The 67,593-nt window shown below is 53.3% G+C and overlaps 2 protein-coding genes across 2 annotated transcripts; one reads left to right on the top strand and one right to left on the bottom strand.

The window, feature by feature from the left end:
- The first annotated feature begins 7,586 nt into the window (after window positions 1-7,586).
- Window positions 7,587-47,133, top strand: ITGB4 (integrin subunit beta 4). Its single transcript, XM_065415319.1, has 40 exons — window positions 7,587-7,606; window positions 7,744-7,838; window positions 8,448-8,530; window positions 9,855-9,956; window positions 11,386-11,590; window positions 12,094-12,190; window positions 13,101-13,272; window positions 14,022-14,285; window positions 15,002-15,091; window positions 15,270-15,392; window positions 18,817-18,984; window positions 19,691-19,767; window positions 20,023-20,234; window positions 21,219-21,322; window positions 21,783-21,881; window positions 22,960-23,089; window positions 23,279-23,401; window positions 24,381-24,487; window positions 25,212-25,245; window positions 25,974-26,162; window positions 26,839-26,942; window positions 27,324-27,382; window positions 28,205-28,228; window positions 28,434-28,582; window positions 28,681-28,860; window positions 29,568-29,716; window positions 30,458-30,662; window positions 33,071-33,231; window positions 34,309-34,489; window positions 36,306-36,443; window positions 37,962-38,144; window positions 38,343-38,474; window positions 40,785-40,955; window positions 41,546-41,719; window positions 43,315-43,464; window positions 44,396-44,584; window positions 44,981-45,136; window positions 45,532-45,696; window positions 46,227-46,343; window positions 46,994-47,133. Exons 1-40 carry the CDS (start codon window positions 7,587-7,589, stop codon window positions 47,131-47,133), a joined length of 5,421 nt encoding a protein of 1,806 aa, XP_065271391.1.
- A 3,775-nt stretch (window positions 47,134-50,908) lies between these two features.
- On the bottom strand, window positions 50,909-60,572 carry GALK1 (galactokinase 1). Its single transcript, XM_065415812.1, has 8 exons — window positions 60,348-60,572; window positions 57,422-57,611; window positions 56,554-56,673; window positions 54,991-55,126; window positions 53,497-53,678; window positions 52,647-52,797; window positions 51,663-51,825; window positions 50,909-51,175 (listed from the first exon to the last, which is right to left on the bottom strand). The coding sequence occupies exons 1-8, from the start codon at window positions 60,513-60,515 to the stop codon at window positions 51,104-51,106; spliced, it is 1,182 nt and encodes a 393-aa protein (XP_065271884.1). The 5' UTR covers window positions 60,516-60,572; the 3' UTR covers window positions 50,909-51,103.
- Window positions 60,573-67,593: the final 7,021 nt, after the last annotated feature.

Below are 67,593 nucleotides of genomic sequence, written 5' to 3'. Positions count from 1 at the left end.
ACCTCAGAAATAGGGGGCAGTATTCCGGCAAGCGGCCCCTCATCGGTGGCGGGGGCTGAGATGCTGTAGGAGATGCTGCTGGGAGTGAGGGGTGGGCTGCTGTGAGGCCGTGTGATTCCCCCCCACCCGGAGTGCTTTGGGAAGGGGAGCGGGAGCCGGTTACTTGGGAGGAGAGACTGAGGAAATTCCTATTGTCCAGCAGCCCAACACGGCCGTCCTAGACCGAGACAGGGCCTGAGGGGAAACCTGAGCACACTGAGTCGTTTCATATCTCCTGGGTGTGGAGCACAACAACAGGTTGCTGTGTCCCAAGCGCTCTGCAGTTCTCGCCCCGCTGGGGGAAGTGCTCAGCTCACACCAGAACACGCTTCTAACAGCTGGACCCTTCTCTCCTGGCTCCAAAGGTTCCCCCCAATGCGTGGGGCTGCCTCGGTGCAGACTATGAATTCTTGATCTTTCCCACTCGGTTTTTCCTCTTCCCTTTTGTCCATGTTCCCTTTGCTCCCATCAGGTTCCAGCTCAGTCTAGAAACAGCTGTCGCCTCTGCCAGTTTCGTATGGCAGAGCGGCCCAAGCAGGTGGAGTCCCACTCTCAATGGCCGGCCCTTGGTGTGTCCCCTGAATGTTACCGCAGCTGAGAACCTGGCACCTGTGTAGTTGTATCTGTCCTGGGTGAGCCTACCAAGTGCCTCCGCCTGGCTGGACCAAACTCAGCTGGATGGGAATCTTGCCCTCCCTGGCTATATTGTCTGGCCCCAGCTGTTCAACTCCAGAAGCTGTGCAGGCAGCAAGGTGCCTGGGCTTAAGACTCCGCCTCACACCTGGGCTCTGCCCAAAGCTCCTGGCCAAGGGGAAGCTTGGAAACGTGACAAACTGCAGCAGAATCCTGGCTCTCCAAACCCCTTCTCCAACGTCTCTCCTTACTCCAGTGCTTCCCGATGAGTCCAACGTCTTTGCCCTGGCTCAGGCTGTTCAGATAATCAGGAACCCACTGCCAAACTTACCAGAGTTTGCACTTGGAGTTTTATATCTGAAATCCAATTGGATCAAAATCCTGGTTGCATAGAAACCGCTGGGAGCTTTTCCCACTGCCTTCAGTGGGGTCAGAATTTCACACACGGACTCCTGATGACCCATTATCTTCTACCGCTCACTGCCTTAGGGTGCTGTCTGCTGACAGATGGACAGACAGATAAACAGACATCTATAACCTTGCTCATCACCATGTGGCTTCCACGTTCTGTTTTATTGGTGGTCCCTTTCTAAAGCCGATCCAGTGGCAACGTACTGAGCTATATTCATGTGGGGTAGGGGAAGGTAGAGGAGGAAAGCACCAGGGTTTCTGGGGTCATGACCCTGGTCACATAAATTGTAATTTGTGTCTTTAGGAATTTACACTTTGGTAGATTCTGCTTTTTGATTTAGAGGATTGCATTAGTGCAACTGCTACAGGCAGCAGAGATCCAGCTACTATACCTACTGCTAAGAGACAGGAAACAGAGTAGGATTAAATGGTCCGTGTTCATCAAGGTTCCCTACGAGGTCTAATGTTTAATCCATTTATTAATTATCTGGAAAGGAGGGTGAGCAGTGAGATGGCAAACTCTGCAGGTGTCACAAAGCTAGCTTTGTTAGTCATGGCCAGAGAAAACTGGCAGGAACTTCACAGGAGGGACCTCCTCCAGCTAGGAGAATGGACAAAGTGCTGGCAAATGAAGTTCATTGTTAAATGCAAAGTAATGCACCTTGAAGGGAAACATTTAAACTACGCCACCACCTTACAGGGTTCTAAATTAACTGTCAACCAAAGAAAGGGACCTGGGCAGAATAGGTCAGAAGGTATAGACAGCTCAGTGAAGATCTCCCTCGATGTACAGCTGCACTCTAAAAGGCAAACAAAATGTTAGTGTGTAGAAGATCTGAAATACTATGTGCAGTACTCATCCCCCCCATCTCAAAAAGGATGTGGGAGAACTGGAGGCGGTTCAGAAAAGGGTGATAGGAATGATCCAGGGCTTGGAAAAACTCTCCTCTGACTAGAAATGGAAAAGCCTGGGATTGTTACTTTAGAAAGAAGATGAAGAAGAGGAGACATGATGACAGTGTATGAAATAATGAATGGTTTAGAGACGGTAGGTCAGGAGTTTAGTTCTCCCTGTCTTATATCACAAGAACAAGTGGCATTCAATGACATTTAAAAGTGACCAATTCAAAACCAATAAAACAAATGCTTTTTCACACAACACACAAACGAAGTGTGGAATTTGTTGTCACAGGATGTTCCTGAAGCCAAAAAATTAGCGCTATTCAAAGAGGGGCTGGACATTTATAGGGATAAGAATATCCAGAGTTATAGTTAATGCTAATAAATCCTGCAAGGGATATTAAACCTCATGCACCAGGGTTTAAACCAATCTCTATTCGGGATTAGCATGAAACCTAACATGGGGGACAGATTATCCCACATCTGCCTAATGCGAGGTTTCTTGCACCTTCCTCTGAAGCATCGAATGCTGGCCACTGTCAGAGACTGGATGCTGGACTAGATGAACTTCAGGTTTGATCCAGTCTAGCAATTCTTAGGGTACTTATTGAGATATGATGCCTTTCAAGGACATCGATCTTCAAGCACCTCTGGCTCTTGTGCACGTATTAATACGTCATTGGTCTGTGCCTCTATTCATGATGCACTTCACGTTTGTTGGGAGGAGGAGCTCCCCTTTCCAGCCAGGGCTGCACACATGGACCTTTCTTCCATTAAAACTGTCCTGGAACCCAGATGCAGCATCCTGTCAGGTTTACGCCTAACCCATCTCGCCAGCTGGTACGGCCATATTGGTTCAGTAAAGGTACAAGGAGCAGACTCTGGCCAAGACTAAGGTGGCTCAAGTGAGGCACCCACCTACTTTTAAAAGAGGAGCAGCCGCCCTCTGCAAATCATCTTGTCTATTTAAGCTGTAACTTCCTCAGGGCAGGGACTATATCTTATAGTGTGTATGTGCACCACCTAGTACAAACAAGCCCTGATTGCGGTTGGGAATTTCTACTGCTACAGTAATACAACTTGTATATGGCATTCATATTCCCATTTTACAGCTGGAGAAATTGAAGCATAGAGATAATTAATACCCATCTCTTATCTAATGCTTTTCATCAGTAGCTCTCAAAGCACTTCACAAAGGAGGTCAGTGTCATTATTCCCCTTTTACAAGTGGGGAAACTGGGACACAGAGGCAAAATGACTTGCTCAAGGTCACCCAGCAGGCTAATACCAAAGTTGGGACTAGAACCCAGGTCTACCTGAGTCGCAGTCCAGTACTCTATCTACACAGCCCTTCTTGAAGTGACTTGCCCAAACTTGCAATGCGAGTTAATGGCAGAGTCAGGATTAAGATCCCAGGTCTCTGGGCTCCCAGTCTGGTGCCCTGCTTGCTGCACCCTCTTGCGTCCCCGGCGCTAGAACTGGCCAGAGCTACTTCTTTCCTAAGCTGCACCTTTGGAAAAGGGAGAAACCAAAAGCGTAGCAGACCACGCATCTGCTAGTGAGTGCAGGGAGAATAAACTCTAACAAATCTTTCCCACTGAAAAATTTTCACTTCCTCGCAGGGGTTTGGAGCCGTTTTCACTGGCTAAGAGGAAATGTGAGACAAAAGGAGAATTCAAAACACACCAGGGTTGTTAAGACACAGTCATCTCCTGCCTTTAACTCCTGCTCTCCCTCTCCGTGCGCTGGGTAGTTCATCGGGGTTCTGAAATGGTCTGACCTGTTGTTGGGCAGCTGTGATCCTTCTTGGCGAGCCTGGGGTGTGTTTGGGTTGTTTCCCCCAGGGCAGGGCCGGCTCTAGGTTTTTTGCCGCCCCAAGCAAAAAAAAAAAAAGCGGAATGCCGCCCCAGAAATTGTTGCCCCAAGCACGTGCTTGGCTTGCTGGTGCCTAGAGCCAGCCCTGCCCCAGGATGTCCCCACGTTGATCTGACCGGGCAGGGCTGAGCACTGAACCTACTCTGCAACATCTAGGGTAGCTAGGTGAGAAGCGCTAGCGGGAAAAGTGGGGGCTACAGCACTCCTTATTATGTGTATGACAGTAGTGCCTGGAGACCCCATTTGAGTCAGAGACCCATTGTACTAGGTGCAATACAAAAACCTAGTAGGAGACCACAGCCCATGCCCTGAAGAGCGCACTGTCTAACGGGGTTCCTACAGACACGTACGAGCCATGCTGGGAATTACTGTCCACGTTCCCTGGTCTGTTGCATGGCAACATCGCTGTTAAAATGGGGCTGGATTTTATTGTCTTTTATCTAACCGCTCACCATGACTTGATGGCAGCCTGTGTGCCCAAGGCACTGAATAGCACATGGTGACTCAAACTCTCCCCTAATGGTTCTTTCCTGTCTTTCCTCTAAACAATCGAAGTACCCTCCCTCCTCTGGAGTTCTATATATATCTGTGAGCTTGGCATGCCAACGCTGGTGCCGGTGTGACATAGCGGGCATCACATGCAGGGTCTTCACAATGGCCATGGGCTCTTTAGATGTGTTGTGGAGTGGGTTTTGCTGAGTGCTGGTAGTGGCAGTGCAGAGAGGTTTACCTCTGTGCTTTCTCCTGCTGGCTTGGGAAGAGGGCCCATCCTTTGGGTCTCAATTGTGGATGGTGTTTCAAGGCATTTCTATAGCGCTTGTTGCTGGAGAGTCTGAGCAACTGGTGTTTCCCTGCCTCTCGTTACAATCCTGTCATCAGGACTGGGGCTCAGGAGGGCAGGAGGCAGCTCATGGGAAAGGGAGACTTTCCCCAGTTCAGAACCATTCCCGCTCAGTAGTAATTGGAAACTGTTACCATCTGGTGCCAAATGAGATGGTCGTCTCAGTGCAGTGCCTAATGGCACCTGGCATTAACTGGAGCTTTGCTGGCAGTGACAGCAGAAGCACCAAAGTCTGAATGGGGGCAGAGGTTGAAATATCCTCGGACTCCTTAGAGATGGGTGCCTGCAGGTCGGGGTGAAATGCACTGCCAGGGAGTCAGGGCAGGAAGCCACAGCTGTGAGTAACCAGAGGACATTGATCTCCATGGCTGTCAACCTAGCATCTTCCACCAGCTCTAAATTCACTTTAAACTACAGCCAGCATGATGGGTGTCTTGATGATAAACCAGTGGGACTGAATGCTTAAGCCACAGCAGCAAGGTACATGAACCAAGTACATCTTGTCATGTTATCCAGGCGCTCTAATGAAGAGCGCAGTATAACACCAAGAGGGAGAGGCCAGTGCTTGCGTGGGGAGGCCCTGATCCGGCAGACTGATGCACATGCTCAGCGTTATACACTGTGAACGGTTCTGTTGGCTTGGCTTCAATGGAGCAACTCACCACAGAACTATAGAGAGGTAGGGCGGGAAGGGACCTGGAGGCAAGTCTTTGCAGGATCTACGCCTGGCCCAAAGCCCATAAAGTCAACGGGAGTCTTTCTGCTGATTACAGACGGTTTTATATGAGGCCCTTACCAGCTAGTTCACAATGCCCAGTTCTTCTGAATGGTCTCCCAGTGGGAACTGGTGAGCTGCTGCTGTATGTGATCATCCAAGACGTGTCATTCCCACCTTCCTGAAAGTTTCCTGCTTTAAAGGGTTTTACAGCCTCTTGATATTTTAACATCATGCTCAGGAGCATGGATTACCCTGAGATGGAGAACCAAACCAACTAGCCCCAGGCAATCTTTGTTGTGCGAGTCAACCTTGCACAGTGCCTGCATCCTCTAGCTCGAGGTGCTTTAGTACCTTACACTAGACTTTGGCCTTGACTTTTTTAATGTTACTGCCTACATGTAACAATACAGGGAATCACAGTCCTCCTGGCAGAGGAGGTGTCTATAATAGAAAACAACTACAACCACAAACTCCTAAATGAGCTTCTGCAAAGCTCTAGTTTTGTCTCCTTTGCTTCCCTGGGGGCTCCACACCCCATCTGGAGCGCTATGCAGTAGCCAGAGACATCTAGTGGCTGAATAAAATATTGCAAGTTCATGCATGGCCACAGGAAACAGGATTTAACAAGTCAATGTTTTGCAACGAGTTTGACTTCAGTGAGGCTGCAGCTTTGGAACAGACAGAGGGTGTAAATTGCTCTTCACTGGCTCTCAAGGATGCAAATTGGTTCAATAGCCTGTCACGGGGCCAAACATCAGGGTTCACTGTGGAAGTCTGGCACTTGCCAGGGTGGTTGGTGCCATTCTGGAAATTCTTAGTACAATAGAAAATAGCCAAAAGGAGGAATTCGGTATCTTGTTTTTCCTTCTCCGTCTTTCATTAGAGCACTGGGCCCTGACCCCAGGAAAAGAAGGTATTTGCTCTGGCAGTGAGTCATGCAGGCTTGTTAGCCAAATGGGCTCGTTTCCCCCCTGGAGCTGCCCAATTACCCCAAGGAGGCACGGGAGTCTAGAAGACGGCTTCAAGTTCTTTATTGATCAGTCAGCTGAGTGGGTGTCCCCCTCGACTATTGCCAGAGGGAAGAACACACTTGCAAGCACAGAGCAAGCCTTTTTTATACACAGAAACAAACAACTTAGCGTGCATACATTCTGCTAACCTAAGGAATTTTAAGTTCCTTTCTAGGGGTAAATAGGATACATCTGTTGGACTTCCTTGATTGATTATCTTGTGCAATGTATGGGAAAGCAGCTACTTGCGGGAAAACAGGGTACATCTGGGATAATAGGCAAATAGTTGACCTTTGCTCTAACAGGCTGACTGGCACTGGGCTCTGATTAGCCATGGCCTACCCTATTGTTGGTCCCCAGGCTACAGAGGGATGGTGGAGACAGTCAGTGCTAGTGGCTTCTCCTCCTTAGTTGGGGCTGGAAGGCAGAGAACTATAAGTGTTTGTAGCTCTGCTGAGAAGGGTGCGGAAGAACCAGCGGTTACTGGAGCCTTTAAAACACCTAGCGACGCCTGAGAAAGGAGGATCTTTGTGAAGGGAGGAGTGGGCAGCTAAGAGAGGGGAGGGGAGATTGCTTGGGTCCGCTCCTGAGCAGAGACTGAGAATAGCTCTCCAGAGCCAGGCAAGTCTTGTGCATGCCTCCCCAGGCAGCTCTGCTAGGGCACTTGGATCCCAAGCCCACAGCCCCCATCTGTTTGTCCTGCCACTCTGCTGATGTACCTCACACCAGACCTGCAGCACCGCCTGATATTACGGGGCTGGGCATTTTCCTATTCACAGACTGCTGACCAGACCTCCCTGCTGCTAGGCATCGTTCTCGGGCCCCTTCTGGGCCCCAGTCCCAGAGCACAGCGTGTTCCTGGATATGAGCGAGCCTGCCAGGGAAAGGTGACCCAATAAAATCTGTGCTGAACAGGGCAGTGGCTGCTGCCAGCATGAGGGCACTACACACAGGGATGCATTGGGATATTCAACCCATTTGCACAGATCACTGGCGCTTTAAAGCTGAAACACCTGTTTGGGAAACTAAAGACCCTGCTTCATTCTCCTGTCCTCCAGTATCCCATGGGTTAATTCCAGTATAAAATCCCCCCCACACACACACACCTGTCTGTGTGGTGGGGGGTGTTCCTCCTTGTGGGGGCTCTGCCTATCGCCCCATGCTCGAACCTGTCTGGAGGTAGAGTCCTCTGCAGCCCCACGGCTGCTCGGCTGTGATTGCTCGTGTGTTGGATGCCTTGCATGGGTTATCCCCAATATAAAACTCCACACACACCCCAGGGGAGGTTGTAACATTGTTGGCTGGTGCATTTCCAGGAGGAAGAGGATGGACGTGCTGCTCCAAAGGACGTGGGCCGGGCTGCTCCTGTTGGTCATGGTCTGTGACGTATGCCTGTGCCAAAAAACCAGAAGTAAGTTCAGCTCTTCTGTGTCTCTCTCTCCTATTTGGTTACACTGCTGAAGTCCTTGGCCCTGGGAGGTCTGGGGCACGGGCCTCTCCAGCTGCCTTCTCCTGGCCTGCTAAGCCGGCCGCCTTGTATCTGCTCCTATTCCAATCATTCCTGAAATGCAGAGCTTGTGGGTAGCACCCAGGTGTCTTGTCTGCTAGGCCCTGGCGCTATCCAAGACAATAGTTCTCCTAGTTCTTTTGTGTGCAGTTGCTCCATAGCTTGCTTCCGTTGTTCTCTGACATACTCAGGGCCGCCCGATGGGGGGGGAAGTGGGGCAATTTGTCCCGGGCCCTGCAGGGGCCCCCACGAGAATATAGTATTCTAAAGTATTGCAACTTTTTTTTATGGAAGGGGCCCCCGAAATTGCTTTGCCCCAGGCCCCCTGAATCCTCTGGGCGGCCCTGGACATACACGCTGTCTCTGGTTTTGAGCCAGCTCCCACTAAGTCTGCGATAAAACTCCTATTGACTAGGAGCAGGCCCAGCCCCTCTGTTCGTGGCTCGCCCCTTCTTGCTTTCCAAGGTCGGGCTGGCTTCTTCCGCTCTTGATGCGTTGGATCTTGCCTCCTAGTTAATCGCTGCGTGGCCTCCAGAGCAAGAAGCTGCACAGAGTGTATCCGAGTGAGCAAGGACTGCTCCTACTGCACGGACGAGGTGAGCGCCTCCCCTCCCAGGACCTTGTCACGCACAGTGTGATCACGTGGCCGTTCACTAGAGAGAGGCCCCCCCATCAGCATTCAAGAGAGGGAACCTGTGTTTAGATCCAGCTTTCACGATTGAGCCCTCTCCTTCTAATAGGCTGGATCCCGGCTTTGGAAACGTGGCTCCAGGCTGTCTCTGTCTGTCACTCACAGACAGTTTGGGGGTATTCCAAGGTTTTGGCTCAGGCCCGTGTCTCTTTTGACCTGCCGCCTCCTCTGTGCAGCCCTCTGCTCAGACTGCCGGAGAGCCTCCCTGCTAGGGGAGCTGCATAAGAGGCTCCTTTAGATTCTGCTTCCTCAAGAAATGGGTCCAAAGGGAAATGGACCTGGCGGCAGTATAACCCAGGGAGGGGGTCAGTTTGTGGTGGGCTCAGAGCAGGGATCTCTGGCTGCTCAGGGATAGACACCAACCCCCAACTCTGGAATGAGAGCGAGGGATGGGCATTTGGGTCCTGTGAGAGGAGGGGTTGGGCCGTGACCAGACAAAACAATTGCCCCACTGCCTTCTGGTCCCCCGTCTCTCCAGTCCAATGGCACAAGTTACCACGGTGCAGATCTGCCCAGACGTGAGCTGGATAGCCCAGTGGCAAGAGAGCAAAAGCATTTCTTGCAGAGCTGCCTTGGCAGGTAGCAGGGCCCCGGCCCCAGCAAGGTGGGGGGGAGGGGGTGCACAGAGTAGACAACGCGAGAGGTGCTGGCTCTGTGTGTGGGAGAGAAAGGAAGGTGGGGGCAGAGAGAGGAGGGACTCAAGTGACCCAAGAATGCAGGAAATGAGGACAGGTGAGGAACTTGTAAGAGGGATTTGTTGTAATTTCAGATAAGCCTGATCCTTGGCTCAGTAGAGGGGGAGAGGGAGCAGAGAGGCAATGGGATGTAAAACACAGGCGGGTGAAGCACAGAGACCGCTAGCATAGACCACAATGTGGGAGAGGTGGAAGAATGAACAGGTGGGGGACTCCCTCTTTTCTAGCTAAGATGACATTTCAGTATCTGTTTTATGCTCTCCAGGGGTTCAGTGTTTGCAGGGGGAGAGGGCTGACTGGCTGAACACCCTGGTCTTCACGAACGGGACGGGAGCTGGGGCCTGCGACAGAGAGGTGTCCGAGGGGCAGTCTCTCATGAAACTGAAACGCCTGCCCAGGCGAGCCTTTTCCACTCCTGCCCGCTCCCAGCCTAGCGGAGGAGGGGCCGGCTGCCTGACCCCCGAAATGCTTCCCGTCCGCACGGGGCTCTGTTTATTTCCTAACTCTGTGGTTTTTCCTCTCCTGTGGTCACAGACCTTCAAAGAATCCCGCTGTGACCTGAGAGACAACTTGGTGAGCTATGGCTGCAGCGGGGCCAGCATTGTGTACGTGAGAGGAGAGATGCTGGTGCAGCAGGTGAGCAAAGAGCACCTGAACCCTGGAGATAATCCACCAATGTTCTGCTTCTCATTTCCTTGATGAGCTTTTCACTTGATTGCCTTCGGACAGCTCTTCAAGGGGCATCAGCGTGTCCCGAACCTAGGGTGACCAGACAGCAAGTGTGAAAAATCGGGATGGGGGTGGGGGGTAATAGGAGCCTATATAAGAAAAAGACCCAAAAATCGGGACTGTCCCTATAAAATCGGGACATCTGGTCACCCTACCCGAACCTCACCTTCTAGTTGTTATAATCTGCTGAGAGAACCCCCTCCAGATTCCTAAATACTTCTTTGCAATTTCACACGGCTAGGCGAATATAAATACCAGCAGCTATTGTTTACATAAGGCCTACTCAAAAACAGGCTACGCCCTTTGCTAGCTGATTAACATACCCCATTCTCAAAGCCCTGCTGGTGAAACAGATGCATGAACAAAAAGAGCCGCGCGTGTCAAGCTCTGTTAGAAATGCAGGAGCGGGTGATGCAGCTCGACGGGCTAACTCTGGCGTGGGTAATGGGATAACACAACCTTTCACCTCTAGGGCGCCAGTTGGAATTTAGCCAAGGTTGACCCCTGAGTGGGTCAGGACATGGGGGAGGGGCAGGGAAATGTTGGGAAAACGTCCTGGATCTTTTTCCGCCCTATTGGAAACAATGACGTCAACATTTGACCCATGTGGCCCAGCTCCAGTTGACAGCTATTGATTGGAAGCCCTGATGCCTGTTTGGCAGCCTACCCAAAATGAGTTTGGGATCACAGCACAGTTCCTTGTGGAAAGGGGTAACGGCCACACCCACCCCACCACAAAGGGCACCAAGGCCTCGTCGACATGGAGAATTTGGGGCAACCTCTCCCTTCTGTTGCTCTCATACAGTGTAGCTCCTTCAGCCCTAATGTAGACCAGCTGCTGGCGCCCTAGCATGGTCCTCGCACCCTGCCCAATCAACATGGCCTCTCTGGGGCTTCCCCTTGCCAACGCTGGTGCAGCTGGAGTGGGGTGGGCAATGGAAGAACCATCCTTCGTGCTGACAGGGCAGCAGAATAAACTATTCTCAAAGCTCCTAGTCCTCAGGTAGGTTAGACACGTCCGGGCACAGTCAGCGAGGGCCTGTCCTTAGAAATCACACGGATAAGAAGCAATCCACCTCAGTTAGCACAAAAATAAACAGACATATCCAGCTGGGGGGTTAACCCAGACTCACCTGGGTGCAGGGGTTTCCCACTGGCGTCAGTCCCGCCATGTGTCCCCAGATGCCCTTCCCCATAGCACGTGCAAGGGGAAGGAGAATGAAAGTTAACCCCTTGTTCACCACACACCAGCTATTACCCCTGCTTCCCATCGCAAGCACCAGGGTGAATCTCCTCTGCTGCTCCGCTAACCATTTCCCGTTCTCTCCCCTGGCAGAATTTTAGCATCGACACGTCTCTGAAGAAAACCCAGGTGTCCCCACAGCGGATGTTCATGCGGCTGAGAGCTGGGGAGGAGGCCAGCTTCAACATGGACGTCTTCCAGCCCCTCGAGAGCCCTGTGGATCTCTACATCCTCATGGACTTCTCCTACTCCATGTCTGATGACTTGAACAACCTCAAAGAGATGGGCCAGAAGCTAGGTGAGGCTGGAGCAAGGCATGCTAGGGGAGGAAGGGAAGCCAAGTCCCCCTACTGGCAGCATGGGCAGAGAATCTCCACCCAGGGCAGGGAAGAGTAACACAACCGGCAGAGGGGCTGTGTGCATCTGGCCACCAGGTGTTTGTCGTTGGCCCTCGCTGCTTAGTGACGCACCTGGCTCTTTCTGGCCTGGGGTCCCTCTCCCCACCTGGAGTGTTCCTTCTGCCCTCGCTGCACTACAGCATGAGTCCTCTTTTCTAGTCTTGTACTAAGAAAAGCTGAAAACCAGTGTCCTAGAGAGCTGGTGTGTTCTGTGTGGTGCCCAATGACCCAGATGCTCTGTTCCCCTCATCCCATAAGTCCTTGCACTAGTGAGGAGCCTTACCTGAGGCGTGGCATTCAGAACAGCTCCATGTGAAGGTGATGGGAAAAGGGCTCTGGTCTCAGCTGCGACCCTGCCAGTGCATCCCAGCTCACTGCTCTCTCTCCCTCCCTCCCCTGCCAGCGGGATTCCTGCAAGACCTGACCTCCAATTATACCATCGGATTTGGCAAGTTTGTGGACAAAGTCTCGGCTCCACAAACAGACATGAGACCTGAGAAGTAAGTGAAGCTGAGAGGCTTCGATGAGATTGGTCAGGGAACGCTAGTCTGTCTCCTCATTGGCTCCCCCGCTCCGCAGTCTCCAGTGCTCAAACCCCCGTCCCGGTTTCTTCTCTTTGATAATTGCAAACCTCTCCTTTCCTGCCTTCCTGCCATCCGCGCCGGTGTCTCCCAAACACCACGGCTAATGCCATCTCCTGCCCGCCCTCCGCGCTGGTGTCTCCCAAACACCACAGCTAATGCCATCTGCTGCCTGTCCTGCCACAAGCCCACATCGGCCCCACTCCTTGGTTCCCATCCTTGGCTTCCCCTTTCCTACAACAATAAATTCAAGCTGCACATTCTCTTGTAGAGGTTAAGGCCAGAAGGGAACAGATGATCTAGTCTGGCCTTCTGTATATCACTAAACACCATCCAGTCACTTCCATGCTAAGCCAACAACCAGAATTAGACCAAAGTATTACCACCCTCAGGAGACTAGATGACTGGGTGCTTTCAGAGCCCTACGTGATCTTGCTCCCACTCACGTCTCTGCTCTCACTGCCAGTGCTCCTCCCAGTCATCTCACCTCCCTGCTCCTCATGTCACTTTTTGGACCTCTCAGCTTCATGCCTTTGTGCTGCCCCGCCAACTGGAAAAGGGACTCTTCGTTCTGGGACCACCTTTCTCTCCTGCTTCTAATCTTTCTTTCTGCACCAATTCCTCCAGGGATCTCCTCTATCTTCTCACCAGTGATCCTCAAGCAGGGCCCTTCCTTGCACACCCTCTTGTCCCATGCCTTGCCGTGGGTTGCAGGGGCAGTACCTTGCTCTGTGCCAGACACGTTTACGGCACCATTTGTGGTAATCCCTTGATGACTCCAGTAGCCAAGCCCCATTTGAAAGTCCTTGCTTTCCCTTTTCTCCATCAGGCTGCGAGAGCCCTGGAGGGATGCCGACTCGCCCTTCTCCTTCAAGAACGTCATCCGCCTGACCAGCAACATCCATCATTTCAGCCAGGAGCTGATGAAAGAGCGCATCTCCGGCAACCTGGACGCCCCGGAGGGGGGCTTTGATGCCATCCTGCAGACGGCTGTTTGCAAGGTGAGCGTGGAGGGGGCTGGCTCCTTTTAGATGGTTTGTGTGTTGTTTGGGAGAGAGACAGCAGGTGGGATAGGTGACTAGCAATGTGGCTAACCCGAGCCCAGAACTCAGGGCCATACCTGGTGGGAGCTACTGCTCTCCCAGGATGGCCAGTCCGCTGCACCTGCTGCTGTTGCTGAGACGGCAGCTTGTCTCGTCTTCCTAGAGTAAACCCCACTGAGAAGGTGCCTCCAGTCTGCGGTGCTCCCCTTGGGTCCCCTCACCCTCTGAGCTGTTCCCTTGTTCCTAGGGTTATGTGGATCTGCTCCCCAGAGGCCAGCATGTCGTGGCAGCAGGTTTTCTGGCTGGGGAAACGGATATTTCCCTTATCAGCAGGCTAGCGCCCTGCCAGATATATCCAGGAAACAGCCCGCTTCTCCGCTGCGGCTGGACCTACCTGGACCACCCCAGAGGCTCGGTGGGAGATGTGCACTGGGGGAGCAGGGAAGGGGGCTAACCCTTTCATCTCTGCCGTTTTTGAATTCCCTGGGCTGCGTGGCAGTTGGACGTGTGCACTAGCAGCGAAGGCGGGGATTATGAACAGAGTCAGGTACCCAGAGACCCCTTGACTTTCAGTGAGGAGTCGGGTGTCATGCTCTGAAAAGCCTTGCCTGCCACCGCTAGCGTGCTCGCTGGAGACTGGCCCTGTGCATTGTGTTTGATGGGCAAGTGAATGAAATGCCCCTCACCCTCCTTCCCTCTGGCCCTAGGAGAAAATCGGCTGGCGGACTGACAGCACTCACCTGCTGGTGTTCTCCACCGAGTCCGCCTTCCACTATGAAGCTGACGGCACCAACGTCCTGTCAGGGATCCTGCCGAGGAATGATGAGCAGTGTCACCTGAACCGAGCGGGCACCTACACCTACGACACCAAGCAGGACTATCCCTCCGTGCCCACCCTGGTGCGCCTGCTGGGCCAGCACAACATCATCCCGATCTTCGCCGTCACCAACCACTCCTACAGCTACTACGAGGTGAAAGGGGTGGGCGGGCAGACGGCTGGGTGGGAGGCGCAGGGAGTTAAGGCAATGGTCATGGGTAGGGTTGCCAACTTTCTACTCGCACAAAACCGAACACCCTTGCCTTGCCCCGCCCCTCCTCCGAGATCCCACCCCCCTTCTCCGAGGCCCCGCCCCCACTCACTCCATCCCCCCTCCCTCTGTTGCTCGCTCTCCCCACCCACACTCACTCGCTCATTTTCACTGGGCTGGCTCCGGGGGCTGGGGTGTGGGAGGGGGTGAGGGCTCCGGGTGGTGGTGTGGGCTCCGGGGTGGGGCCAGAAATGAGAAGTTCAGAGTGCGGGAGGGGGCTCCAGGTTGAGGCAGTGGGTTGGGATGTGAGGGGGGCTCCATTCCCCACTGTGCTGCTTCACCGTCGTTGTGTTCGGAGTGATGCTCGCTCTGAATCTGGAGGTGAAATGGGGGAAGCCGCTGCTTTTTATTAAGAAGTGAATTAAACTACCTGAGCAAGATGGGGCCAGGGATGTCTCGCTTTAGGCAGGCTTCAGAGAAACGCCACGCACCAGCTGTCAGCTCCAGCACAAACTCCCGTTGGCTGTTCGTAGCCTGAAGGCAGGGCTCTGCTACCTTTGCTGCTGGTTTATGGAAATGAACCCTTGCAAGGGTGTCTCCGGAACCGCAATATTCCTGCAAGGGTTTGTGGCTTAGCTTCCTCTCCCTTTGTTTTTCAGAAGCTGCACAAGTATTTCCCCATCTCGGAAATCGGGGTGCTGCAGGAAGACTCCTCCAATATCGTGGAGCTGATTCGCATGGCTTTCGAGGTAAGAGATGACCTCTGGGGTGTCGGTCTAGCTCACAAAATCAAGCCACTGGGCAGCTGGCTAGGGGGAGCATTCTGCCAGGGAAAGAGCAGTGGGGCAGGCGAGAAGGGGTGGCGTGGATGGGTTATGCGCTGAAGATAAGTGCTGTTGGGATCTACCTTTTGTTCTTCCATCCCAGCGTATCCGTTCCAAGATGGACATCCGGGCTGACTCAGTCCCTAAGTCCATGAAGACAGAATTTACCTCCTTGAAATATAAAAAGACAGAGTCTGGGTCGTTCCATGTCACCCGAGGGGAAGTGGTAAGTCCTACGCTGAGCTTCAATCCGTCTGTAATGGTTCTTAGGGTGCCCAGGGTTGTGAGTCACCTTGTTACCTCCCTACCTCCAGCGTGAGAGAGACTTGCTTGTGCTGCACTGGGTGTCAGCTCCCTGACACCACCAGCTGTCAGCCACCCAAGCAATCTTCTCTGGGCTATGCCAACCGAACTTTGCCTTGTGGGTTACCAGTAGATGCACCCCCCTCTGAATCCCTTTGCTCCTATAGGACATCAGTGCACTGAGATATATTTATAGTGAAAACAATCTGAAGTTTATTATCAAAGATTAAGATTGAAGAGACAGTGAGTAAGGATAATGGAAACAGGATGGTTACGTGTAAAACAAAGTAGAGCGCTCTTCCTAGAGCCATATGCGTCTCCTTGTATAGGCACCGACTCCGGGGCTGGAACTACAGGCGTCAACTTTCCAGTGTGCCGGGGGGGTGCTCACTACTCAACTCCTGGCTCTGCCACAGGCCCTGCCCCCACTCCACCCCTTCCCGCTTCCTCCCCTGAACCTGCCCGAGCCTCCTGCATGCCACGAAACAGCTGATCGGGAGGCGTGGGGAGGGCTGCCGGTGGGTGGGAGGTCCTGGGAGCGGGCGGGGAAGGGAGCTGATGGGGGGCTGCTGACGTATTACTGTGGCTCTTTGGCAATGTATATTGGTAAATTCTGGCTCCTTCTCAGGCTCAGGTTGGCCACCCCGTCCTAGAGTCTAAACATAACAGAGTAAGCTTCTGTCTAAAGATGCTGATCTCACCCAAAGCAATCTTCCAGCATCTCCAACCAACTGGCCGGGATCCCCCTTTCATGAATGCAAAAAGCGCTGTCCTTTTGCTTCCTCAGTGAAGGATAAAGAGGCTTCCTTTTGCCTTCTTCTTATATCCCCTCCTCCTCCCGCAAATTCATTGTTTGTCCCCAGAATTGGGATGACCCCTCCTGGTGTGTTGACCTCACATCTGTATGCTGACTTTGTCTGCAACTGGGGCACTTCCATTGTGTTTGCTTACAATGCTTAATTTACACGTCAACCAAGGCAGACGAGTCAATATACACCCTGTGTCTGGCAGAAACTTGTTTGTCAACCCTGCCCTGATTCAGACTTTATGAACATATGTCCGTGGTACAGTACATACATACATAACTTTTAAAATACCATCAATACGTACACATCACAACAATTATGAAGATCACTATGACATAGGGTTGCCAACTTTGTAATATTTAAAAACCGGACACTCGAGCAGGAGTGCCGGAACCTCTCCTTCCCCGCCCCTTTCCCCGCAAGGACCTGCCCCTGCCCTGCCTCTGCCCACCAGGCCTCACCCCTGCCCTGCCCCTTCCCCCGAGGACCCGCTCCTGCTCTGCCCCTTCCCCTGAGCCCCCACCCCCATTCGCTTCTCTTTCCCCCTCTCCCCCACTCCCTGTAAGGGTCAGGAGGGACTTGACTGGGAGCTGCAGCCGCCTGATGCAGGTGGGAGGCGGCCCTGGCTGAGTAGGGACTGGTGCGGGTGATGACTCGGCGCCTCTCCCGCATGCAGTAACCAGACTTTGGTTGTCCAGTCAGTAGATCTGACCAGACACCGTCAGGTCCCCTTTCCAATTGGACTTTAAGGTCGAAAACCGGACACCTAGCCACCCTACTATGACCTAAGCCTTTATTAGAGACCTCATGTGACATCATTTATGGATAAATACCATGAAAGCCGTGTGCTAATGGTTGGGAGTTTGTCAGGCGTGTTAGGAGTTGCTGTTACACAATAGTGAACCCGTTGCCAGTTGGCACTGAGTGGCTCTTAAGGTCACACCTCTTCCCTTACAGTAGGGTCAGCCACTGGCTGATCTGCAGGTGTCGGGTCATAACCCTCTTGCTTGAACAGGACATCTGCCATAATATTTTCTCTTCCCTTAATCTGCAGTTTCCATGCCATGTTCTTGGAGCGTGGTGTAGCAGTTTGGAATTAGTACCTTGGGTTCGATGCAGCCACACCAGTGGATATCGATCTGTCAGGGTCCTAAACCTTCTGTTAATAGACAGGGCCTTACCGGTTTGACATCCCATACAATGGGATAACATTCTTTTTCCATGACACAATAATTCTGTTCAGTGGGTGTCAGTTTTTTACTTCAGAAAGCGACAGGAAGCTTTTTGTTACGTCCCCCTGTTTGCGTCACCGCTGCACCCAAACCAGTGTCCAATGCATCAGTGCATAGTTCAAACATTTTGTCAAAATTTGGACAGGGCAGAACAGGCTTTTCTGACAGGATTTTCTTTACCTCATCAAAACCTTTTGTCCCCACCCTGTTTTGTTTGGTTTTGGCTTTTGCACAAGTCTGTGACTGCAGACACAATGTCACTGAAACGTGCACGAATCGGCGGTAATAGTTAACCAACGCTGTCAAAGACTGGACTTGTTTTTCAGTCTGGGCCATAGGCCAGATGACAACAGCTTTCACTTTCAGGGGATCAGGAGAAATTTGGCCACCTCCCAACCAGTGTCCTAAATAAGGAACTTCAGCAACTTCTGGTTTACATTTTGACACCTGTACAGTAAGACCTGCATCTCTGAGTTTTGTTAGCACAGTGCCCAAGTGGTTTCAGTGATCTGACCAAGAACTGCTAAACAGTGCAATGTCGTCAGTATAAACTCGGGCAAAGTCTTGTAGCTCGTTTAACACTTGATTAACGAACCTCTGAAAGGTGGTTCCTGCATTCCTGTGCACGCCGAGAACCCTCATGCCAGCCGTCTTGGAGACTTAGCTGGCCCACATCATCATGGTATCTGAGCACCTCAGTCTTCAGTGTATCCATGCTCACAACACCCCTGTGAGGTAGGGCAGTGCTGTTATCCCCATTTTAGAGAAGGGGAACTGAGGCACACAGACTAAGTGATTTGCCCAGGGTCATTCAGGGAGTCTCTCTCAAAGCAGGGAAATGCACCCAGGTCTCCTGAGTCTCAGGCTAGCGTCCTTCCTGTCTTGTGTAGGTTAGCAGCAATTTTGGCATGTGCACGTTCCTGGTGTTACCAGAGTAACAGCTGGACTTAAGCTCCTTGGAGCAGGGACAGTTTTGTGGTGTGTTTGTACAGCACCTAGCACAATGGGGTCCCTCATTTATTATTGCGGCTTCTAGGTGCTGCTGCAATACAGATGAATAATAGCGGAAGGTACTTTGCAGGCCGAGCCTCTACAGCCAGGGCAAGATAGTTCCCCACCATTCATTTATTGTCCTATTGTCCTGGAAAGGAGAGAGGGTTTTTTTTTTAATACCTGTCTCTATCCTTCCCTTTACAATGTCCCCAGCCTCTCACCTCCAGGCCGCCAGTTCAAATCCACCAGAGCAGCGGCTGGATCTAGAAGGGATGTTTGGCTGCTGGCAGCTAACAAACGGGTCTCTTCCATTCAGGGCAGCTTCAAGGTGCGCGTGAAAGCGCATGAGTACGTGGGCGGGGAGCACGTCTGCAACCTCCCCAAGAAAGAGCAGCAGGGGGTAATCCATGTGAAACCCTCCTCTTTGAGTGACAGCCTGAAAATTGACGCCTCCGTCATCTGTGATGTCTGCCCCTGCGAACAGGTATGGAGGCTGCACTCCCACCGTCTTTGCTTCCGGGGGAAATCCTGGGATGTTTTCTGCTCTGATACAGATCCGGGATTGTAATGAATTGGCTAGTGTGTGTGAGCACCACTGCCCTCTACTAGATGGGATCCTCACTGCTCAACTGTGTGTCATATGCCCCTTGCAGCTACCAGCTAACGGAGATTCTACTTTAGCTCAGGTAGCCAGGGTTTGTGCTTTTAGAGCAGGAAATCTGTCCTTGCTGCTGCCATGAATGGCTGGGGTGAGCAGGGTAGTATCAACTGCAAAGAGCTTGGTGGCCGTGGATTTGTTTCACCGTTGGGGATCTGGGGGTGGAATGGAGTTTACAGGTGTGTCTGCTCGGGGTGCTGCGGGCAGCGTCTCTAGGCATTTTGAGGGAGGCTTCCCAAGTGAAGTGAGTTTATTGTTCCCAGCGTCCTGTGGAACAGATTCCTAATCTGGCCAAGGAGACATTTTGCTTCAGCCCCGTGCACAGAGCCAGGGATACAGTACCTGCTAAAAAGAGCTCCCCTCATATCCTGCTGAAGATCTGCCCACCCCCCACCCGCCCTCTCTTCATGTGCCCTCAGGGGGCCATCAGCAGAGGGTCCTAGAGCCTGCTAGTCTGTCTTCTAGGGACATGTGACTGGGTCTGAGTCTCTGGAGGAGGGTCAGTAACGTCCCGTCTCTTTCTCGTTTACAGCAAAAGATGGTTAGATCGGCCATGTGCAGTTCCAACGGGGACTTAGTCTGTGGGCAGTGCGTCTGCTACCCGGGCTGGTAAGGATCCTGTCCAGCGCTGCTCTGTAGGGGACCCAGTCCCGGAAACCTCCTCCTCTGGGCTTCAGTTATCAGTGGTGGTCAAAAGATCTTGGCTTAGGCTTTCTCACCCTGTATGTGATGGCTGCTCTTTCTGTGGATGTGAATCTCCCCACTGGCTCACATGCCAGGGATCTGTCCCCTGATGGGCCCCGTGGTGCCTCTGGCTTCTAAGGCCTCTCAGTGTGGGTGTGTCTCTCTCTCTCTCTCTGCCAGGCGAGGGGACATGTGTGACTGTTCCACAGCCTCTTCCAGTGACAACCAGGCCTGCATCCGCCCTGGAGACTCAGAGCCCTGCTCGGGGCGGGGCGAGTGCCTCTGTGGGAAATGCCAGTGCTATTCTGAGGACCTGACCCAGCGCTACGAGGGTGACTTCTGCCAGTTTGACAACTTACAGTGCCCACGCACCTCCGGCTTCCTCTGCAATGGTGAGTGGGGGCTGAGAGGCTGGCAGCTGCTAGCTGGCCTCAGGGACTCCTGCCGCTCCCTCCCGTGGGGCGCTGCCCAGACAGCGGCGGGTGCAGCATGGTTTTGGTAGCGAAGCAGGCGCAGAGCTTTGCCATTCACACCCCTCAAGATGTGAGCTTCAACGCCAGATGTGCAAACGCCCCACAGTGCAGGGGTTAGATCCGGAATGTTGGGTCAGGACCCATCTCTGCAAAGAGCTTTTCGGAACAGTAACTTCCTAGAATGGCTGCGAAAGCTTGTCCACCGGCTCGCGTGACCCAGACAGCCCTTGAGAGTTAGAGCTCAATACAAATACTAAATACAACACAGAGCCTGGCTTTCAGCCTGCACCTGTAACAAATCTTCCTGGTCATAGAGAGGCTGGGGAGAGAACCCAGGACATGGGGCTCTGAATAGAGAGGCCTCTGCTCCTTGAGCTACAGGAGATTTCCTTTAGCTGGCGCTAGTAGTAGTAGTAGATCCTTTTATGCACTAAGAACCAGCCACTAGAGAGAGACATGGCCCCCCACACATCCTGAGCCAGAAGGCCACACTGCAAAGCACAAGGAAGGGAGTGCGCTTTGCTAACCTTAAAGTTGCTTTGGACCCAGGGCCACAGTGAAGGATCGGTGCAGCTCAGGTCTGATTAGAGCCCTGGATCCTGGCCCACCCCTCATTGAAGTGAATGGAAAGATGCCCATTGATCTGAATGAAACTGGATCATGCCCCTGGTCTGTAATCAGTATCATCAATTGCTTCTTCGCACCACGCTTGCGACTATCCTTTTTCCTCTCCCCCAGGGGACAAAGCCCAGCGATCTAAGATACAGTGAGGGAATCCTCTAGGGAGCAGCTGGGATGGCTCATGGGACTGAGAGTTGAAGGCAGGAATATCCTTAGGGGATCAGGAGCTAGAGATGCCGCCCAATTCAGCACTCACCTGTAGCATCCGCTCTTTCTCTGCAGATCGTGGTCGCTGCTACATGGGTCAGTGTGCATGTGAAAGTGGCTGGGGGGGCCCTGGCTGTGAATGCCCCACAAGCAATGACACCTGCATCGACAGCAAAGGGGTAGGTTACTGAGTGCAGGATTGTGCCATGCAGGGGCGGGGGAGGGCAAACTAGGTGGAGGCTGGGTCTGACTTTCCTGCTACCCTGGATCCAAAGGGTTCGGGGTTAGAGAGAGATCTGGATCCAATTAAGCTGGGGCGCTGGATGGCCTGAGAGAAGCAAGTGCAGCTGCAGGTGGCACAATGCTCTCCCTAGCCCAGTGCTATCCCATGAGTGGGGGAGTTCCTTCCTGACCCCAGCTGATGATCAGCTCCTGCCCTGACACATGAGGATTCAATGGACTGTATCATTTTTATCCCAGCTGTTGTCACTGTGGGTAAGTGATGGGGATGCGTGGGTGGGGGAGAGGTTGACAGGGCAACACTGAAGGAGAGCCGCTGGTCTAGGACCTCTGTTACCAGCTAAGTGAGGGCTGATCACTAGTGTCAGAGGCTGATCCTGGCCCCCTCTACTCCTGCAGGGGATCTGCAATGGCCGTGGGAGATGTGAATGCGGCAGGTGCATCTGCGACAAGCCTTCTCGGTTCACTGACCTCACCTGTGAAATCAGCTACTCCCTGGTAAGGCTCCCAGTTCGATGGTCAGAGACCAGTACTCCTAATGCATCCCCTCTCTGCTCACAGCCTGGCTCCCGAGCCTCTGGGGGAACATGGGGCTCTTGAGAGGGCTGGCGGGGAAACCCCAAACAAGGCCAAGAGCACATCCAGGCCAGAAGCAATCTCCTGGGGACGGTCCTGCTCGTTAGAATGGTTTCCATCCTGGGACAGCAAGGCTAGAGTAGCTGCTGAATGGCCACCGGAGGCTCTTAGCCAGGTCTGTTTAGCTCACAGATGCTATTAAACTGATCAATACAACAGTATACCAAGAGATGCATTTACAGGAAGGGAGCAGGCATAGTGGTTAGAGCATACGTCTGGGATTTAGCTCCTGGCTTCTATTTCTGACTCTGAGACACTTAACTTCCCTGTGCCTCGGTTTCCCCAACTTTAAAACGAGGAATATACTTCGCTACTTCTCAGGGGTGTGGGAGACTCAGGTTGTTAATGTCTGTGAAAGCTCTCTGAGATCCTCAGATGAGAGCTGCTACCTCAGGGCAGAATATCAGTGTAGATTATTTTACTGAGATGGGGCTGATTCAAAACCCCAGATCTCAATATCTCCTACATTTGGGAAAGTTTGGCTCTGGATCCAAACTTTGTGACCCAGGGCCTGTCTCTGCTGATACACTGCGTGCATTGTGTGCGTACGTGCATGTGTTTGAAGCTGGAGTTTTGGTTTTGCCCACTATAGAAATTAGGAGGCAGCTGCCAAAATCATCTAGATCTGGGTTCGGATTCCAAATTCCACCTCCAGGCCCGAAAGGAAAAGCATCCAGGATTGTTTGGGATTTCAGTTTGTCTGTAAAGGGATTTGAACTGAGCTGGGTTTCCACTCACCTTCTGCTGCAGAGTCGCTCTTTGTATGTCACCGCCACACACTTTCATGCTAGTCCCCCCCGGTCTGATGTCCCCGCTCCACCCCCGCCCTTACTCTGACGATGAGGGCGCATGAATTGTCTCCAACACTCATCCTTCAGAATCCGACGTTGTCCCTCCCTCTCTCCCCCTCACCGTCTGATGTCATGTCTCTGGTGCACAGGGCGTGCTGGGGGTTTGCGAAGACATTCGAAGCTGCGTCCAGTGCCAGGCCTGGGGGACCGGGGAGAAGAAGGGGCAGAAATGCCAGGACTGCTCTTTCAAGATCCAGATGGTGGATGAACTGCAAAAAGGTACTGAGCCCTCAGCCTGCGGGTGTCAAAGCTCTGTGTGTATCTCACGTGGCTTCCCCGAGCCCGGACCGTGTGTGTTTGCGTGCAAGCAGCGCCTAGTACAATGGGGCCCAATCCCAACAGGAGCCTCTGGGTGCTACCTCTCATGACAACAGTCGCACACACACCCCTCTCTCTCTCTCTCTCTAGCGAAGGAGGTGAACGAGTACTGCTCGTTCCAGGACGAGGAGGACGACTGCACGTACCGCTACACCCTGGAAGGGGATCCCGGCACACTACACAACAACACCATCCTGATGCAGAAGAAGAAAGGTGAGCGGGGCCTGGTGGGGGGAGGAGGCATGGGTAGGGCTCAGAGCTAGCAGGGCCTTGTGCCCGCGCCCACTGCTGATCACAGCTCGACCTCTCTCTCTCTCTGCCCCTTGAGGGCGTCAGAGCTGCAAACCCTAAGTCTGAGCTCCCCCCGGTGACCATTCTAGAGGCCACTTCTCTCCTAATGAAGAGTATGAACTTGGAGCTAGTGAAAGGTAGCATCCCAGGGGGCTCGAGCCCGCCCCATCCACAGCACAGGCCCAGCATGGGCAGGGGAAGGTGCAAGCTACGGGGCCCCCTCAGGGCCAAGAGCATGGCTCAGTCTCCAACTCACGTCTCCAAGGACACCTGCAAACCCTGGCTTGCCTGCCCCGCAAAGGGGAGCGCACCCCACAGCAATAAGCTGAAATATCGAGGGACCCCCTCGCTGAGCCCCCAGCCACTTCCGGCCCGTGGCTTGTCTTTGCGCCTGTCCATAGCACCCTGAGCGCATTGGTGGGGTTGTACAAATAATGCTAAGTGATCTGGCCAGGCCGTGGTCACTCGGCCAAGGCTGCCAGTAGAGGGGCCTGGTAGAGCCCATGGGGATGGTTACTGGGAGCTGGTTACCATTGTCCCCTGGGAACTGGACTGAGATTCCCCCCAGTTCATCCCACACAGGCCACCCAACAGCCATCAGCTGGGAGCATTTTTCAGTCACTCCTGAAAAACTGGCTACATGCTAGGGAAGTGAATGAAGAGCTGGCAGCCCCCTCTCCTTGCCTGGCGCTTGTGGGGGAGCACCTGGGGCAGTCGCAGGGATGTTACTGGACCTAGGGTTGGCTGCACCCTCCCAAGGAGAATTCTGGCTGCCTCCTCTCCCATTCCCCCATCCCTTTCTCTGGCTCTGCTCTCCTTCCCTCTCCCTCTCTTCCCACCCCAGACATGCTGGGCTCCGGCTGCCCCCAATTAACCGCTAGTTTATTGCTGCTGGTTGCAGAGTGCCCACCAGGAAGCTTCCTGTGGCTCATCCCCCTGCTCATTTTCCTGATGTTACTCCTGGGCTTGCTGCTGCTGCTCTGCTGGAAGTACTGCGCTTGTTGCAAGGTGAGCTCCGGGTCCTGCTGCGCGGGGCTGCACTCGGACCCCCGGGGAAGGTGTGGCAGACACGGGAATTATCCAAGGCTGAAGCCTGAAATCCTAGCTCTTGGAAAGCAGCCGTTCAGCCCCATCTCTCGGAAGACGCTTTACAAAAGGCCCCGCTGCGCCTTTGCTGATCCAGCTGGGAAGCCAAAGGGTCTGAATGTAATGTAGTTTGGGGGGAAAGAGGGCCAGTTCCCATTGGAACTGAGGGGAGTTGTGCCAGTGGCTTCAGTAGGAGGTAGATTGGAGCCGGCATGTGCCAAACGGTCCTGGCACATCCGTGGCTGTGTCCCCCTTAGGGTAAACACACTGGCCCACAAGGAACAGCAGTTGGTCTGTGGTTTAGCGGGCAGACGTCTAGGCTTTCCAAACGTGGTTAGCCCTGCACTGCTGAGGAGTTTGCAGCCGTCTCCCTTAGTGCTGTCGTGTGCACAGGCCAGGATGGCGTGGGGGCTAACGGAGATAGGGGGAGGCAAAGGGACCTGGCCTCAGCATTCCCAGGGGAACGATGACATGGGGTTGGCAGCTCTTGCCATCCCACATGGAGACCCCACAAGTTGTATCCATGCCCCCCCCCCCCCAGTGGCTTCCTGTTGCTAATCTAACCCTCTCCGGCAGCATGGGAGGGAGCATTCGAGGAGCTCCTGGCCACAGAGGGAATCTCCATTTCTGTTTTTTTGTCTCCTAGGCTTGCCTGGCCCTGCTGCCCTGCTGTGCACGAGGTACCTTGTTCTGGGGGGAAGGGGATCACTTTCGGAGGGGGGTGCGCTTCCTGTACGGATAGGAAGGGAAGGGGCTGGGTGGAAGCAAGACCCCCAAGTGGGGTTAACTCTTCAGGAGCCTGAAAGGCTCAGCTGGGCAAAGGTTCTTAGTGGAGACCAGTGGCCTTGGTGGGAGACTGGACAAGCCGTGTGTGCTCTCTACGGGACAGAGCCGGGGCTGCTGCTAGAGCACGGCAGCTGAACAGGCACCGTTTATTCAGTGGACACGCAGGATGTCCTGCTGGCCTGATGCACCCTCACTGCCCTTTGGTCCCCCATGAGCCATGCCAGCTCTGGGCAGATGCCGCTGGCATCCTGGGCTTGTAACTTGCAAGAACGATCCCTAAGAGCAAAGCACCGAACCTCAGGCAGCAGATGGATCGAGGGGCTCCTGGAAGGTCCTCCTGGGGGCAGTGATCTCGGGAGGGGTAAGTTCCACAGGGGCCAGGAAGAGGTTGCAGCCGCTGTAGAGAGGAGGGTTTAATGGGTCCCTTGCTGGCGTCTTGGCAGAGAGGCCCTGGATGAACTGGGCCATGGAGTCAGAGCTCCCCGGCAGGGCAGTGCGTTGGGGGAGCCTGCTTTGTGGTTTAAATGGAGGGGGTCTGTCAGTCCAGCACCGCGTGAGTGCAGGACACAGCCTGAGCCTTGGAGCCCTCTGAGCTTTAACCTGCTCCCCCCTCACCCCGCAGGCCGCACTGTCGGGTTCAAAGAGGATCACTACATGCTGCGGCAGAGCCTCATGGCTTCGGACCACCTGGACACCCCCATGGTGCGCAGCGGCTCCCTGAAGGGCAGGGACACCATCCGCTGGAAGATCAACAACAATGTCCACAAGCCGGGCTTCTCCTCCCACACCACCACAAACCCCAAGGAGCTGAGTGAGTGCTAATGCCGGGGGGGAGTGTGTGTGTGCATAGCCTCCCACTGACGCCAGATGGGAAGAGAGTTTGGCAGCCTTGGGGTCTCCTCCTGGCCCTTCACAATCCCCAGGTCCTAGTTAGCCCCTTTCCCAGGACAGCACCCCTGCGAGGAGACTCCCCTTCCCTTTCTCTTCTCCCACCCCCAAGGAATAGACGCCTGCCCGCCAAAGTATATCCCCTCTCTGTCGCAGTGACTGGGAGGGTCCCCCGGGCCCGCCACCGTGAACATCCCCAGACGTTCCAGCCTAGAACAGCTATTCCAAGCAGATGCCCCATCTCTACATGCTGCCTTAGCTCAGCAGGCTGCTGCCTGGATTCAGCTTTCCGCTCTCCCTGCTGCTGCTTTGGGAGTGGTGAGGGAAATGATCACTCTACTCCTCCATCCAGAGCGGCTGCTGAGCCAGCTCCTTGTGTGGCTGCCTTCCTTGGGCTCTGGCTGTGTCTTGCCCAGCGCCTACTGGTTGCCGGAACTGATGGTCTGAGCACCATGTGAGCCGTCTGAGCCCTGGAAACTGGGCGCTGCTGGCTGGGGTGTGGGCCACCAGAGCCCTGGTGTTTCCTGACTCCCAGCTGTTCACGGGGTGGTTTCTCTGACTGACAGTGAGGGGGTCTGACCGGGGATTTCTCTCTCCAGTTCCTTACGGCATCTCGCTGAGACTGGCCCGGCTTTTCACCCAGAACCTCATGAAACCGGACAGCCGGGAATGTGAGCAGCTGTGCAAGGAGGTGGAGGAGAACGTAAGGGGCCAAACCGCTCTCTCTGGGCTTTGCCTTTTGGGGCGGAGGGAGCCAGATACAGCCGGTGTGAGCTGTGGCTCTGTGGCTAGGGCCCAGGAAAGCCGGGGGCCGGTTGGGTGCAGCCAACAGGGCTGGGGAGCGGATGGAAACAGACATGGATTCTGAAGGGCTCGTCTTACGAGGAGGTTCTCCCTGCCGAGGGCGGTACGGACGAGGGGGAGGCCCTGGGTTCTCTGGCTGGGGTGGTACAGAGAGGTGAGCAGGAGGGTGGGGTTGTAGCGAGGGAGAGGGCTGAGCAGAGCCTGCTCGGTTTGCTGGCAGCATGGTGCCTGCTGTGCTGAGTCCCTGTGGGGCTGTAACAGACTCTCTTGCTCCTTACAGCTGAATGATGTTTACAAGCACATTTCCGGAGTCCACAAACTCCAGCAGACCAAGTTCAGGTGAGTGACCCAGGGACAGAGCGGATGTAGGGGTGCTGGGAAAAAAGGAGGGCATGGGGCACCCAGGGCTGCAAACTCTGACCTAGAGGGGCACCTAAACTCTGCATGGGCAGTTTCCGAGGAGTAATCCTTCCCCGCAGCCCGGGTGCAGTGGTACCCCCAGTACCGTGATGTGAATGCCAGGGATTCACATGCTTGCCAGGGGCCTCCCAGCGTGCCCCCAAAGGCACCACCATGGGCTCTCTGGGCTACTTCTGGCTCCGTACATGGTGCTAAAATGCTACAGGTCTAATCACGTCTCGCTGAAGTCAGTGACAAAATTCCCATAGACTGCAGTGAGGACCAGGTTTTGGCCCTGTAAACGTGGTCTCCTCCTCTCAGCTGGGAGAATCGTTCCCCAAGGTTAACTCTCTGGGCACGTCTGCTATGGTGTCTGGAAAATCTGGGTCATAGGGAGTAGCAGGACAAGTAGGGACCAGTGCTGGGGGTCAGCAGCTCTGGAGGACAAAGCAGAGAGATGCCCTGCGTGGCACTTGCTAGCCAGCGTCCCACAGTATGTGGGGCTCTTCAGAACTTGCAGTTGTGTGCCACACATTGCACAAGAGCAAGGACAGAAACTGGAGCGACAGGGAAAAGTCAGAGGTGGGACTTGAACTCCTGCCTTCAGTGTTCCCACGAGGGTGCTCGGCTGCTTGAGCCAGCGGAGCAGCTCTCATAGCTCTAGCCTGCTATAGACAGACTCTGGGTACTTCGAGACCTTCATGGCACCCCAAGTGGGATTTGGTGGGGTTATTCACTCTTGCTGGTCTGTTTTTTCCCTAGGTTGCAGCCCAATGCCGGGAAAAGGTAGGTGGAGTGTTCATGTGTCTCTCTCCTTCGTCCCTGCGCTCCTCACCTGTGCGAGTGTCTGTGCGTGGCGTGTGTGTATTGGCTGATTGAAAGCTTTGATGGCTGACTAGCGCTGTGAATGGCTGGTTGGCAGAGGCATCTGATTGACAGAACAGGGGCAAGGCGTGAACTCCTTTCTCTCCTCCCCCTGACTGGGCTGCAGGCAGGACCACACGATTGTGGACACAGTGCTCACCGCTCCCCTTTCGGCCAAGACGGAGATCGTGAAAGTGACGGAGAAACACGTGTCTCAGGAGGCTTTCAATGAGCTGAAGGTGACGCCGGGTTACTATACCGTGACCTCTGACCAAGGTAGGAGGCGAGTGTTGAGCTTATTGACCAAGGCAAAATAGGGGTTTGTGAGGAGGGACCCTCTCAGCTATGCCCTTTCACCCTCTCCGCTTGCGCAGATGCCCACGGGATGGTGGAGTTCCAGGAAGGTGTGGAGCTGGTGGACGTCCGGGTCCCACTCTTCATCAGGGAGGAAGACGACGATGAGAAGCAGTTGCAGGTGGAGGCGATTGAGGTCCCCATGGGGACAGCGGCGATTGGACGCAGGCTCGTCAATATCACCATCATCAAAGAGCAAGGTGAAGGGGGTGGAGGGGCGTGTGATAAGAAATTCTCAAACCTAGATTAATAGCTCCTAAGGCCAGAAAGGACCATTTTGATCTAGTCTGAGCTCCTGTACAACACAGGCTGGAAACCCTCACCCAGGGATTCCTGTCTCCAGTCCAGTGATTTGTGTCTGAACTAGATCATCTTGATTTGAAGACAAGAAGGGAAGGAGAGTTTCCCCCAGCTGGTCCCTCCCTTCCTGTGCTGTCCTGGCCAGCAGCCTCCATCCCCACTTAGATGGCTCATGCTTTCAGCAGAAGCCGTCGGTCATGAGGCTAGGAGAGACTTTTTAGCTGGGCGTGAAGGGATAACTCCAGATTTCCTCTGTTCCTTTCTGGGGTTCCTTCTCCCTGACCTTCCTCTTTCACACCCTTTTTTCTTTCTTAACTTTTACGTAATCTCTGAGTGATGCCCCCAACTCCATCTTTCCTCCTGGTGTTTCTTCCTAGAAACTGCACTCTTGAGACTACCGGATCCTCAGGTTTTTTGCAACAGTTTCTTTGCTGATGTCTTTGACAGTATGGTGGCTTTAAAGAACCCAGCTCTATTCTCTCTCTGTGTGTGTGTGTGTGTGTGTGTGTGTGTGTGTGTGTGTGTGTGTGTGTGTGTGTGTGTTTCTAAGAAGCCTCCATCAGATATTTGTTTGTTTCACATGCTCCACCTATCTGACTCCTTTCAGCCAGCAGCATCATCACCTTTCTGCAGCCAGCCTACTCTCACAGCCGCTTCGACCAGGTGGCCAAAATCCCTGTGCGTCGGGAGATCATGGAAAACGGAAAATCCCAGATCACCTACAGAACTCGCGATCTCACCGCGAAGGATGGCAAGGTGAGGACTGTGCTCCTTGGTACTGGCGGATCTGAGCATGGTGGCATGAAACCCAGCGAGTGCGGACCAGTAATTACAGGGGCTGCTACAGCAGAGACAGATCCCAGTCAAAATGAATATACTCCGGGGAGGGGTGGGGCGGGGCGGGAGAGATGTGACCTAGAGGTCTGAGCGCAGAATGGGAGTCAGGAGCGCACGCATTCTCTTCCCAGCTCTGTCCCACCAGGTTTGCCTGTTGGAGGCCTGGGTTTGTGGCTAGTAAAAATGTCGCTCTTTCGGTCATCTTGACCAGCCTTCTGACATGCTTGTGATAATGGACTGTTTGGAAAAGCCGGAATAAACCAGGAAGTTCCCCAGCAGGAATCATGTGCTGGTCATGTCCTGCAAAGCCTCCTGCAGCAGGCTCAGCCTGGAGAGGTCCTGCTGTATAGACTGTACTGCAGGAGTGATAGCACTAGAGAGGGGAGGGTGTGTTTTGTGTTTATATTGCATGAGAATACAGCTATGTGGGTTCCTTTCTGAATCTGCTACAGTACCGAGCAATATTCCATGGCTATGCGGAGGGTCGGGGGGACCACACTGATGAGCTATGTCCTGTGGATGGAGAGGGGGTGGGCACGCTGATGAGCCATGTCCTGTGGATGCAGTGTGGGGAAGGACTGAGTAATGAGCCACGTCCCGAGGATGCTGTGGCTGGGGAGTAATAAACTATTTAGCATGTTCTTTCTAATCCTCTCCCAGGACTACATCTTCGCAGAGGGCGACTTGGTCTTCCAGCCTGGGGAGATGCAGAAGGAGGTGCAGGTGGCGCTGCTGGAGCTGACCGAGATCGATGCCCTTCTGCAGAACCGCCAGCTCAAGCAGTTTGCCGTGGATCTGCTCAACCCCAAGTACGGCGCCAAGATCGGCAAATACCCGCAGACCACGGTGACCATCACTGACCCAGGTGGGTGTGCCACCGGTGAGCCGTGCTTTTCCTGCATCGCCAGGCTCTTGTGCCACGTGCTGCGGGCAGATAGGATGACTCTAGGCCAGGAAAAGTAGTGTGAAGTTGTCACGGAGTGTGGGGGGACTCAGGGCCCTGCACCCCCGGCTCCCTGCGATTCACCATGACTCTCAGCCAGCCAGTAAAGCAGAAGGTTTATTTAGACGACCGGAATACAGTCCAAGACAGGTCTTGCAGGCACAGACAACAGGACCCCCCTCAGTTAGGTCCATCTTGGGGTCCCCGGGCACCCTAGCCCCCCTGGGAGGTCAGAGCCCCGTCTGCCTCCCAGCCATGGTCACTAGCCAGCTCCTCAGACTCTGCCTTCAGCGACCCCTCCCACAGCCTTTGTTCAGTTTCCCGGGCAAAGGTGTCACCTCGCCCCAGCCCCCTCCTGGGTTCTCATGTTACATGCTCAGGTATTCTCCTTCCGTCAGTCTCCCATCCCCCAATGCAGACTATCCTAGCCACACACCCCTGTCAGCATTCACAGACCACAGTAAGAACAGTCCCAGTTCGTCACAGAAGTGTGTAATCCCTACAGTGTGTGTCACCAGTGACATGAACAGATGTGTGGCCTGAGCTACCAGAGACGCTCCTTTCCCTTGATGCCTCAGCATGCTGCAAGTCTGGGTCCTAGCCCCAGTCGGACAGCTGCCTGGGGTCGTTAATGAGACAGGGTGGGTGAGGTGACATCTTTTACTGGACCAACTTCTGTTGGTGAGAGAGACAAGCTTTCGCGCTTACCCAGCGCTCTTCTTCAGGTCTGGGAAAGGTACTTGGAGCGTCACAGCTACATACAAGGTGGAACAGATTGTTTAACATTAGTATTTAACATATATTTCAAGGGACCACTCAAGGTGAAGTGGTTCATTAACACCTCTCCAGTCATGGGGGGCAGACACTGGGGGGAAGGGGGGTATTAGTGGGTTATGGATTGTTGTAATAAGCCATAAATCCAGTGTCTCTGTTCAGTCCATGATGTTTAGCGTCTAGCAGAGTAATGAATTTAAGCTCATCTTCTGAAAGTGTTGTGCAGGTTTCCTTTGAGGATGAGGACTGAGAGGTCAGCTACAGAGTGATGGCTTGGTGAAAAGTGTTCACCCCACAGGTGACAGGCTGTTTTTGCCTTTTATCATTTTCCTGTGTGAGTTCATTCGAGAGCGTAGTGATTGTCTCGTTTCATCCACATAGTTGTTATTGGGCATTTAGTGCACTGGATGAGGTGCACCATCCAGTTGTGATAGGCATGTGTAAGACCCCTGGACCTTGAAAGGTGCATTGTGGGGTTGTTGATGTTCTAGCCGTGGAGATATGTCTGCAGGTTTTGCATGTTGTACTGGTGTATTTAATGATATAGTTTTGGTTCCCCCTAGTGGTAGACATGTGCATAGACGGTATCTCAGTCCCAGAGACTGGGAGGAGTTGGATCATGTGAATTGCAAACCGAAGTGGAATTGGTTTCTTTGTTTCCTTTCCCTGCGGATCTGGGTGCAGGTAGCAGTGTGTTTTGCGGGAGTCGATAAACCACTAGTACTGTCTGCACCGCTAATGTTTTAGTCCCATGGGGCTCCGTGGGGTTTAGATATCTGTGCAACCACATGTGGAGTGGCCCTTCCCGCATGAGCCAGGCTATATGGGTTGTATGACAGGCCGTATCAGAGAGTTGTGTATTCTCCTCACTTGTTGGGTAGATAGTGACAAAGTAATTATTAGGCATGTACTTGACACTGTCATAGCGTCTTCATGGAACTGTGATCCAAAGGAGAAACCGTTATTGGAGCATCATAAAATGCACAATAGAAAAGCCCAAACGCTTCCAGAAAGCCAAGCCAAGCCGAGCAGCTGGCATATTCACGGATTCATTTCTGGGGCACAAGCCCCGCGTGCATCACAGAAGAGGCAGTGTGGCTTGGTGGCTAGTTTCAGGGATAGGACGCCTGGGTTCTATTCCTGACTCTTGCTCTGACTTGCCGTGTGACCGTGTCACATTGCCTCTGTGTGAATCATAGAATACCAGGGTTGGAAGGGACCTCAGGAGGTCATCTAGTCCAACCCCCTGCTCAAAGGGGGACTAATCCCCAGACAGATTTTTCCCTAAATGGCCCCCTCGAGGATTGAGCTCACAACCCTGGGTTTAGCAGGCCAATGCTCAAACCACTGAGCTATCCCTTCCCCCTTGTGGTTAGTCTGCGAAGTGAAGAGGACACTGATCAGCTCCTCAGGGATGGCTTGAGAGCTAATGTAGTAATGGCCGTAAAGCCCTCAGAGAGCTGGAGAAGTGGTGATGTGGGTTGTCCCATTCTCGCTCCGTCCTGCTGAGGGATAGTCACTCATGCCCTCAGGGCATTTCACTCTCCCCACTGCAGAGGTTGTGGATGGCATACAGATCCCAATTGGCCTGGGCCAGTTCCCTCAGTCTCCCAGAGGCAAGCTGGGTGCGCCGCTCAATCCGAACGCCCAAGCTCTAAGCTCCAGGAAAATCCGCTTCAACTGGTTACCACCGCCTGGCAAACCCACAGGGTACAAGGTAAGGGCTAAACAGGTTCCTGGGGTGGGCATGGACAGCCCATCATCCCGGGGCGTCATGGCCACTCCAGTCCAATGATCGTTCATCCTGCGGGGGAGGGGAGAGAAGGTGCTGGAAGATGGGAGGGCATCGTGGGCTTGATGGATGTCCTGGGCGGATTCTCTACGACCATATCAAATCTTATTCAAGTCCAGTAAGGGAAAGTCAGCAAGGGGCTTACCTCTCATATGGAGCCTGTCTGTCTGGTGTGGGGGTGGGTTGGGGGTGGGGTGGCCTTGGAGCTTGTGGAAGGGAAAGAGCGTGTAGCTGGGGAGAGCCAGGCGTAGTGCCAATCTTCCCTCCTTGCCTTTGTCAAGGAACTCGACCCTTAGCTCCTGTGTGTCCCACTTCTCCAACCCTCCCCACCCCTCTCCAGTTCAGCCACTGCACCTTATTCCTTCCCTGACGCATGTCCCGACTCGGATAGCCCACAGTCCTTAGCCCCAGCACAGGGACCTCAACCTGCAGCACCTGCCCTTGCCGCCTCTCTCCCCTGAGCAGCAGCCGGCTAATCGTGCCAGAGCCCTTTCTAAGTTTCCTGGTGCGGAGCCCCCTGGGGACTCGGATGTATTTCCCTTAGATGTGAAGTTACATTTCTCCAGCGGGGAAAGGCCGCTGTGTTCTCACTGGGTGTTGCTAGGAGCATGAGGGATTAGCAGGCAGAGCCTCCTGCCAGGGAAACTGGGGCAAACTCCATCACTTAGCACAGAAAGAACTAGCCAAGGCAAAGCTCCAGAAAATGTACTGGAGGGAACAATCCCACGCTGGGAGTGGGCTGGACTAGTTAGTCAGTGTTGAATGTAGGGTGAAACTCCCCCCTCTGCAGACTGTGCACCACTTATTCTCTCAAAATAGAGTTTCATTGGTGCATGGGTCTTCTCTGACCATTGCATCCTGCTGTGCATAACACTCACTACCCCAGGCAGCGGGTTGCATGAAGTTTGCACTTGGTTTATAATTGCTCTTGGTGGCTGGGAAGAGGAACTGAAGGAGAACAGGGGAGGGGAGAAGTACTTATGGTTTTCCCTTTGATGGTAGGTGAAGTACTGGATCCAAGGGGACCCTGAGTCAGAGGCCAGGCTGATCAATTCCACAGTGCCATCAGCAGAGCTGAATAACCTATACCCCTACTGCGACTACGAGATGCAGGTCTGCGCCTACAGCAACATGGGCGAGGGGCCCTACTCGGATATCACCCTCTGCCGCACCCTGGAGGACGGTGAGCTGCTCCCCCTGGCTTGTTCCCACAGGCTCGCTTGGCGTTTGTGGGGATTAGATCCTAGTGACCAGCTGATGTGGCCAGAGGACACCAAACCCTGTCCCACGTATTGAAGGCTGATGCCTCATTGGAAATGTCTGCAGGACAACCTGATCTTTTAAAAGGCACAATCTGGTGGTCTGCACCCAGGCCTGGGAGCCAGGAGCGTTTGAGTTTCTGCTACCAGCTCTGAAATAGGTGCCATCTGTGGCTTTGGCCCAGTCACTGAACCTCTCCCACCCTGTGTCCTAAGCTGGGACATCTCCGGGTATGTCTACACTGCATCCGGGAGTGAGCATCCCAGCCCAGGACCACAGACTCATGCTAGTGTAAAAACAGCTCCGCGCGCCCCCCCCCCCCCTCCCCGGACTTGAGAGCCCAAGCTGCAGCATCTACATCAAGCTTTTTAGCACTCTAGCCTGAGTCTGTGGACCTGGGCTAGGAGACTCACTCCCTGGTGCAGTGTAGACGTACCCTTATAGGCCTCATTTTTTTAACTGCCGAGCACCCTCCATACCAAGTGATTAAACTCAAGCCCCGTGTGTCCAGGTGTTTTATCCCATTCTCATCACTGGGGGTAATGGGAATATTCCCCTGCTGTTCCCACAGGGTTGTTGTGGGGATGAACTGGTTAATGAACATGAAACATGTTGTGTGAGTGTGTTACAAAGGACTATAGGTCCAAGAGCTGCTCAGCTCCTCATAAATGGAAGAGTATTTGCTTCTCCGGGTACCAATCTGAACATCTTACTTCATCTTGTACTGCCCCGGTCAGTAGCCGGGGATGGCTGTTTTATTAAATCTTGCCAGGAAAACAACAAAAAAGCAGAAGGTCCCAAACAAATGGAAACCTGAAATATTGATCACAGGATTCCTATCGCCCAATGATAGCCGGACGTTTTATGAAGCTCTGAATGGAGCTAGAGGAATACGGGATTTTTCGGTTCACTAGCAATTCCGAAAAATCAAAAGAACAAAATAAAATAAAATTGGGGGTTAACCAAAGCATTTTCTTTGACCCCAAATGTAACATCTCACTTGGGTTTCAAGCATTTTTAAACATTTCTGATTTTTTTTTTTTTTTTAAATAAAATTGACAGGAAATTTTGAAACAAGAAGTCATTTGGAAATGAAAAATGGAAACATTTCATATTTCAAGTATTGAGATGAAAGGTTTAGGATTTGTTTTACCAAAACAATTACACAAAATCGACATGAAATGTTTCATTGCATTTTTTGCCCAAAAAAGGTTTTGCTCGAAAAATTTCACCCAGCTCCTAGTTGTGAACACATCTACTGCCACTAGTGCCCACTTCGTTTAAATCCTCTTTGTTAATGTGCTTCTGAACGCTGTGTACTGCACCTCCATGAGTGGCGGTGGAATAGACCCAAATGGCATCTTTTGTGTCCTTCTATCTCTGGTTTGTGGCTGGCAAGACTTTTCCTTCCACCAAGATACCTTCCTCCAGGGGGCCCATCAGAAGGAACCAAATTGCTGGAGGAGAGGAGAAGACAGCCCATCATGGACATGGGCAGCGATAGGCATATTGGAAGGGTCTAGACACCCTAGGCTCTGTGATGCATTTTCCAGCACCTTCCAGAGCAACTGGTGTAAAATAAGCATGTGGTGGTGCCGCAGTCCGTCGGGAGATCTCCCCGGATCGAGCCAGTTGAGCCACACTTCCCTTGGTCATGTCCCATCACTCACACCCAGAAATATCCAGCCCTCCCCGCATGCTTGTTTCCAACCCCGCCTCTTTGCTCTCATTCCTGTTAGTTCCCAGCGAACCTGGGCGTCTGGCTTTCAACGTCGTCTCTTCCACTGTGACTCAGCTGAGCTGGGCTGAGCCTGCTGAGACCAACGGGGAGATCACGGCCTACGAAGTCAGCTACGGACTTGTCAATGAGGACAACGGTAAGAGAGGGCTCCTCCTTGCCGAATGGTCCTGTAGAGGTGTCTCCATCGGACTGAGACGCTAAGACCTTGGCAGAAACAGCCAGGACCCGTCCCCAGTCATTCGCTGCTCCTACCCCGGAGCCATGAACTGGGGTTGGGAGCAGCCCACGTTACGATGAGTGAGAGCACAGGCTGCTGGGGAGGTGGGTGGTGGTGGGATGCCAGAGCCCAGGACAGAAGTTCAGTATTAAGGACATGGTCCTGTGAGGTCCTGAGCACCCTCAGCTCCTGCTGACCTCATCTGACTTCAGTGGGCGTTGGGGATGCTTCTCACCTTGAACAGTCTAGGGATGATGCCCTGGGAAACCTGCTCCTGGAGGCCCATTTCCCTGTTCGTTTTGGGAGCTTCCCAGAAGTGAAGTTACACCCTGGGAAACAGACACTGAGGGTGGCTGACTGCATGACCGGTAACATCACCCGCCTCTCTCCTGGCACCTGCGGCCCAAGTCTCATTGAGACCCTTGGCCTTGGGGGGCTCCATGGAGCTTGCCAGACAGGATCCGGAGGGCGCAGTCTGGGACTGTCGCGAGGAGGACGGAGGTACTGATGCAGTGCAGAGGCCGTCTGGGAGCAAAGCACAGTGATGAAAGCAGAAGTGAGCCCTGTGAAGCAGGGTTGCGCTGAGCTCTCCCACTGCCACTCCTAGACATGGGCCCAAGCCACAAGGTTCAGATGAACAGCCACAATTGTGGAGGGTTCTGTTGGTTTGACCCATTGATACAGGCCAGCTGTGAAGTTCAGGCCTGGATCTCGACTCTGTTTGGGGGAGTTTGGATCCAGGGGTTTGCTTCTGGCCCATCTCTAGTCATTTCTTAGAATGCAATGGCAGGTGAAACCCGCACTGTTTGTATCGCTCTTAGGAAACAGCGAGACTCCTCCTGCAGGTTGGCACGGACGGGCTCTAGCTCTGCTCTGAGTCCCTCTGCTGACAGGGTTAGGGGCCATGGGGGGCTGATGACCCATGTGCTACTGTGTGAACTGGATCCGAACTCAGGATCTGATGGGTCCTTCGCTCCCCAGGCCAAGTGAGACTCTCCCGTCCGTCTGCAGCGCCCCCTGTGGATGTGTTGGGAGCAGTGTCAGTGGGAGACGAGGGGGTGCTGGAGGCAAGGATGGTCAGCATGATAGCTTGGAGGATGGAGGGGAAAAGAGCTGGGACTGCCACAGTGCCATGAGCACACCAGCTAGGCAGCTGGCCAAGTGACTGAGCTGCATGCACAGGACAGACCCTGCAGCTGCAGCGACCACAAAGAAAAGAGCGGGTGCGTGTGTGCAGAGGCCGGGGTGGGGCGGGATGGGGCGGGGGGGTCGCTGGGCCTTTGTGCTGTTTTCCCTTTCAAACGGGAGAGCAAAGCCGCCTAGCCCAATACAACCGAAGGAGCGGGGAGAGAAGAAATGAAGAGAATTGTGTGTGTGTGTGTGGAGAGAGAGAGAGAGAGAGATGACCTTGCTGGATGAGCGTGTGCTTCCTTGCAGTTCCCTTTGGGCCCATGAAGAAAGTTCTGGTTGAGGAGGCGAAGAAGCGCATGGTTCTGATTGAAAACCTGCGGGAGTCGCAGCCGTACCGCTACACGGTGAAGGCCAAGAATGGAGCCGGCTGGGGGCCTGAGCGAGAAGCTACAATCAACCTCGCCACACAGCCCAGGCGCCCAATGTCCAGTGAGTGCTTCTACTGGCCTGGGCGCGTGGGGAGTGGGGCTTGACTACTCTCTCTCCCTCCCTCTCCCCGTTTTAACTTGTCTGTGTCCATGCTAACATGCCTGTCCCTATGGCATCTGGGTGGGTGGTTTCCCTCTGGCATGGGAGGGCCCCACACAAGCAGGGTGTTTAATGGCGCTCTCTGCCTGCCCCTCGCAGTTCCCATCATCCCCGACATCCCAATCATCGATGCCGAGGGCGGCGAAGACTACGACAGCTACTTGATGTACAGCGCGGATGTGATGCGCTCCCCGTCCGGCAGCAAGCGCCCCAGCGTCTCCGACGACTCCGGTACGTGCGCTGTGTTTTGCAAAGAGTGTTTTGTTGATTTCTCTTGACAGCTTTGAACACTGAGCCTCCCCCGGGAGAAGGGGAGTCGAGAAAGCAAACCAGCAGAGAACCTCCCTTCCGAACGAGGGAGTGATTTACTAGCCACAGGATCAGCACAGATCGTTTTTTGTTCCTCATTCTGCTGCGACGGCAGAGAGAAGTCCCAGCTCTGGGAGGACCATGCAGATGCTGAGCTGCCACCTTGCTTCTGTGCTGCTGCTCTGAAGAGCAATGGAGGCTCAGCCTCCACCAGGCACAGTTGGGTAGGAACTTTGCATCCAGAGGTTGGGCCTCTGCCCGTTGCCATGAGATTAGGGTACAGCGCACAGTCCTGACCTCCTAGCTCCTGGGGATGTTTCTTAGTTCAGCCGTTAGGCCAACGAGAGGGACCTCAGTGGGTAGTGGAGCAGAGACATTTCAGCTAATAGCTGCTTAAGACCCAGAAGAACCCTAGTGGCCCATGGTATCTGGTTCTCTCCCATTGTGCTCTAGGGGTGTCCCACTGGCTATGTCAGGGCTGCTAAGGTGAACGTGGCAGAGTCTCAGCTTGGAATAACTATTTCAAATGGGAAGAATGAAAGCGACTTGTAATGTGGAGCTGGGGCAACTGGTGTTGCTGGGGCAACCTTACAGGAGACCTAGGCTGGAGCAGGTTCGACAGTGGCTGGAATGAGGCATATCCTGTCCTGTGCGCTCGCTCTCTCTGTTTCAATCTGCTTTGGGAAGTGATGCGTCCTTGCAGAGAGTAGAGTGTACGTGTAAGGACAGCCCCACGGTGGCCAGCGTTGTGTGCACCTGTGAGCTTCATGGAGTGAGGAGGCCGCTCCTGAGCATGGGAGGACAGTTCTATCCAGCAGTGCCTGTGATGGGGACAGGTGTGCAGTGGGATCGCCAGCCCTGTTCTCAATCCTGACGGAAATGGGGTTGGAGCTCTGGTCTCCCCAGGGCTGGTTGAACCCCTAGTGTCCTGTTCCCTCCATTCTCCAGCTCTGTCCCGTGATCTCTGCACAGCAGTAGCCCATCAGCGGGTTTGTCACAGGAGGCAGATGCAGCTGCTCCTGGAGGCTGACCCCAGTGTGCAGCAGGTGGCCTGATGGTGGCAGGTTCCCCACTTTGCCCCTGCAGGCCGTGCCAATGTGAGTACTTAAATTGTTCCAAAAGGCTCCAGGTGGAAATATGTGCAGCTGCTAGGGGAGGACTTGGACCTTCGCCGCATCACCTGGAGGCTCCCAGCCGAAATGATCCCCCGCCTCTCTAGCAGCAGCTGCTTCTCCTCGGACACCGAGGGTCTCCTCCACGAGGATAGCTCCCATTCTGAGCTGTTGGACAGCGACACAGCCAGCGGCAGCCTGACGAGGAGCGCGACGCCCCGGCCCCAACCAGGTGAAGGCCGGCTTCTTCTGCAGTGAATGTCGTGTCTCGTCCTTCTCCGAGCCAAGAGCGTGGAACTGGGCCCTGCCCCCTAACATCCCCTCTGTACCCACATTGGTGTTGGCATGAGGCACTGGTCACATGTAGTAGAGTCTGCTTGCAAAGTGTTGTCATGGTCTGTCTGCTCAGGAGAGTGCCAAGGTAACGCCCACCTCGGGCATGGACTGGGAACCTGCTAGGAGCTCGCTTCTGCAATAGGCTCGGACCCTTAGGGAAGGAGCAGATCAAAACCATGTGAAGCCTGTAAGAACAGCCGCCTCCAAGGGGCCACTCCTCATCTTAAGTAACTGCTCTGAAGTAACCCACCCAGGTTTCCAGTGCAAACCTGCAGGACTATTATTGAGAGAGCAGCCTCTAGGAGGCACCTGATTTCTGCTGCCCCTTTGGGTGGTCACTTAAGAGGGGGTTCATAAAGACCATTAACGGCGGGATTTGCTTTTCAGGTCCGGCTGAGATGGGCTCCAATGTGAAATCTGTGGGAGCTGCCTCCTTCAGTTGGCATTTCTTCTTCTTTCGTTAAGACAAAATATAAACACGTGCTGGGATCAAGAGATCTGACCGTTAAGACACGTGAGGTTGGACCTTAGCAGCCCCCCGACAAGCTGAGCTCTGGAGTTACCTTGGGCACTGCGGGTCGGTTGGGTATTGTGCAGGGGGTGCAGGTTCCTGTTTGTTTCCCCTGCTGCTGGCTGTGCGGTTGTCACTTGTCTGAAGAGCCGGAGTTATGTTCTCAAACAGCTGGAGAATAGGACAAAGCCGATGCAGGAGGCATGGAGCCGTGGTATGGTCCCGATGCCTAGACTGCAATTGCTGAGACTGACTGAATTCAATCTTTCCCAGAGCATCTGCCGAATGGCCGGATGGATTTCACCTTCCCCGGCAGTGGGGGCACCCTGAACAGGACCTTGAATGCTAGCTATAACCAGCTGACCTCACACATGCACCAGGAGAGGAGGCTGATGGGCAGCTCGTCTCTGACCAGAGATTACAGCACAATGACCTCAGGATATGGTGAGTGTCGGGGGATTGGGGCCCTCCCCTCTGCTCCGCCATAGCAGGGACCTGTCTTCCTACCCTCTACCCCTTACAGCGATCTTGGGTCACACCAGCCGGGGGCTCCCTGTACCTCTGCCTCCCAGAGCTCCCTCTCTCCACACTGAGAGGGCTACCTCTGTGCATCCCCCCAGGGCACCCTGAGAAAGGGGGGGCTGCCTCCATGACTCCCCTCCCCTGAGCTCCCTGGGAAAGGGGAGGCTGCCTCCATGGGGCCCCCCCAGGGCTCTCTGGGAAAAGGGGGGCTGCCTCCATGGGCCCCCGCAAAGCATTCTGGGAAAGGGGGGCCTGCCTCCATGGGCCCCCGCAAAGCATCCTGGGAAGGTCGGGGGCTGCCTCCATGCCTCTTACTCTATCTCCATGGTTACTTTGCAGCTCGAATTGTCTGAGAGTCGGTCTGGCAGTGGGGACGGGGCTGGAGAAGCCCTTTTCATGCTCTCCCTTAAGGCACCCCTCTCTGTACTGGGGCCCCAGCACACGGGCTGCTCTGGCTTCAGATGCCTTCAGTGGTCTCTCTCTCTCTCTCTCTGTTTTCCACTATCCTGTAGACCAGCCAGGGAGGATTCTCCCTTCCATACATGAAGATGCTGGCAGGATGGCCCTGCTGCCCCAAGACGTAGGTGTCAGGAGCAGGGCAAAGGTGAAGGGTTCCTACGCCAGCAATGGCTTTCGGGATTCTATAATCATGACTGATGGGCCCACTGGGATTGCCAAGTATATAGGTACAGCCCACGGCAAAGCCTTGTCCAGTGTCTTCGTGGGTGTCTCCCCGCAGTCATGCATCCCATAACCAGCCCATCCACCCGTGAGCTGTCTGCTCCTCTCCTCCACCGGCTTTGTGTGTATGCTGATCTGTGCCCCTGACCCTGGCTGCGCCTTCACCACGCCACCTTTCCATTTGCAGGGTTCATTGACCTCGTTAAAGCCATGTGAGCTGATTAACCCACCCCGCGCTCTAACGACTTCATTGACTCGCCGTCCGCGTCCTGCCCTCTTCGCTCCTAACAAGCCGATCATTTTCTGTCTCTCTCCACAGGCCTTGGGGGAGAATGTGTGCCCAATGCAAAACATCCCTCCGAACCACGCTAGGCAGCTGAGCCCTAGAGTGCCTGGCATTGAGGTGCTGGAGAATCTGCTCATCATTGCATCCATTTGCTGCCATGAAGGCAGTGGTTAAGGGATACCCCTTAATTCTTCCCACCTTTTGGTTCTGGAGGTGCTATTTGTAGAGAGAGCAGGGTGGGCTAATGAACTGAGCATCGGGCTGGGAGCCAGGAGCTCCCAGGGTCTAATCCCTCGTCCCCCTTTGACTCACATGAACCTCTTTGCCTCAGTTTCCCCATCTGTAAACCAGGGATAGCAATACTCACCTCCCGAACAGCTTGATTCAGCTGGGACATGTGACTGCAAAGCAGTTTGAAGATGATGGGGGAGGATTGCAAAGGCATAAAGGGTAGTTAAGCACCTGAACCCCACCGAAAGCCCATGGGAGTTGGGTGCTTAATTCCCGTTGAGTCTCCCCCTTGAAGTGTCACCCTTGATGAGTGGCTGCCGGCACGGAGTGGGGGGAGGTCAGAGAGAAGCTGGCGGGGGAATGAGCAGCTAGGTAGGTGAGTGTGTGCAAGATAGAGGAGTGGCCAGTGGGTTAACTGTGGATGTGCGAATGGGTAGGGACGGCTCATCCTTCACAGTACCTCTGTGCCCTTCTCTCCGATGGGGGTCTCTGATCCCACCCCCACCCCATCCCCAGCTTGCATGCAGCAAGGCTCAGGGCTGTTAGATGGCTGCTCTGACTCCCCTTCCCCCTCTCCCTGCGCAGGCCTGTCAGGCAAAGCACACACCCTAGGGTGCATTCCCTCTTCCCCCAGAAGGCCAGGAGTCCCACTCACTCCCAAGATGTCCTCGAAGCACCAAGCCGCCTGGACGTGGTGCTTCAGGGGGAGTGAGTTTGGCCAAGCCTGGCCCCAAGCCTGCTGGGGAGCTAAAGGACTGGCAGGGAAAACGTCTAGATGTTCTCAGAAATCCCTTCGCTCCCGTGGCTGGAGTCAGGGTGTTGCTTCTCCAAGTCCAGAGACTGCAGGGCGCCGTTGTCAGAACCCATTCGTATACCGCTTGACCCCATCCTGGCTGCTCAGCTCAGCCCCCAAAGCCCCTCCGGGTAGGTTCTCGGCAGATCCGGCCCGTGGTTGCGGAGAGGACGTTTTGCCACATTCTCCCTGGACTGTAAGGACCATCACACACTGGGGTGTGTCTGTTTCTTTTCCCCGCTGCCTCTCGCCTTTGAATCCAAGGTTGTGACTTTCCCTCTTTGCATCAGATTCCAGAATGGCCCTGGGCGTCCCTGACACTCCCACCCGCCTGGTGTTCTCTGCGCTGGGGCCCACCTCCCTGAAAGTCAGCTGGCAGGAGCCGCAGTGCGAGAAAGAGGTGCAAGGCTACAGCGTGCAGTACCAGCTCCTCAGTGGAGGTCAGTGAGCCCTGTTCGGCTGACGGCTCAGCCCTGGGCATGGAACGAGTCTTCGTGGTACAGCATGGGGCTGGGAGATCTAGAGCGGAACCCGGGTTCCACTGAAGCCAATGGGAGTTTTGCCACTGATCTGAGCAGAGCCAGGATTTTAGGGGGGGGGTCTATTCCCAGCTCTGCCACAGACTTCTTGGGTGGCCTTGGGCAAAACATATATCCTCCTGGTGCCTCATTTCCCCCCCGTCTGGACTAGCTCAAATGCCCCCCCCCCCACTCTCCCCAGTGTTGAGGACTTGCTCGCTGACATCTGTGAAGTGCCGTGAGCTATCCGGGTGGAAGGTGATGGAGGATGGGCCTGAGTCTGATTCATTCAGCCTCCTTGTTCTCTATTACTAATTCTAGTCAGTGTTTAGAGCCCGTCGCCTCCGGACCCTGAGGTGGATGCTGGAGAGACGCAATGGCAAACACAGACGTAGAGTGGCCATTATGGGGGTAACCGTAGCTACCATCCCAACGCTTCCCCCAGCCCACCCTCACCCCTCCCTAGCCTGTCGCACTGAGTTCAGTGCTGCAGCTGGGTCTGGAAAGGAGCCAGATAACCCTGCGATCAATGAGGGCAGAGTACCCAAGCTCATAGGACTTGTCTAAAGGCAAAGGGGTCCTATCACATGGGTCAGGCTATTGGGGGTTTGGAAGGATTCCCCCCATAAACACAAACACAGCCCTGCTGTAGGTGGCCACCTGCATTGTAAGGTCACATCCGCTCCGTGTACAGGCCACGGCCAGAGGCAAGAGAACAGGCTTGAGGGATGGTTGATCTGCTCTGGTGTGACCGACCACACACACACACACACACTGCTCTGTACTGCGGCTGCAGCCCTGCTGTTGTGACTGTTAGGTGGCACCTGTCTCTCTCCTTCCTCCCCCCTTCCAGGAGACGTGTACAGACTGAACATCCCCAACCCCACTCACAACTCGGTGGTGGTGGACAACCTGCTGCCAAACCACTCCTACATATTCAAGGTGAAGGCCCAAAGCGAGGAGGGCTGGGGCCCCGAGAGAGAGGGCGTCATCACCATTGAGTCCCAGGTGGACCCGCAGAGCCCGCTGAGTCCTGTACCAGGTGAGAGGGCCCGGCGCTGGCTTCACTCCATTCCCGTCTCCTTGTGGCTGGGCAATGAGCCGCGGGACCCCGGTGCGGTGGGTTCACACACTGCTCCACTGCCCGGGGGGGGGGGGTATGGAGGCCGACCTCAGGGTATGCTGGGGGTCTGGGGCATGGTGGCAGCACCCCCATGTCGAAGTTTAGGCTCTGTAAGCTCCCAGTTGTTGCTCCTTCACTCCCCCTTTAAAATGAACACCCCCCTCTCTCCTTGAATGCCGCTCCCCAAAGTGCCATCTTCATTGCACTATGCAAACAGCCGAGACTCCCAGCCCATTACAGCAGTGACCTGCATAGACCCAGGCTGCTGCTTCTCTCCCCCAGTCCAGCACTGACCTCTCGCTGTTGCTCCTGCAGGTTCACCGTTTACACTGAGCACTCCTAGTGCGCCAGGACCCCTGGTGTTCACTGCCCTGAGCCCGGACTCACTTCAGCTCAGCTGGGAGAGACCCCGCAAGCCCAACGGGGCCATCCTGGGCTACATGGTCACCTGCGAGATGCTGCATGGAGGAGGTACGTTCTCGCTCCGGCTGGGCTGGAAACAAGCCATTGGAGAAGTGACAAATTATCCCTTTGCTGGGGCTAAAGCGTAGCACGTCGCAGCTGCAGACCTGATCCAGGAACAGAGCCTCCCGCTCCGTTCAATCCCTGAGCAGCCTTAGTGGGGAGGGCTGGGCCTGAGACCCAGCCCTGTACTGAAATGGGGATCTTTCGACAGAGAACCGGGGATGTCATAAGGGGGGGATGAGGGCTGAGACAAGAATAAAGTGGGGCAGGGGAGAGGGTGGTGGAAACTGCAGGAGGGTAGCAGCTGGGGGGTGAGTGGGGAGGAAGTTGGTGGGAAGGATGGTGGGCTTTAGGGAACCATTGTATTCTCTCTCTTCATACCGTGCTTCCATTTGGATTAGGGGAACCCAGGAATATCTATGTGGAGGGGGACAACCCAGAAACCTCCCTGACCGTGCCCTACCTGAGCGAGAACATCCCCTACAAGTTCAAAGTGCAAGCCAAGACCACCCAAGGGTTTGGGCCAGAGAGAGAGGGCATCATCACCATTGAGTCTCAAGATGGAGGTACCACATTTCTTGTGTATATGTGGGGGAACAAAAGACAACCTGTGGGAGATGGCAGTCATGGGAAGAGCCAGGAACTGGGTCAGGACTCCAGGGTTCTCGTTCCACCTCTGCTGGTGAAACAATTTCTGTGCCACAGTTTCGCTATCTGTAGAATGAGGATAATACATATCTTCCAGGGGCAGCAAGGTTTAATGTAATATTTATAAGGGGCTTTGAGATCCTTGGGTGAGAAAGGAGTCTGAGAACTTATTACTTTATTGCCAACCTTCTTCTTTCGATGACTGTGCATCCCCAAGACCCAGCAGCCACCTCACAGGGTCTTTCAGCCTCCCAATCTCTCGTGAGCATTCTTCAGATTTCTTTCTTTAAGGGCTCCTAATGGAACAGTATGACATAAGCTCTCTGCCTAGTGGTATAGGGAGAGGGTCGTTGGCGTTGATTGCTCAGTGACGGGTAGCTAGGGGCTCCATGTGATCGTACAGCTCCTGCGACATTCCCCGAGCTGACTTTTCTCCTCTTCTCTCCAGGAGCTTTCTCACAGTTCGGAGGGCAGCAATACATGAGAGAGGAAGTGTACAACCTCCCCGCGGAATACAACACCACCACCACCATCAGCCACTCCTCTCTGGAGCCCTACTACACAGGTAAGGGCTTCCTGTCTGGAATGCTTCAGTCCCTGGAGACGGGGCAGATTGTTGTACGGAGTCACAGTCGTTGGTATCGGCCAGTGCAAGGAAGGTGCCTGGTGTAGTGAATAGTTACAGCACAATCCTGACTGCCCATAGATCTCAGGGTCCTAGCTCTGCAGACATCCAGGGAGGGGCTATTGGAGGGCTCCTCAAGGCTATTCAACGCTATAGGCTTTCAGCAGGGTGGGCGAAAGGAGAAAGAGAGAGGAAAAATGAACAATTTAAAAAATTGTATTTAAATATCCCCATCCCTTCACCCCTCTGGTGCCAAGGGGTAATGATTTTGAGACACAATAAATTGCTGTCAACGGGAACTAAACCAACTCCTCTCTGTCCTCGCTGCAGCACTGCCTCCCCTAGTACTGGGTGGATGCCAGTCTGAAATGCGCCATGGTTGCATTTCCTGAACGCAGCCCAGGTCCCGCTGTGGCTGACGGCCTTCATGTGGGGTCCGGGAGAGAATTTCGTTCCCAACACACAGGCTAGGGCCCAAAAGCTACTGCTCCTCCTGCAGATACCTGTCTGACAGTCCAGCTGGGATAGAGCCAGGGCAGCACCTCACGTAGGCCGTCATGCCCACGGCTGACCTGCTCCTCTTGTTGCAGATGGCATGTTGATGACCACCCAGCGGGTGGAGAGCAGTGGCACCCTCACCAAGCAGGTCACCAAAGAGTTCGTCAGTAGGACCATGATGTCCAGTGGAACACTCACCAAACAGATGGAGCCACAGTTCTTCGAAGACTGAGCTGGGGAGAGGCTGCCAAAGGGGTGTGCATGTTCAGACTGCAGAGCTTTTCAGGCAGGCTCATGCTATGGTCAGCTTCCAGGCTCTGGGCCGCCGTGCCCACCTAATCTCACCTGGGCGTAGAACTGCAGTGGCACTTGACACGCTGGTCATTCCTTTGAAGCCCACGCCGTGGAGGCGGCACATCAGCAGATGGGGTGGCAAGTGTGTGATTGGCATTTGGAGCGCTCCGTTTCCGGGCTGGCCGGCCTAGGATCTCCACTGAGTGGTCTGTCGCAGAGGCTTCTCAGTGCAGGGTCATTGGCCAGCCGTTTCTGGAGTCCCGTGTAGTATAATCCTTACCTGCTGACTTTGTGTGTATGTGCTGCCTACCCACTCTCACATGGCTGGCCTCCTGCTGGGAGTCTGCACTGGGCTTTGGTTTGTATTTAAATATCCAGCTCCCCCTCTGTCTTGTGTGCTACCTGTCATGCATGGTCACTTTTATTTTTCCAACCTGCTGGCTCAGCCCTGCTTTTCCCCCCTGTTCATTTCACCAGTGGGAGGCAACTCCATTGTGCTCTGCAAATGTGCACAGTTCTATTGTTTATGAGCCCGTGTTGCAATGTAGATGGTCAGGGTAATCGCTGCATGCCTACCGCACCTGTTTGTGTAAAGCCTCCTGCTGCTAATGTGTGGTACTGCAGTAACAAATTATAGCCTTAATTTGCATAGCATTACCCACAATGCTCTATGATGCAATTTTGCTGAACTCTTGTACAGTTTTCCTCATATATATAAATATATTTTATTATTTTATAAAGAAACCTATGTAAATGAGAGCTACAATGAGCATTAAAGACACACAGCTTTTGGGAAACATTTGTAATAGCAGAGACTGGTTAAGGAGCCTGATCCAAAGCCAATGGGAAAACGCCCAGTGACTTCAATGGGCTTTAGATCAGTACCTAAATCCTCCACTGTTGATTTCTGCAGTACAGCAACCCAACCTCCTACAGCATCCCAGATCGAGGAGCTTGTGTACTGCAAAGCATACAACAGTCCAGTCTTACTGTAGCTACAGCGTACTCTTGGGCGAAGGCCAAGTAAAGCCTGGAGGACTACAAGGGAAGAATCAGAATTGCTAGTTCAGTGGCGTAGGATCGGAAGAAATGTACTATAAACGGGTAATATTTTTGTTTTGTTGAAAGACCAACTTGGTTATAAACCTAAGACCCCAAATCCTTATTGGTGTCACTTTCCCCACAGTGGAGCTTTAGTGCAGCTTAGACAGATAACATTGCGTGACTTGTAAAGGCCTTTGATCCCCTGCCCCAAATACTCCCTGTAGTGTATTACATTCCACTGTCACCCAGTAACTACAAGGTGACGGCAGAGAGAGAAGTGGGGGCGGGACAGTCGCTCTCCTTTAGAGTGGATGAACTGTTAGCCTCAGCCACATCGTTCTTTCCCCAGCATCAGCCATTCTCAGACCACATTGGGGCCAAGAACTGTGCTGGAACCCTGCCGTGCATGGCTACCGCTTGGTGGCAAGGCTGTGGCTGCGTGAACCAAGTCGCTCCCACGGTCCTGCTACCTAAGGCTGAGGGTAGTAGGGGCTGTCGTGCATCTGACCGTTGTCCAGTGATCCTTTACTAGAGTTATTGCCGTGTGTCTAGCTTCTGGGTCGATGAGGCATCCTAGCATCTTGCCATGCCCTTTGCTGCGTTCCCTCCCTGCTACTTCCCAACCCGGTGGTGCTGGAATCTCTGTATGTTCACTTTCCCTAGGGCATTCATGGCAATGGGGGGGGGGGGGGGGGGGAGCTTTGCCTTTCTGTCCCACAAGCCTCTGCAAACACTGCACTAAGTTATGCCAGCGGGGTGACTCGTTCGTATGTTTCGCTTCCCAACCCTCTCCCCGAGGGGGTGTCTTTGAAGCGAGCGTTTCTGATCATAATGTACAGTACTAACCGCAGGGCTTGTGCGCCCAGTTCCGTAGCCACACGTCCAACCCAGCTGTGCCGATGTTTAATATGGCTATTAACCTAAAGACTTAAGGGAAGATTTGCAAAGGCCCAAAGGGCAGTTAAGTACCCAACTCCCATAGGAAGTCGGTGGGAACTGGGCAGCTCCTATTTATGCCTTTGAAAATCTCCCCCTAAGCCCCTCCAGGCCATTGCAGAGCGTTAGCTGGCTGAACAAGAGCTGAGGCAGCATGGGCCAAAAGCTAGAGCTGTGGATTGGGAGGCAAAACCCCTAGGGGGTTCTAGCCCTGGTTGCACCACTGACTCCTTCCCTGAGCTTGGGCAAGACTCTTAACACCCTGGTGCCATGTGGCACATCTGTCAGATGGGGATGGTAGGACCCACCTTTGAAATCTACCAATGAGAAATGCTCTTGAATTGCCTCTTGTTTGACATTTGGCTCTGAAGGGGTCTGAGTGTGGACTGGTTCAACTTCACCCTCAGCCGACTAGCATGGGAGCTGCTCATGAGCATTTGGGAAACTGTTCCTAGTAAGAACGGCAGCTCCCACCTTTCATGGGTAAGGCCAGTTTTCAAAGGCCGCGGAACAAAAACAATAGCTGCCCTTATTCCCTGGAGGTGTCGTTGGTTTTATTGAAGCGGACTATGGAACTTCTCAGCCATTCCTTGAGAACCAGAGAGAGCTCCCAGGACAGACCATTTCAAGGGCTCAATCTTGCACCTGGCTTCAATGGGAATTTTGCCACTGATTTCCCTGTGAGCCAGACCCCTCTGTGTGTGTGTGTGTGTGTGTGAGATTAATATACACACGTTCTCCCCATTGTGCATGACCATCCTGTCCTAAACCTAGGTGGGAACTGGGGCTAGTTTAGTTTTTGATCTAAATACAAGAAGCCTGGTCTGTTACAAATTAAACCAAATGTGGTTTTACACAGCCCATTAGAAATATTTAGTTACCGAATGAATGTCTAGTTGGCCTTATATTTCAGTTCCTGGCTTCCAGGGCTCTCGGCGACTACTTTTTTCCTAGACATGGACATATTTTCAGCTAAAGTGGCACTTCACCCAAGCCACACCACGTTGACTGTAGCCTCCCGTCGCTGTGCATCACAGTACTTTGTACTGTAGTTATAACACACCAATTCGCTGCCACAGGAGAGTTCATACAATAATTGTAACCAAAGAGTTAATTAAATTATCTGGGGCAGAATGCAGCCTGGTGGCTGATCCCAATTCTAACAACCTGCCCTTTTAAAAAGGTTTGTATGGAAGAGCCACAATAGAACATAACCACTTTTTTGTAGCTTTCATGAGATAAGTACAATTGTTGGCACATGAATACTTCCGGTGTGTACCAAGGAAGAATCTGTCCACAGGTGTTCTGGACCACATGGCTTTATATTGCACTTAATAAACAATTTTCTCTATAGTCTGGCTGCCCCATTCATTGCAAAAATTCAGAGGTAAAGATTGGCAGTTGTGCCAGCTGGCAAGGGATGAGTTACAGGGGCTAGGATGTACCATGCTCTCAGCATATGGGTGACTCCTTCTCTCAGGCGACTTGGCACATGGCCCTCAGTCATCCTAGTCCCTATACTCCCCTTCAGTAATTACTAAGCTTCATGCAAGGCATTACTACACTGCCACTGCATGTTGCCCATACCACTGCAGTAATCTGGATCAGTCTCTGGTCTCAGTTACACTGGGGTTAACTCTGAGGACTGTAAGTCTCACATATGTTGGTGTAACTGAGATCAGAATATGGTCTCCAGTGGTTTGGACTGAGATGGTTAAGTCAAGAGGCAGAACTGTTGTGCAAAATTAGTTTTATTACTTGAGTGGCGCAGGTTTGTACATTTCCCTGTGTTCCATTGTGAAGTTAGAAACAGAGTCATGTTTGATTTCCTCCAGGAGGAAGGGGGAAGGCAGCTGGCTCAGGACTTTTCCTCTGACGCCGTTGAGGACCCGGAGGTCAGAGCCCTATGCAGAAAGGGAAGTCGCTCCTTACAGAGGCTGTGCCTTTGCCCCATCTGAAGGCGTGGTGAAATAGAAGGTAGCTGTGCCATTGTACTTCTCCTAGGAGACAAAAGGAGAAGCAAACACTGAAGGGTCCAACAGAGTCTGCATGCTAATGCAATGGGCCCTGCGATCAGAATGCATTCAGGGAAGCTACTGCCAGACTGAGCATTATTGGCCCCCAACCACAACTCATTTCATATACACTTCGGTACGGCCATCTGATGGGACTAGTAAGATGGTCACATTGAGACTAGTGCCCTAGCGAGCCAAAGGTCCTATAGCCTCATTACCAATCCAAGTCCTCCAAGCAATGTCTCCAGCTATGTGTCACTTTGCTTAGTCACTCTCCGGGGATATTCTCTGGAGACACTCGTCTGTCTCACTATCCCAGCCTGATCAAGCCACCTTCCATGGGCCTGATCCTCCTCTGCCTCGACCTTGCCTGGTCAGAATTCTCCACTCACGCTGGTGGAGCCGGGCTCTGCGCTGCACGTCCTGAGGCCAGGCTGAAGGCCAGAGCTATGGCGTTAGAAGGGCTACGTACCTTGATGTGCTGCAGAGCTTCCTCTGCTGCTCCGGCCTCCAGCAGCGTGACCGTGCAGCCTCCGAAGCCTCCGCCCGTCATCCTGCTGCCATAAACCCCACTGACTTCCAGCGCTGCAGCTACCAGCTCATCCAGCTCAGGGCAGCTGACCTCATAATCATCCCTGGGAAACACAAACCCGAGTCTGGGCAGCCTGCCAGTGCCGCATCCCTGTACACACATTCCTAACACACCCAGCCCTATAGCACCTGGCTGCAGCGGGAGATGGAAGAGTCGTTTGATTCCTCCTGAGGTCGAATTTCAGGGCCAGTCCTAGAAACACATGCATTTGCTAGCCAAAATGGAGAGGGCAAAGCCTCTCAAACTGCAGGCCCAGCTGCTGGGGTTAGCCTGGCACATTCCCTTCAGTAGTAGGGGTATTGGGTACAGGACCGGCTCCAGGGTTTTTGCCGCCCCAAGCAGCGGGGGAAAAAAAAGCCGCGATCGCAATTGCGATCGGCGGCACTCCGGCGGCAGCTCCACCGCACCGCTTTCTTCTTTGGCGGGAATTAGGCGGCAGGTGCTTCCCTCCGAGAGGGACCCGCCGCCGAACAGCCCGACGTGCCGCCCCATCCCCTTGACCGCCCCAAGCACCTGCTTGCTGGGCTGGTGCCTGGAGCCAGCCCTGATTGGGTAACTGGCCATGGGCATGCTTGAGGAGCAGGGGCAGAGGCCTCCTTCTGAATCCTCTGGTACAGACCAACACCGAGGCTGTAGAACAGGATCTTCTCTGCAATTATTCCTAAAGTCCGTCACTTATTGCAGGTTGTTCCCCTCCGGAACGCTGAGCGGTGGGAGAGACTAGGTAAGACGCTGCACGGGAAATCTCGTGGTTGAAGCTGTCCACCTTGCTATCCTTGTGTCCCATCCTTGGGCCCTGAGAGCTATTGCTACCCTACCCCCAGCTGGAGTGTCCCTACCCAGCGGGGCTGGCAATGCCCGTACCGGAGGGAGTTGTGACTCTCCACCATCAGCCTCCCGAACGTCCTGTAGTCCTTGGCCTTCAGCGCCTGCGCCGCCCGGGAGGTGCGCTCTATTTCTCCAATGACGTGCCTCGCGCGCCGGTACACCTCCTCACTCAGCAGGGCCCGGGCAGCTAGAGACGCACAAGGCTGGACTGAAACGCGACCCATGGCCTAGAGCCTCCAAACAGCACCAACTGGAATGGAGCCCCATGCCGCCCAGCACCTTTTGAGTTCACTTCTCTATCTGCCCCCTGCAGAGTCACCAAGCTCACTCCACATACAGTCCCTGCCCCTCTTCCTCCCCCCCACCCCCCCAAAAGTCACCAAGCCCACTCCCCACACTGTCCCTGCCCCCACCCCACCCCCAAAAGTCACCAAGCTCACTCCCCAGTCCCTGCCCCCTCCCAGCGCCTCCCCCCCATCGCCAAGCTCGCTGCCCACACTGTCCCTGCCCCTCTCCCCCCGCCCCCCCATCGCCAAGCTCGGTCCCCACACCATCCCTGCCCCCTCCCACCACCCCCTGTCACCAAGCTCACTCCCCACACTGTCTCTGCCCCCACCACCCCAAAGTCACCAAGCTCTCTCCCCACGCTGTCCCTGCCCCTCCCCGTACCACCTCCCTCCCCGCACCACCATGGTCGCCAAGCTCGCTCCCCACGCCGTCCCTGCCCCTCTCCCACCGCCTCTCCCCTCCCCATGGTAGTCAAGCTTGCTTCCCACCCTGCCCCTCTCCCCCCACCCCCAGTTGCCAAGCTCGCTCCCCACACTGTCTCACAAGATTTAGGTTGCAGCAGACTGTTCTGGTGACCCAAGGAAGATGTTCCACTCACCCTCCAAGTCGGCCATACAGGCCTCCCTCAGACTGTCCTTGCCCAGAGCCTTCGCTGCCTCCTCGCACTGGCGCCGGCGCGTAGGGTACTCGCTGCCCGTCAGCGCGTGCCGCACGTTGGAGTTGGTGATGAGAACCACTAAGCTGGGGTCGGTCAAAGGCAAGAGGAAAGTCTCCAGCGACCTGGAACAGAGGTCACAGGAGGGTCACAGGGATGGGACTTCCTGTTTCCACCCGAGCCCCTGACGAGCGGGAGCTGCGTCGGAGCAGCCACCTTGGCGCGCCTCAGGAGCCTGCGTTACAGCGAGGCCATGGACATCACTCTGAGGCTCAGAGCCACCTAGGAACGAAGCCAGTGTTAGAGCTGCTCTCCACCCACACAGCTGGGAGGCTGGTATCTCTAAAGGGGCAGAGTTAAGGTGGTTTGGGCACTTTGATGCTGCATTTTCATCATCTCACCAATTGTATTGCAGTATCAGCCACAGGCCCAAGTCAGGGCTCTATTTTACTAGGGCCTGCATGCGCCGATAAAGCTAGTCCTCCCCCCACAGAGTTTACCCTCTACATAAGCTACCACAGGTGTTTGGGGGCTCTTCAGTTTAACCTTAAGCTCTCTGGGGCTGTCATTTATTTGGTGTTTGTACAGCACCTAGCACCTGGCCAGCAGGCACTACTGCAGTGGAAATGTTCAACAGTGACTCTGGAGTTCCTGGCCCTCCAAGGATGGGTTTTACTGGCCATGATCCTGTAAGGATTTTTACCATGAAGTTACAGACCTGATTTCTGTCAGGGTTTTACTGCTCAAGTCATTCCATTCCCATAATAATAACCCTGTGGAAGGCTATCCGGCAGCCACAGCCATGGAGCCATCTTGTGGCCCTATCCCAAGATCTCCGTGACTTGTGTCTGAATGGCTCGGTCCCTAAAGCTGGGGGGTGCTGGATAGTGGGGACTGTGACCCTTTGTCACTGGCTGAAGGTCACGGGATGCTACAAGTTCCAGTGGGGAGCAGCTCACCTTGCTGTCCAAATTCCCAGGCTAGGCTTGCCCTTGCCCAGCCAGCTAGACACTAGACATAAGAGTTACACGGCGCAGCTCGGGACAAGGCAGCAATTCTGCTCTGTGGGAGGCAGTGTGGTCTAGTGGGCAGAACACAGGACTGAGAATCGGCAGACCTGGGCTGTAATCCCAGCTCTGCTGGTCTGCTCAAGGTCACACAGCGTGACCAAGGACAAATTCTCATTTAGGCTGAGGACCCTTTATGCCACTCCGGGTATAAATGTAATTCACTTCCACAGCCCTTCACACTGCCAGAGTGGTACAAAGGGGCCTTAACGTAACTGGGTGTCTGGCCCTACACCTCTCCAAGCCTCTGTTATGAGGCTTCGTGGGCAGATGATCAGGAAGCGCTTTGAGATCCTCGGCGGGAAGGTGCTGTAGAAGTGGAGAGTATCATCATTAGATGGTACAATAAGCTATGAGTCCGTGTCCTGACCTGCAGTCTATCAGCAATGCATGGCCCTCTTTGCCCATCACAGATATGAACTGGTCCATGATCCCACAGGGCATACCAGCAAAGGTGTGCTCAGCCTTCTGGCATACCAGAGCCTTGGCTACTAAGTCCCCATCATCTGTGCCAAATGAGAAAGAGCTAGATTAGCATGGTGCCTGCTTCATTTCCCACCTTGCCCAAGGGACCCGGGGGCGGGATGGGAGGGCAGGGCCGGCTCTAGGCACCAGCAAAACAAGCTGGTGCTTGGGGCGGCACATTTTTAGGGGCGGCATGGCCGGCGCCAGAATGCTGCCCCTAAAAATGTGCCCCGGCCGCCCTAGCTCACCTCCGCTGCTGCTCGCGCGCCGCTGCTCCCCCTCCCTCCCAGGCTTGAGAGCCTGGGAGGGAGGGAGAGAAGCGGCGCCCACGCCGCGGCCACTCGGAGTCTCCCCCTCCCTCCCAGGCTCTCAAACCGGGGAGGGAGGGGGAGATCCCGAGCGGCCGTAGCGCGCGAAACACTCCCTCCCTCCCTCCCTCCAGGCTTGAGAGCCTGGGGGGAGGAGGCAGGGCTGGGGATTTGGGGAAGGGGCGGAGTTGAGGCGGGGCCGGGGGTGGGGTAATTAAAAAACGGGGGGGGGAGGCGGCCAAAATTGTTTGTTAAAGCTCATTTTCACTTTCTTTCATTACAGAGGCAGCACTGCAGCTGCCTGTTTAAAAAGGGCTGGAGTTATAGCTAGAGATCACTCCCAACTAAAACCCTGGCTGCTTTAGGCAGTTCGGACTCCAAATCCAAATTCTGTGGCTTGAACCCATCTCTGCTAATAACGTTTGCAGCTATGCAAGCAGAGGGGGAATTGCAGCCTGGGTGAAATTCACCCCCTTGCAGAGAGCCTGCACAAGGCCCCAGAACAGAGCTTAAGGGAGGTATAAACCTTGTATGTAGCATATTCTGTGCTTAATTCTGTTGCTGATCATGTACCAGCTGGGATCACAAGGAAGCTTCCCCACCCATGTGCAATACTGCACAATCTAGGCACACCCTTCCCCAGGGTGAGGGGCACATTTGTCTTCTTCTCAGGCATCACATGTGCTGGCCACTATCACAGACAGGGTACCAGGCTGCACGGACCAATCCAGTCACCATATGTTGGATGCCACATTCTTCAGCCAGAATTTGATTTGATACACTCGCGGGGAAGGGTGGAAGTGCTGTTATTTTCTCACACTTGCTCCCAAAGGAGCATTCCCCACCCACCCATCCTGGCCAACCCAAAGAACTTCCTGGTTGATTCTCAACAGAGAAAGAGAGAGTTCCTATTAGTCGTGTGCAGAGTTAGCCAGGGATCTGGAGGGGCCCTGCTGGAAGGGATGGGCTCCACCTCTGAGAAGGGGGAACAGCTCAGTGGCTGTGATGCAGCTCTCAGTGGTGGTGAAGGGGAGAACTGGAATCACAGCATCTCCTATAGTGTCTCTTGGCCAGCGCCTGGATTGGGCACAGAGGATCCCAGAAGAGAGGTTCTCTCCTGCACCAGGCTTGTGGAGCTGATGAACCGGCTGCTGTGTTACCTGGGCAGAGCTGCTGCAGAAAGGTATACGTAGCCACTTCCAGCGAGGCTGAACTAGACAGGCCACCACCCAGTGGGACGTTACTGACTATCACTGCGTTGAAGCCCGGGAGAGGACCGGCTGTAATGGAGACAAAAAACAAAGGGGAGAAGGAGAATGAGCCCATCCAGAGACAAGACAGAAAATGAAGTGGACTTGGACTGGTGACATCCCTGGGAGTACAACACCCCATGGGAGGCAGCTGCCGTTGGAGAGAGGCTGGGGGAACTATGTCCAGTTTAGAAAGGCCAGTAGCCATCAGGCTTTGTCTGACTGGATAGAGGGCAGGTGAAGGCCGTCTGCAAGGAGCTGAGAACTACAGCTGTAATGAGCTGGTTCAAGGCCTGTCTCTAACTCTTCCGCTCTTGCTCCCAAGAGGTAATCCAGACAACCAAGCTGTATCCTCATACCACGCTTGGCCCACTGCTGTTTGGTCTCTCTATAGTTGCAGCCCAGTGCTGGGGCAGCAGCTTCAGGGAGAGGGAAGGGCAGTGGAGGAAGATATCCCTTACTCACCGCCAGTTCCGCCATGGAGCAGTCACTTCTGGGAGCAGGAAGGCAGGCTGCCTGGTGGAGGCAGAGAGATGGCACCTGGGTTTCAGGCACTATCTTGTAGTCACAGACAAGACACGAATGGAACAGCAGCTGCAGGGATCAGCTGGGTTTCACTAATGTTCAGCTGGAAGTGAGGCTACAATTGTTCCTAGTTCTGTCTCAGTCCCACTGTAACACCCACCCTCCCGACCAGAGCACGCTGCATCTTGAGAGCCTGCAGAAACATTGCTGACCCAAGCAGCTCTCCCGCTGCCCAGGTGCGTTTGGACCTTACCCCGGTAATGCTGGATCACGCCCTTCACATAGTTGGCCCAGTGAGGTTCCCCAGGCCTCAGGGTGTTTCTTTCTGTCGGAGCTGGAAACTGCACCCTTTTGGGCTCCTCTGCCTCCTCCGCGGTTGTAATGATGGATATCGTTCCATCCCGCCTTGGGCTCCCAACCATCACGGTGCCCAGCTGCAGGGCCTGCAGAGAGAGACGTTGGCTGAACCCTACCCAGTGCAAAAGGAAATGAGGGAAACCTGCAACACGTCCTGCTTCCGGAAAAGCAGTGCAACTGACAGGGTAGAGATATCTGAGGGTCTTGGCATTAAGGCTGGGATCCTGCTCCCACTGGGAAACTGGCCACAGGGAGCAGGCTGGAGCCCCAAGGAGCAGGAATTTCCCACTCTCTATGAACCAGTTGCTACTTTGTGCCTCTTATCACAAGGATGGCGATGGCCTGGCTGCCATGTCCTGCAACTAAGATACCCAAACAACCTTAACGCTGCCCCCAGAGAGACACCAGCCTTCCTATACACAGTGGCAGAATTATACACGTGTGCAGAGATGATGCTCTTAAGATTGCCTCCCGGTCAGGATTTTATTCCCTGTGCCAGTTTGTTCACATGAAAAGCAGCCTTGAATAAATTAAAAAAAAACACTGATTCCCCATCCTAGAGCAGGAGACCCAAAGGCATTACTGTGCTGTGTTAGCTCTTTGGTGGCCTGTAGGAAACCAGTATAATGGCTTCCGCCTAGCTGCTAGTGGACAGGTCATCGCATCACAAATGCCATCCTCACAGCCCAGGCTTTATGGAAAGTGAGGGCATCACACTAGCTTTTTCTCCTAGGGTTTCCAAATGTTACCACTGCCAAACAAAGTCCTAGTCAGAGATCAAGTTACTGGAGTCAGGATTTGCCCCAGGCAGTCAGAAGGGGCAGAAAACTCTGTCTGCATCAACACGTGTTTGCAAATTAAAAGTTAGAGAGGCAGAAACTATAGAGTGAGTAAAGAAAAGGAGGAGAATGAAGCAGTTTAATTGCCAAGTGGTTGCTTCAGGACATACTTTGGGAATAGGGGAAGGGCAGTACAACCCATCTGTAATCTCATTTACCCAGGACCATGTTACCTGTCATGCTCAGCGGCAAGACTGCAGCTCTGAAGGAGATGGAGTTGTAATTACAGGCCAGGCTCACGATCGTCAAAAGACAGGCTCCCAAATCCATATTTAAGCACCTAAATAAGTGGCACGATTTTCAAAAGCCCTGCTGAGTGCAGGAAGTCGAAGGGCACTCAGCACCTTTGGAAATTAGGCCATTTATTTAGATGCCAGAAAAAAGGATTGAGGAGCCATCCACGGTTGGAAATCTTGGCCTAAAGCTGTTTTTCCTAGCGCTGTGCCCACACGGTGGTGCTCTAAGTCCACTGTCTGACACTTGTTCGTTTCCTGGAATGGCAGGAAGATGAGAATGGTTCCTACCTTCTCCAACGAGTTACCCTGTGACCTAGAATTCTCATTTGGGGAAGTTAATCCAAGTCCAGGCCAAGAGGCTGCTAAGATGTGCTTCCGAACACACCCAATGCTGCATGTCTGGCAGTATTGCCACTGGATAGCCACAGCTAGGCCAAAAACCATTACACGGTGATGGGGGAAATCTTAACAGTTTTCTAAACTGGGGGACTTATTGTCCTGAGGCCTGATTTTTATCCAGAAGAACGGCTGTACTGGGTCAGACCAAAGGGCCATCTAGCCCAGTATCCTGTCTTCTGACAGTAGGGTAACCAGATGTCCCAATTTTATAGGGACAGTCCTGATATTTGGGGCTTTGTCTTATATAGGCACTTATTACCCCACACCCCCGTCCCAATTTTTCACATTTGCCGTCTGGTCACCCTATCCGACAGTGGCCAATGCAAGGTGCCCCAGAGGGAATGAACAGAACAGGTAATCATCAAGTGATCCATCCTGTCGCCTTTTCCCAGCTTCTGGCAAACAGAGGCTAGGGCCACCATCCCTGCCCATCCTGGCTAATAGCCATTGATGGACCTATCCTCCATGAACTTATCTAGTTCTTTTTTGAACCCCGTTATAATCTTGGCCTTCACAACATCCTCTGGCAAGGAGTTCTACAGGTTGACTGTGCACTATGTGATTAAAATACTTCCTTTTGTTTGTTTTAAACCTGCTGCCTATTAATTTCATTTGGTGACCCCCCAGTTCTTGTGTTATGAGTATAAATAACACTTATTTATTTTCTCCACACCAGTCATGATTTTACAGACCTCTATAATACCCCGCCCCTTAGCCATCTCTTTTCCAAGCAGAGAAGTCCCAGTCTTATTAATCGCCCCTCATATGGCAGATGCTCCAGACCCCTAATCATTTTTGTTGCCCTTTTCTGAACCTTTTCCAGTTCCAACATAATCCAATCCAACATCCCGAGCCGAGTGACTTGGTTACCGTTTGTACAGCACTGTGCTGATAGAGGCTGTAGCGGAGCGGGAAGAATTCAGTAGTGATAGTTTTGCTAGTTATTGTTTTGCTGGGACTGGGAGCAAGTCTGAGTGTTGTGATTCTCTCAGGAGGCGGGAGGGGGGCTCTTTATTCCACCACCGTTCTGGGGGAAGGGGCGGTTCATTTTGTGGCTCTCTCTGCAGTGACGCCCCGTTTAACAAACACGCGGGACAAGTGTTCGTCTCGCGAGCCAGGGGGCAGCAGAAACACGGAGGGAGACAGCAACGCGGAAGATTCTGCTCCCGACCCTCGCAACAATGCGGACTTGATCCCCCGCTCCTCTATGAAAGAACGGGATGGTACCGAAGTGCCTGGGTTTACTGCGCCCAACTCGCGGGGGAAGGCAGGGGGGCCGGCATGACCACAGCCCAAGTAATGCTTCGGCGGGGCCCCCCAAGCCCAGCCCCTCTGCCCTCCCCCTTACCATAGGCAGCACGAAGCCCTGGTTGTAGTCCGTGTGCTCTCCGATCAGGTTCACCCTGCCGGGGGCTGACACCGCGATCTCAGGGTCCGCCCCTGCAAAGGCCCCTCGGTACGCCACCCGGGCCTGCGCCAGCAGCAAGCCGAGATCGGCCTCCCTTCGCCCGGCCATGCTCTGCAGGGGGCTGGGGCTAGGAACGCGGTGTTGCAACGTTCCACCACGGAACGCCCAGCTGGAGCAACAACTCCCGGGCCAGGTCGCGTGGGCCTCCTCCCGCTTCCTGCTTGCGCTGGAGGCTTCTTTACTGCCCCGCCCCTTAGCCTGGAGCTGGTGAATTTCTTTAGCTCGGGTCAGTCATTTCGCCTCCCACATCAGGCGAGTTAAATAGTAACCCTGTTCAATGATTAACTCTTTGCATCTTCCACCAGAGGATCTCAAAGCGCACCAGAAGGGCGCACCCTAAAAGCAGAAAGGACCCCCCCAGCCACACAATGGGGGAGCTGCCTATATGCTCCAGTCGCTGTAGAAAACCCCACGTTTTCCTTTGGGACGCTCTGGCTCTAAAGGAGGGGCTGCAGGAGTGGAGAACCAAGGAGCATTTGCTGGATGAAGTGTGGTTACTTTTCCTGTGCAGGGTGGGTTTCCCAGGAGATCATTGCTTTTGGTGAAGGAGTGGCCATTCCATCGGTACCTACAGCACTTCTCAGGCCCTGAGAATACTGAAGGGACAGTTTGCACTTTTTTCTAACACCAGCTCAGCTCTACTGGTGTTAGCTCCCTTGGAAATCCTAGTGTAAAGGGGCCACTGGCTGCTGCTGTTTTTAACAGTATCCATTAGACCTGCCCTGATCATGGGTACTTGGCACAGTGTTAAAAACCCTGGTGGTAGCTGGTGACCTCTCTATAGCCTTCCCAGTGTTGCTAACAGAGGTGAGCAATGTATGGAAAATGACCTTAGTGCAGACAGGGCCTCAGATATGAGGGTAGAGTGCGGCTGTCTCAGGCAAAGGGGAGGGAAAGGAGAGGCAGAGGAGATAGCCTTTTTCTGGGGTGGTTCTCCAGATTCACATAGTTCCATATGAATGTCCCAGGAGCTCCACTGGATCCAAAAATGCCCATTTCCATCACAGCCATGTTGATTTTCTTTGAAAAACTGAAACCCCAAACATTTTTCAGTTTTCCGCAACCCCCCCCCCCCCCAAAAAAAAGTGGTTGTCAGTTGCAATAGATAAATACACAGAATATTAAAAAATCAGTTTTGTTAGTTTGGTTTTTCAATGGAAACCAAAAAATAGAAGAAAAAATGTTTTTTTTCCCATTTTTGTTAAACATTTTTTGCGAGTGACAAAATCATTTGGGGGGGGGGGGGCATCTCTGTTAGGCATACGGCCTTCCCTCTCCCTGCTGGCTCAAGCTCTTTATCCATCCATCTTTACTGCATTTATCACAGTGGTGTCAGCCTCTCCACCTGCTAGAAAGATCTGCCTTTAATACGTGCAAGTTCTAAATCACGGGGTTTGGGATTCATGTGTTACCATCCCACCTTTATTCCACTGGAAGGAAGCATGGCATATTAACTAACAGCCTCTGAGTAACTCTTTTAAGAAGCCAGGTCATCTTATGGATGAGGGGACTGAGGCCTGGAGAAGTTAAAAAAAAAAGGTATAAGGTTTTGGGATGCATTGCATGAAAGATGCTATATGAAATAAAATGTATTAATTATTAATGATGTTTAATTGTAGGTGGCATTATGAGCTTGCAGGGCTACCAGCAACATTTCTTATTTGTAGGAAGGGGGAGGGAGAGCTCAGTGGTTTGAGCATTGGCCTGCTAAACCAAGGGTTATGAGTTCAATCCTTGAGGGGGGCCACTTAGGGATCTGGGGCAAAATCAGTACTTGGTCCTGCTAGTGAAGGTAGGGGGCTGGACTCAATGACCTTCAAGGTCCCTTCCAGTTCTAGGAGATAGGATATCTCCATTAATTTAATTTATTTTATTTAACCTGTTTCAGAGGGGTAGCTGTGTTAGTCTGTATCAGCAAAAACAATGAGGAGTACTTGTGGCACCTTAGAGACTAACATTTATTTGGGCATAAGCTTTCATGGGCTAGAACCCATTTCTACATCTGATGAAGTGGGTTCTAGCCCACAAAAGCTTATGCCCAAATACATTTGTTAGTCTTTAAGGTGCCACAAGGACTCCTCATTGTTTTATCTGTAACCTGTAAGAGCAATGTGTCATTCAGGTGAGCTTTCTTTCAGTTTGCAAATGTCCAGAGAATCCTTAAGTGAGTTGCGGATCTATCTAATGTAGGGGTTGTTTTGATAGCACTCATCTTTGTAGTTTCTAAGCAATATTATAGCAGTAAAATTGAAGGCACAAATATTAATTTAAAAACCCTTTCATTCTCATGATGAAAGGCTTTACAATGTGTGTTTCAATGAGATACTAAAATTTCACTTACCAGGTTAGTTTTAAATCTCACTCTGTCATGCCTTAATAGCCCTGAGGCTAACGTGTTTTGCACAGTCCTCCTATTTGTCATTGCAAACACCCCTAGTTTGGCCTTGTTAATTATTATAGTCTGATTGAATTGTATGGTTGTAGTGCAGACAGTAATGTGAAGAAATGTCGTTGATTGGATGTTGTTGCATTTGGAGATCATGACGTTTGTTTAATGGGAACTAAAAGACACATTCAGGAATAATAAGTAATGATAATGAGGTCTGGGTTTTCCTTGGCCCTCCACAGAGGTGTCAGGATGCAACCCAGCCACCTCAGGTCTGTTTCTCTGATCAGCGTCATCACGCCGCTCACTTGTTGCAGGATAATAAGTATCAACATTCCAAAGCTGCTGGAACAGCCTAAAATCTCTTCCTGGGGGGGGGGGGGTGTCTCTATCACTTACTAATCATTCACCCCAGACCACCATCCCGGGAGCATGATTCGTCACCCTCCAGGAGAGCTGATGAGATTATTCCAGCTTTTCTAATGCACAGCCTTGTATTGGGCTCCCAGCAAAGGTACTGAACTGGGCCCTGCCCCCTCTGCTCCCCCCCTGTCTGCTGCAGAGAGAGTGGCATCTCCCAGTATGTTGCCCTGTGTTTGCGGAAGGGACTCACAGTCGCCACTGGGTGGAGCCCTGCAGGTGTCTGTGGGGCTGCGGCTGAGGAGGGGGGCAGCATGACTGGGAAAGAGCCGCTGCTGGGGACCCTGAAAGGTGAGTGGCTGGAGGAGGGGGGAGATGCAGGCACCTGGGCGTGGCTGCATGGTTGGAGGGATTTACAAAGGACTGGGTGAGAGGAGGGGTGTGACTGATGCTGCTCCGAGTTGGGCAGGTGCCTGAGAGACAGAGAGCTTGGGGGAGACTTGAGAGCCAGGCTGCCCTCGTGTTTTGCAAAGTGAGGACTCCCCTGGGGGACTGATGTCTTGCAGAGGGTCTGAGTGTAAGTGCTGAGCTCAGTTCCCTGGTAAGGTTGCCATCCCCTGCCCTGGCTTTCCTGGGTCCGGCTAGCCTTTTTTGTGGCGATAGTGGCCCTATGAACAATGATCATGGGACACTGCCGAGATCCTGAAATTGATCTTGGGGCCCACGGTGATGCAGTGAGCTAACACCATTGCTTTGTGATGTAAGCATTGCCATGTTGCACCAAGACATCACGGTGAGGGGTTTTATAGAAAACCAGTGGGGGTCGGAGTGAGAGAGATTGTTCGGGATGTGGCAATCCTAGTTGGGAACAGTAGAGAAACAGCATGGTCAGCCTTGGGTGGGAGTTTACCTCTCCCAGAGCTCTTGAGCGTCCCCCATGTGGCTGAATGAAGAGGTGGCATTAACATGCTCTGGTGGGAGCTGTTTACAGCCTGGAAGGTTGGTTTGCCCAGTACAGGGTATTGGAGGGAAGTAATAAAATGGGAGCAAGGGAAGATCCTGGTACACACCTCACTGCCCTTCTCCTCTACACACACACTGCTGCCAGAACACCAGCTTTGTGCCTTAGAACACACTGGGGAGTGTGGAAAACCTCCTGTAATTACTCACTGTACAGTATGCTGTGACCTGTGTGTGCATTCCTTGGGAGACTCTGTCTATCTGCAAGGGCCTTAGACTCTCTTATGTTTTGAGCTGCTACCTGCAAAGCTGTCCCCAGATGAGCAAATGCCGCTGAAACACCTGTACAGAATCTGCCATGGAATCAACAGCCCTGCGAAAGGAGAGTCCATTCTCCTCCTTCAGTCAGGCTGTAATAATCCTCAGTCACTTTTATTCTGGGTTGTCATCCTTTCCAAGTAGAGACCAGTTTCTCCTCCAAAGGATGGTGACCCCACCATGCATTCTTTCTTTACATCCAGCCGTTCCCATCCCTGGAAACCAGCCAACCCTTCACTTGCATATTTTTGGTACTATCTTTGCTATCTCCGATAAGCTCTTTCACCTTTATCCCTTTTGGGGACACACATTCTTCTGGTGACTGGTCCCCTCACCCTTTCCTTTATTTTGGGGGTGGGTTGGAAGAGGGAACCCTGGATTCACTACTTTAATGTACATCCTGGGCACCTAGAGCTCAGACCCGTAAGACTGAAGGGCAGAGCATACAGCCCAGAAAAGGTGAATCAATATTTACAGAAGCCAGCCTATTGTATGCTGATAATGGCAGGTGACTCGGTTTCAGAGAGTTTAATTCTGAGATGGTTTCTCACTGTGAGTCACTTCCCTTTCTTGGGCAATTGGGAGTGTCTCCAGATGCCTGTTCAGAAGAAGTCAAAGAGGGTGGGAGGAGGATTCTTAGAATCATAGAAGAATAGGACTGGAAGGGACCTCGAGAGGTTATCTAGTCTAGTCCTCTGCATTCAAGGCAGGACTACGTGATAACTAGACCATCCCTGACAGATGTTTGTCTAACCTGTTCTTAAAAACTTCCAATGATGGAGATTCCACAGTTTGTTCCAGTGCTTAACTACCCTGACAGTTAGGAAGTTTTCCCTAATGTCCAGCCTAAACCTCCCTGGCTGCAATTTAAGCCCATTGCTTCTTGTCCTGTCCTCAGAGGTTAACGAGAACAATTTTTCTCCCTCCTCTTTGTAACAACCCTTTATGTACTTGAAAACTGTTATCATGTCCCCCTCTCAGTCTTCTCTTCTCCAGACTAAACAAACCCAATTTTTTCAATCTTCCCTCATAGGCCATGTTTTCTAGACCTTTAATCATTTTTGTTGCTCTTCTCTGGACTTTCTCCAATTTATCGATGTCTTTCCTGAAATGTGGTGCCCAGAACTAGACACAATACTCCAGTTGAGGCCTTATCAGCACGGAGTAGAGTAGAAGAATTAATTCTTGTGTCTTGCTTACAACAGTCCTGCTAATACATCCCAGAATGATGTTCGTTTTTTTTTGTTTTTTTTTGCAACAATGTTACACCGTTGACTCATATTTAGCTTGTGATCCACTATAACCCCCAGATCCCTTTCTTCAGTACTCCTTCCTAGGCCGTCATTTCCCATTTTGTATGTGTGCAATTGAGTGTTCCTTCCTAAGTGGAGTACTTTGCAATTGTCCTTATTGAATGTCATCCTTTTTACTTCAGACTCTTTGTCCAGATAATTTTGAATTTGAATCCGATCCTCCAAAGCACTTGCAACCACTCCCAGCTTGGTATTGTCCACAAACTTTATAAGTCTACTCTCTATGCCATGATCTAGATCATTAATGAAGATATTGAACAGAACCGGGCCCAGGACCAATCCCTGTGGGACCCCACTTAATATGCCCTTCCAGCTTGACTGTGAACCACGGATAACTAAGGCTGTGAGTCTGTCATGGATTCCGAGACTTTCCAGGACCTCTGTGACTTCTGCAGCTGGCAGGTGCGACTGACCCCAGGGCTGCCTGAGATGTGGCCCCGGGGCCAGCCGCACCGCCGACCCTCCCCCCCCCAGCACCAGCAGCAGTCCCTGGCTGCCCCCCACCCCAGCACCAGCGGCGGCGCTCCTGGGCCGCCCCCCGCCCCAACAGCGGCTGCGGCGGTCCCGGGCTGTCCCCCGCCAGCAACGGCAGTGTGGGTCCTGGGCCAGAAGGGCCATCCCTCGCCAGCAGCAGCAGCAGTGGCAGTCCTGGGCAGCCCCTCACCAGCAGCAGCGGCAGTCCCGGGCCACCCTCCCAGCACCAGAGGCGCCCCAGAGCCCCTCCAAGCACCAGTGGGTGCACCAGCAGGCACTCCAGAGGCCCCCCCAGCATGCGCCCCAGAGCCTCTCTCCCCCAGTACGAGTGGGTGCCCTGGAACCTCCAGCCCCAGCGGGCGCCCCAGAGCAGCAACTGTGCCCCCGGAGTCCCCCAGAACCCCACAGATTTAGCCAAGGGTATATAGTACAAGTCATGGACAGGTCACTGGGCCGTGAATTTTTGTTTACTGCCCGTGACCTGTCCATGACTTTTATTAAAAATACCCATGACTAAACCTTAGCCTTACTGATGATTACTCGCTGGGAACAGTTTTCCAACCAGTTATGCACCCACTTACAGTAGCTCCATCTAGGTTGTATTTCCCTAGTGTGTTTATGAGAAGGTCATGCAAGACAGTATCAAAAGCTTTACTAAAGTCAAGATATACCACATCTATCACTTTTCCCCCCATCCACAAGCCTTGTTACCCTGTCAGAGAAAACTATTAGGTTGGTTTGACACGATTTGTTCTTGACAAATCCATGCTGACTGTTACTTATCACCTTATTATCTTCTAGGTGTTTGCAAATTGATTGCTTGATTATTTGCTCCATTACCTTTCCAGGTACTGAAGTTAAGGTGTCTGGTCTGTAATTCCCTGGGTTGTCCTTATTTCCCTTTTTATAGATGGGCACTATATTTGCCCTTTTCTAGTCCTCTGGAATCTCTGCCATCTTCCATGAGTTTTCGAAGATAATCGCTAATGGCTCAGATATCTCTTCAGTCAGCTCCTTGAGTATTCTAGGATGTATTTCATCAGGCCCTGGTGACTTGAAGACATCTAATTTGTCTAAGTAATTCCTTACTTGTTCTTTCCCTATTTTAGTCTCAGATCCTGCCTCATTTTCATCAGAGTTCACTATGTTAGATGTCCATTGCTACTAAACTTTTTGATGAAAACTAAAACAAAAAAGTCACTTAGCACTTCTGCCATTTCCATGTTGTCTTTCCTCTCTCATTGAGTAACTGGCCTACCTACCATGTCCTTGGCCTTCCTCTTGTTTCTAATGTATCTGTAGAATGTTTTCTTGT

Source organism: Emys orbicularis, chromosome 13 (assembly GCF_028017835.1).
Source record: "Emys orbicularis isolate rEmyOrb1 chromosome 13, rEmyOrb1.hap1, whole genome shotgun sequence".
Lineage (NCBI taxonomy): Eukaryota > Metazoa > Chordata > Testudines > Emydidae > Emys > Emys orbicularis.
The sequence above is the reverse complement of the archived record's forward strand: the minus strand, read 5'-3'. Positions and strand labels throughout refer to the sequence as shown.

Excerpts from the sequence above, each read along its gene's own strand:
- ITGB4 (XM_065415319.1), top strand. The coding sequence starts at position 7,587 with ATGCTCGAACCTGTCTGGAG. Across the intron at positions 26,943-27,323 it reads GCAAGGAGGTGGAGGAGAAC|CTGAATGATGTTTACAAGCA; the intron begins GTAAGGGGCCAA and ends TGCTCCTTACAG. Across the intron at positions 43,465-44,395 it reads GTACCAGCTCCTCAGTGGAG|GAGACGTGTACAGACTGAAC; the intron begins GTCAGTGAGCCC and ends CCCCCCTTCCAG.
- GALK1 (XM_065415812.1), bottom strand. The coding sequence starts at position 60,515 with ATGGCCGGGCGAAGGGAGGCCGATCTCGGCTTGCTGCTGGCGCAGGCC. Across the intron at positions 55,127-56,553 it reads TCTGCAGCAGCTCTGCCCAG|ATGATGGGGACTTAGTAGCC; the intron begins GTAACACAGCAG and ends CATTTGGCACAG. Across the intron at positions 51,176-51,662 it reads AAGCTCTGCAGCACATCAAG|GAGAAGTACAATGGCACAGC; the intron begins GTACGTAGCCCT and ends TTTGTCTCCTAG.